The sequence below is a fragment of the Colossoma macropomum genome, unplaced genomic scaffold, assembly GCF_904425465.1.
Source record: "Colossoma macropomum unplaced genomic scaffold, Colossoma_macropomum, whole genome shotgun sequence".
In the NCBI taxonomy this organism is placed as follows: Eukaryota; Metazoa; Chordata; class Actinopteri; order Characiformes; family Serrasalmidae; genus Colossoma; species Colossoma macropomum.
Window position 1 is genome coordinate 32543 of NW_023495291.1, and position 71753 is coordinate 104295.

Here is a 71753-nt window from a genome sequence, read left to right on the forward strand (position 1 = left end):
TTTAAAGCCTTTAGCTGTGACTGGCCCTTTACCTTAACTATGTTTACTTTATTAAAGTAAATAATCCGATCATCACACTACCGAAATGTTAGCAAATGTTTCCCCATTGCAATTTTAGCTCATTTTGAGCAGAACTCAACGACACTAGGCAGTACATGACTAGCAAACACAGATTGAACAGCTGTACACACATAAGCATGGCTAAAACAAGGCTGTGCCTACAGACTAAGGCCCAATCCCATTTCTTCTTTTTACCCCTACCCCTTGTTTTTAGCGTCACCCTAACCCCTTGGAACTGAGTTACAAGTTGTAGTGGTTGAAATCGTCCCTATGAAATGGAAACCTGAAATAAAAAAGAATGTTACTTCATTAACAGCTACTAGCGCTGCTCTGTAGGCGACCCTGCCAGTCTGCAGTGACAGCAGAGGAGGGTAAAGTTCAGCTCCTCACTGCTGGGCTTTAGTTACAGTTATAAGACAAGTATTCATTATCGCCCACCACTAATTCTTTGGTGATTTGAAGCTAAAGTCAGATATTCACCAGATTCTTGTTTGAATTTTCCTGTTCCGCCTTAAATGGAGCAACAGTTACATTCTGACACTTCAGGCGTCAGAACTGCTGGACTATTTAAGGTGGAACAGGAAAATTAGCTAGCTAGCTACCAAGACATTAGCATGTCATTAGCGGTTTTGTTATGCTTGTTGTGAAGAAAACGACCATAATACATTGAAACAACATTAAACTAAGATAAAACAGTGGTTATTGTCATTTTTAACTGAGAGAATTCTCATATTTGTGGGTTTCTTTGGTCTCGTGTGCTTTTCTTTTTTCTCATAACTCTCTGTTTGGAGTGTCTCTGAAAAACCTCCATTTGCAGGACCATGTGGCCCTAACACTTCATCCTACCTCTCTATCTCAACAAAAATTGGGACACCCTACCCCTAGACGTGAACGTGCAAAACCGAGGGGTAGGGCTAAGTGGTAGGGGTGAAATGGGATTGGGCCTAAAACTGTGTTTCTGTAGTGACATGAAAATGTGGGGTAGTATTTTTTTTAATGAAAAATTAAACTCCTGATGAATCTAAATCTTTCACCTTCACTTTAACCCAGTAAACGGCCAGAGCCCAAAGTTTTACACACTTCTATAACCTGAGAATAGCTCAACCAGTTTGCAGTAAAGTCCCTGTAGTTAAGTCGGAACCGCAGTATAAAAAGTAATGTAGCTCTCCAGGACCAGGGTTTGGAACCACTGATAGAATAATAATAGAGATGAATTTTGTTTAATTGTATAAAATGTATCATGTGTCTGTGTGATGTGTTACGACTGGTTAAATGGTTTTTCTTACTTTAACCATAGAGAAAAATATCATGTCATGTGTTTGTATTAAGATCAGTAAAAGTGGGTTACATCCTTCAGCTTACATGCATTACTGAATGATGTATTATTTACTTTAAAGTACTTTTAGTACACTAGTTACAGTACTGAAGTAACATCTGACTGCATTGTAAAAATGAAATACATTTATAGTGATTGTAATGATCAAGGTAAGGTAGCTCCAGTGTTTAAAAGATAAATATTTCATTTTTGTGCATTTGATCAGGATGTAATGCCATCCGTTCCTGTGATCTGTCTGCAACCTCATTTCCAAAAAAGTTGGGCTGTTGTGCAAAATGTAAATGAAAACAAAATGCAATTCATATATTTAATTGAAAATAGTACAAAGACAACATATCAAATGTTGAAACTGAGAAATGTTATTGTTTTTTTGAAAAATATTTGCCCATTTTGAATTTCATGCCAACATATTCCAAAAAGTTGGGACCTGGGCAACAAAAGGCTGATAAAGTTGTGTAATGCTAAAAAGAACACCTGGTGGTTGATTGGCAACAGGTCAGTAACATGATTGGGTAAAAAGCATCTCAGAGAGGCGGAGTCTTTCAGAAGTAAAGATGAGGAGGGGTTCACCACTTTGTGAAAGACTGCATGATCAAATAGTGCAACAATTCAAGAATAACGTTTCTCAACATAAAATAGCAAAGAACCTTTGCTTTTCATCATCTACAGTACATAATATCATTAAAGGATTCAGAGAATCTGGAGAAATCTCTGTATGTAAGGGATTCTGTAGTGGAAATCACTGCATGGGCTCAGAAACACATCTGAAAACACTATCTGTAAAAACTATTCGTCACTGCGCCCAGAAATGCAAGTTAAAACTCTAAAACGCAAAGAAGAAATCATATATAAACAGGATCCAGAAATGCTGCCACCTTCTCTGGGCCCAAGCTAATTTAAAATGGACTGAGGTGAAGTGGAAAAGTGTCCTGTGGTCCGACGAATCAAAATTTGAAATTGTTTTTGGAATCATGGACATTGCGTCTTCTGGGTTAAAGACTACTCAGCTTGTTATCAGTGCACAGTTCAAAAGCCAGTATTCATAATTGTATAGTGGTGCATTTGTGCACATAGCATGGGTGATGTGTGCATCTGTGAAGACACCATTAATGCTGAACGATATATACAACATATGCTGCCATCCAGATGACGTCTTTTTCAGCAAGACAATGTAAAATCACATTCTGCACATATTACAACAGCATTGCTCCATATTAAAAGAGCCAAAATGAGCTCTTCTATTGTTACAGGCTTGAAATCATAACAATAGAAGGACCCTTTTTGGTGCTATGTAGAGTCATTTTCAAAAAGGTTCTGTATAGAACCATCTACAGCACATTCTTCATCAATCTGAAGAACTCTTAAATGATGCAAAGGGTTCTTTGAGTGTTGATGGTTCTATATAGAATCATTTTCTTAATTAAAGAAAAAATATATATCGCTGCTGTCTGAAGAAACCTCATATCTCCATCTTTGTCATTTTTCAGTTTTTGACATAATTTGAAAATTGCTTTTGTCCTTTACATTGTGTGTAAATTTCATGACGAATGGACCAAGAGAAACTCCCCAAATAGACTTGGAAACAATTCTGGTTCCATTGACCTACATTTAAAGTAAAGTATGTTTTTTCCTTCTCCTGTAAACTAGTCATTTTGGAGATACGAGGTTTTGTTCCGACAACAGCAAAATATACATAGATATATATTTCAGTTAAGCACAGCAAGATTCCTTTACATCATCAAAACATAGTCATACAGTCAGTGTTTTTTCACAGGCTTTATATTTTTGAAAACATTGATTCCAAACAACATTAGTGTATTAAAATCATCTGTTATAATATGCTTCATATCCTATGATCCAGCAGTGATTACTCCGGTCTGCAACTAAATCAGTTTCATATTTAAACATTTCCAAATTTCTTTGGTTTCATATTCAGGTATGTTAAAGCAGCATCATTTAAAATTTTGTTAAAGCTGTAAAAAGCATCATTACAGAGTGAGGAGAATAAAAACAGGCTGAAATATGATGAGCGTGCGCTGCTGCGAGTCTCCCTGTAAAACCTGAAATAATCATTTAAAAGTCAGAGGCGTCGTTTTCTGATCCAGCTTCTTTTTCCCGAGGAGCTCAAGTAATTTCTGTTCTGAAAGTAAACCCCACCGCACGAAGTCAGGAGTCTGTTTCCCGCAGTTTCCTTTGCTGCTTCCTTTGTGGCCTCCTTTGATGAAGAAGAAGATTCCAACAGCGATTCCCAGCAGTTCTGCAGCCAGACCCGCTACACAGAACACAGTCGGACCCAGATTCGGGGGAGTGACCTGCACATCTGAACAACACAGAAAACACATAAACGATGCTCATACACAGATTGGAGTCCCAGTTTTCCACTACTTTTTAGCTTAATTCACAATATAGACTCAATAGAATTGTTTACTCTGTTATTATCAAAGGGTCCAGTTCTGTTCTTACTGACCGCCTGTCTTGCAAACCTTAAACTGTTCCCCACCACAACACACCTGATCCAGCTCATCAGGTAATTATCAAACCTCCATGGTTCTCATTCACTGTTACACTCAGAGATTCATTAATGAAGCCCATTAACAGAATCAGGTCTATAAGCAGGTATAAATCTCACCCCATGTTTTGGTCAGTGGTCTATCCAGGGCCGCGTGCTCCACAGTGCAGGCGTAGATATCATCCTTCTTTGGAATGAAGCTCAGACGGGAGAACACATTGAAGGTTCCATCATCAGTGACGTAATATCTGCTGAGAGAAGCTTCATCCGTCACATCTATATCATTCTTGGTCCATGAAACTTCAACGTGTGCAGGGTAGAATCCAGTGATGTAACAGATGAGGGTGTTATTAGAGCCCAGCTCCACTTCGTCATCTGAGTAGATGATGCTTTTGGGAGCATCTGTGGACAAAGAAAGAATTTCATCATTAATCATAAATACAATTTGTTCAAAACAAGCAACTTCAATTTGCTGAGTTATTTAGATGCTACAGATAAACTGATCAAACTAGATATTATTGTTTTTATTATTATTACTGAAACATTTGCATTTAAAATGGTTTATCTTCCATTAAACTCTCTGATACTGAAAACAGTTACCATACAGGTGGGGAACTTGAGGAAAGAACCCCCCCCCCACCCCCCAATGGCTGTACGTTAACCTAGTTATAATATGTTTACTAAGTTCAGTTGGACGCGTTACTAAATCAAACAGGTTTCACCACTGTAGGAAGTGTGTTTAGTGTTGTTACATGTCATTATATTCAGTATTGTGTTTCCTGTACTGTGACTGTATTTAGAACATTCTTCTGTCTATTCTTCTTTATCCCTACATGGTCATGTCTGTCACACCTGTCACTTCTTATGTATAGGCTGAGCCTAATCTTGGCATCAGTCCAGCTATAAAACTGCATCAGCCCAGTGTCTTATGGGCTGGCTAGGTGTCTGGTACCTGCACATGAACAAACTTCACTTCTCCAGACATCAGGCTGGTCCCCTGGTTAAGTTGGGTTTGGATTCTTCACCACACAAACTGGTTTATACACTGAGCTTAGTAGCTATTTGTACAATAATTCACGAAAGGGAGGGCTGTACAGTGAGGTCTTGGAACTCATGTGTTGCGGTTGTTGGCATGAAAAGACCTAATTAGACCGTACATGTCCAGTGTGGACATCCTGAAGGATTTGCATTACGATACTTTATTTAGTAGTGTTTATAAAAGCCACGCTTGATCAGACTTGATCGATTTTTCCCCATGAAGTGTAAATTAACTTTCCCTGGTTAATTAGTTATTTTGTGTTTTAAAATCGAATTATAAATATCTATAAATCAGAAAAGGTGTATTTCCTGAAGAAAATGCAGTGATTGCACAGCTGAAGCAGGGGTTGCTAAGGTGTTGCCAAGTAGTTACTATGGTATTCCAGGTGGTTGCTATGGCATTCTATGCAGTTGCTAAGTTGGTGCAAGGTGGTTGCTATAGTATCCTAGGTGGTAGCTAGGGTGTTGTTAGGTGGTGGCTATGGTGCTTTTATATAGTTGCTAAGGTGTTGCTAGGTGGTTGCAGTGGTATTCCATGTGGATACTAGGGTGATGCTGAATGATTACTATGGTATCCTAGGTGGTTTGTAGGGTGTTTCTAGGTGGTTGTCGAGGTGTTTTAAAGTGGTTCCTAGGTGGTTGCTATGGTAGCATATTGTAGTTGAAAATAAATAATGGATTTTTTAATAGGATTTTAAAGTGCAGACTTTCTGCCTTAATTTGAGAGTATTTACGTCCAAATCAGATGAACAGTGTAGGAATTACAACCATTTTCAGGCACACACCCCCCCCCACACACACACTCCCCCTTCATTTTTAGGAAGTAATCGGACAAACTAACTAGAATCCATAAACATCACGAGACGCTGAGTCTGTTCTCTGGTAATGATCTGTCAGACAGTTACTGCAGCTTGTTTCAGTTCCTGCTTGTTTTTGTGGCATTTTACTTTCAGTTTTGCCTTCAGTGAGTGAACCGCATGCTCAGTTGTTTTGAGGTCAGATTCCTGACTTCACAGTTTCAGAACACTCCTCTCTTTTATGCCTTACTAAAGTCTTGGGTTCCTTTATAATGTGCTTCTGGTTATGTTGTCTGCACTGTGAAGCTCAGTTGAAGCATTTGGTCGAGTCTAAGCAGATAATATAGCTGTTTACACTTCATAATTCATCCTGCTGCTTTTTTCAACCCAAAACCTAATCCTAACCCTCACCCTGGCCCTAGTCCTAACACTAAACTTAACCTCAACCCAAAACCCAATCCTAACCCTCACCCTGGCCCTAGTCCTAACACTAAACTTAACCTCAACCCAAAACCCAATCCTAACCCACATCCTGGCCCTAATCCTAACTTTAACCTTTCCCTCAACCCAAAACCTAATTGTAACTCTCACCCTGGCCCTAGTCTTAACCCTGGCCCGAGTCCTAACCCTAACCCTAAGGTGACATTGGCAAACCTTACTCAAGGTCATGCTACAAGTGGCCAAGCACATTACACTGATAAGTCCTAACCCTAAATTTAACCTCAACCCAAAACCTAATCCTAACCCTCACCCTGGCCCTAGTCCTAACCAGAACCTTAACTTCAACCCAAAACCTAATCCTAACCCTGGTCCTAATCCTATTTCTAACCTTAACCTCAACCCAAAACCTAATCCTAACCCTCACCCTGGCCCTAGTCCTAACCAGAACCTTAACTTCAACCCAAAACCTAATCCTAACCCTGGTCCTAATCCTATTTTTAACCTTAACCTCAACTCAAATCCTAACCCTAACCCTCACCCTGGCCCTAGTCCTAACCAGAACCTTAACTTCAACCCAAAACCTAATCCTAACCCTCACCCTGGCCCTAGTCCTAACCTTAACTTCAACCCAAAACCTAAACCTAACCCTCACCCTGTCCCTAATCCCAACCTCAACCTCAACCCTAAACCTAATCCAGTGAAGCTCCAGGTTCAGGATGGTGTCAGTGTGTCTGTATCAGCTTGTTGAGGATGTTGATGGTCTGTATTAAACCTGTTAATGTTCAGTTCCTCTCAGATTAAACATCTACAGATCTGAACTTGGACTCCAAATAAAGTGAAAAACTAATTAAAAGTCTCCTAAAAAGGACAACTCAGAATAAAGTGTCACCGTTAGATTTTGACTCATCTCTCCTTAAGTTGTTGTTCCAGACTATATCAGCTTTTTAAGATGTTTTTTGGCAAACTCTAAGGCTTTTCTTCACCTATGTCATCCACCACAGTCTGGGCCTTATTATAATATTAATTATTTGCTGACCAATGTATTGTTCCTTTCGAAGAATGTATCAGATACTTGGTTTGGCCACACCTAATGTTTTGCTCTCTCTCTCTCTGGTGGGTTCGTTTTGATATTTCAGTCTAATTATGGCTTGATTCACTGACAGTGAAGCTCAGACTAATGAAAGAATAACACATGGCCATGCAACAGTTAAGCAGCCCACTGTCCAATAATTTTTGAGACCCTAATAATGGGAAGTGATGTATGTAAATTATTGTAATTTCTACACTGTTCATCCAATTTGAATGTAAACACCCTCAAACTAAATCTGAAAGTCTACACTTTGAGATCATATTCATTATTTTATTTTGATTTGATCCAAATGTAACATTTCAGTTTCAATATGCTGGACAGCTATAATAATAGTAACTTTGTCAAAAGTTAAACCTGTTTAATGTTCAGTTCCTCTCAGATTAAACATCTACAGATCTGAACTTGGACTCCAAATAAAGTGAAAAACTAATTAAAAGTCTCTTAAAAAGGAGATGTCCAAATATTTATGTCAATGTCCAAATATTGATGGACCTAACTGTATATACAAAACAGATGAGTGTGTGGAGAACTATATAGAGAGAGATATTGTAGTGTTTTTAGATACTGAGATTGAAATGCTGCAGTTATTCGTTTTTTATACATACAGTTTACAGTGCAACACTAGTGTTTGCATTGCTGTGACAGTAAGTCTGAGATGCATGAGCTCACATGAACAGTTCATCTGGTCTTCCCTCCCTCTTCTATCCATTTTTGGAGGGGAAAAATTGAAAAAAATCACTAAATAAATGGTTAAACCTTTTTTAAATCCCCTTTTTTTGAACCGTGACATCAGTGTCAGCCCATTTTGGAGTATTTTGGACTTGAGGACAGTAGAGTTCACCCAACTCAAACTTCTTTGTTGAGTCAAAAGTTCTCCCAACTCCCTTTTCTAGTTCTGCATCTCAGTTACATAAACAAAATAGAATTTTACTGAATTTGCCCCCCAGAGCCGAGACTCTTTCAGTCACACCAGACATTTTCACCTGTAGTGCTTCCAGATGTGGATGGCTGTGGCTTTGCTGGGGTTTAAACTCACAACATGCTGATGCTGGGATTAATTATTGGACAGTTGCACTACATGCAACCAGGCTGCTTATTAAAGTTATAACAAGTATTTTCTACAGGATGTTAAACATTCAGAGTAACTTCAGGGGCTGCTGAGTGGTACAACAGGCATAGCCTTCACCCCAAAAGAAGACTGTGAGTTTGAACCCCAGTGATGCCACAGCCATCCATAAGTGAGTCCCCAAGAGGATATGATTGAACTGAATCATAGAAAAGAGTTCATGTTGCTGAGGAAATTGAGCAAAAAAAAAATTGAGTTAACTCAAGAAATGTTGTGCCATCAGCTGCTTTATACTTTTAAATTAAGCTAACTTCTCAATGTTACAGTGTACTTCCTTTTACAGTGTTCTCATTTTTTACAGTGTATTTCTGATTTTTACAGTGTTTTCATTTTTTAGTGTATTTCAGATTTTTACAGTGTTCTCATTGTTTACAGTATACTTCTCATTTTTACAGTGTTCTCATTTTTTACAGTGTACACCTCATTTTTACAGTGTTCTTCTCATTTTTACAGTATTCTACTATTTTTTACAGCATACTTCTCATTTTTACACTGTTCTCATTTTACAGCGTTCACATTTTTACAATGTTCTCATTTTTTACAGTGTACTTCTCATTTTTACAGTGTTCTCATTTTGTACAGTATATTTCTGATTTTTATAGAGTTCACATTTTTTACAGTGTTCTACTATTTTTTTCAGTACACTTCTCATTTTTACAGTTTTCTCATTTTTAGTGTTCTACTATTTTTTTACAGCATGCTTCTCATTTTTACAGTGTTCTCATTTTTATAGTTTTCTCATTTTTTACAGTGTACGCTTCTCATTTTTACAGTGTTCTTATCATTTTACAGTGTTCTGATTTTTACACTGTTCTTCTCATTTTTAGTGTTCTAATTTTTACAGTGTATTTAGCTGCTAAAGTGCTGCTAGTTTCACAGAGCTAATGTTAGCAAACCTCACTGAAGGTTAGTTAATGTGTTGTGCTACTAGTGGACTCATCACACTGCTATTTATCAGAATCAACGTTCACAAGGGTTTTCAATCACAGTGTGTCTACCTCTACCTCTAATCACATCAGCATGGCTCTGACTGACTGCAGAAGACATCAACATAGTGGTATTCTGTGGTGTTGTCTGTACAAATATAAGAGAGAATATGTAAAAGCGTATCTTTAGAGGTCAGTATAGGGAAACAGCCTAGTAAAATAAAGTCAGAATATGGCCTTTATGCATGTCCTCCTGACTACAGCACTGGAACAAACTGTCTACTAAATACTTCATACGAGTCTGAAACATTACATTATAAAAATACAAGCTTATTGATAGAGATTTTAAATGCTGGGTGAGTGTGGCAAAAACATTTTTATTGGTATAACAGTATTACTGTTTGTGTCTGAACAGTAAAAAGTACAGTGTAATATGCTGAGTTTAAATTAGAAACCAAATGGAACTAGATATAAATTAATATTATCAATTATTACTGTTTTATGAACAAAGCACTGCTTTTTCAGTGCTTGCTTTTAATCCTGCACCATCACTTCCATTGAGACGCAGCAGGAGAAACTCAATAATATGGCAATTATATGCAGTAATAACAATATGCAAGAATCACAAGGTGAACTTCTTACCCCCGGATGTCCCTTTCATAGATTTTCATTTTTTAGTCTATGTAAATAAAATGGTCTATTTCCATGAATTATGCATAGAGTGACCTCTATGCCTATACACACTAAACTCATACATGGACCTAATTTAGTGTCTTAAGGGGGGGGGCTTCTTTCTCTATTTCCCTCTATAGTTAACCTTGCAAAGTAACTTTGTCCCTACATTTTCATGATATGGTCATTACATCACTATTTACTATTTTTAGCAAATATTTTTCTTTGCATCATCTCTATTCTGTTTTAATAATTGTGTGTTGCAGTCTTACCTTTTGGTTCTGCAGGGTAGTTGTAAGCTTTTACACAAACAGCCAAGTTTTGTCTACAGATTTCCACATCAGCAACAGCCTCCTCATAGGTTCCTTCTGTGAAGGAGATAGGATCTGCAAACTCTGGCAGGGTCATCACTCCTTTCCCCTGACTGAAGTCAGCGTGCCACATTTCTTCTCCATCCAGTCCATACATCACCTCTTTCTCTGTATCAGAGCACAGGACTATGTTGGTGGACCTGTGCTGAGCTGATGGTAAAAGAAGGAGAAAAGAACATCAGTACAAATACTCACACACACTGGTTTAACCCTTTGTGAATGGACAATAAACTGCTATTTCTGCTCATAACTTCTCTTCTTCTTCATCATCCAACCGAAAGCTGTAAATATAGAACATTCTTCAATCTGCTAAGCTTTAACATCTTTAAATTAAGCACCCTCACTTGAGAAACATCGTCTATAATGCTGAAACTACTCATTCACTCTATTAACCTCGCAGTAAGAACTACACAGATCACAGCATCACACCACACAGTGTGAGTGATGCTGTTTCAGGACAGGTTTGTTTGAAAATAAAGTTCATTTCTACTGATTTCGAAACGGTTCTGAATGTAAGAGCACGAAGCTGAAGGCTGGAGACAGACACCGAGCACATGTGCTTGCTGTATATAGTTTCTAATAGAGCGAAATCACAGTGGAGGAAAGACTCAGCTGATCAAGTGAAGTCTGAAATGTGTGCATTGTTGGGAAACGTTTCTACTGCCTTCCCCCTGGCATACAGACCACCAGACCATTCACCTAGATAGGACAATAACCTCCATCAGGGTCCATCAGAGTCAGGACAGTAAACAGTAAACACCTAATGAGAGAAGGTTTAGGTTCTTTCACATGTGCCTTCTTCTGTGTTCCTCCCCTCTTTTCATATGTTGCCATGTTGTTATACTATCTGCATTGTCTTAAAGATGTAGGTCCTTTTGTTTTAGCTACATTGTCCTTCCTGAGGTGAGCACATTTGTGACCCTCTCCTGGTCCCAGCCCGACCCTTTAACTCCACAGGCAAGAGCCAAAATCTGAAGATCCAGTCTCCTGAATTTCCAACACTAACATCCAGCACTACAGTTCACTATTATGTACTAGAATATTCACTTTTACTCACTTTTAGCCTCTGTGGAAAGAAGAACTGACCAGACAAGAACCAAACACAGCTTCATCTTGACCAGCGTAGAGGAAACAAACTCACACACGAGTGGGAGCTGACTGACTACAGTCTCTCTGTGTGTCTCTCTCTCACTGACCCCTCTCAGTAAATCAGCCAATGGGATTATTACTTTCACTCTGACTCTGCAGTATCTGGGTGAGTTTCAGCCTCTCTGCTCCCTGAAAGGGGACGTATTATGAAAAACTCACTTTCAGTGTTTGTGCTCATATATTTGGGTATGTGGAGCGACTCCCAACCCAAATGACAGAACCCAGTCAGTTTTTTGTGAGCTGCCTAAGTCAGAAAACATGGGATGTAACAAGCCAATCAGATTTGACGCCAGCTGGGACTATAACACCTGTCTGAGAGTCTCCACCCACGGCTTCACAACTAATTTTCGCAAAGTGGGGCCAGTTTTTGCTTGCTGTGCGGCTAACAGTTAAGCTCAGGAACTGCTCTGTTGTTGGCTGCACGTGAGTGCCGGGAATTTCCCGTTCCACCTTAAATGGTTCAGCAGTACTTAAGCACCATAATGTAACTGCTGCACCATTTAAGGTGGAACAGAAAAATACGAATGAGAAGCTGGAGAATAGCTGACTTCAGCTTTATGTCACCAAAGAATTAGAGGTGGGCGATAATAAATAATTATTACTAATTATTAATGTGTAAAATAATTGCATCCCTCCTCTTTGAAGGCTTATGATGGCCTAAATGTAACTAAAGCCCAGCAGTGAGGAGCTGGACTTTACCCTCCTCTGCTGTCACTGCAGATGGGCCAGGTCACCTACAGAGCAGCGCTGGTAGCTGTTAATGAAGTGATGCTCTTTTTATTTGAGGGTCCCATTTCAGAGGGAAGATTTCAACCATTACCCTGTAAGTCAGTTGCAAGGTGACACTCAAAAACAAGGGGTAAGGGTACAAATAAGAAATGGGATTGAGCCTTAACCCTGGTACTCAAGATGCATTAAGTGACCGTAAAAAATAATTTAAAAAAAATTTAAAAAGATTAAAAACAATACGAGCTCCAAGCTCAACAGGGTTCTCAAGGAATGTTTGGACAGGAGGTGGACTTTATACATGCTCAGTGTGGTTAGCTTTAAATTAATCTGCCTCAAGCCACGTATTCAGCTAAAAAGATAGTCAGAACAACAGTATAACTCAAAGTTAGCTTGTAGGCCTCAGTTTGGGCAGCTCTGCTAAATTACAACAACAACAAAACAAAAAAAAAATGGTGGCTCATGTCCTTTTCATCAGGAATATCTGTTTTAATTAAAGCAATGAGGAACTTCTGAGCTGGAAAAATCTATTTCCAAAGAACTGGGTGGTAAAGTGGGAACAGTCAGGAAAAACTGGTTTGGAAAGTCCTGCGAGCTCCACAGTGATCACAGAGCCAAACCTGGCCGGCTTTTTAACGGCTATCCATTATCTGAACGCTGGAGAAATCAGGAAATAAGGGTATTTTTCACATGTGCTTTCAGTAAAGGAGTGTTTGTATAGAGCTTCCCTTAAATAGTGGCTCAGAACAGGACCTTGAAACTGAGCGGTTTCAACGTCCTAAATGGTTCATGACCAGCCAACTCTTAATTACAGTTAGGGGTGATTTGTGTGAAATGTGGAGGTCAGCAACACGTCTGAGAGGCCTGTGATGATCAGAGATCTGAATCCCCCAGACAGCAGCACTCATTTCAGTTCAGCTACCATAATCAGTGACCACATGAGCAGTTTTCTTTCTGCTTTCAGAGGTGAAACTAAACGTATTCCCATAAAGATACAGTCACACACTTCCTCTTTTCCTGATACACCGCAGATGTTTGTCTTAACTGACAATGTTTTTTTAGTCAGATGCTAAATTATGTTGTAAAAACACATGAACTGTTAGGGTTTCTGTCAGTCTAGTTACAGTCAATGTAAAAATTATCACATATTTAGTCTTTAAGAATCTGCAAACTGCTTTATTTAATTATAACAGTGCAGCTGTTATAGAAGCTGCTTATATGACACCCAGAATGGCAGAGTAAGAATTGTACACAGTCCTATTGTGTAATTCAGTTTGAAATGTATTAATCTGCAGCAGTGATATTACATCAGTGTCATAATCAGATCTGTATAAATTAGACGTCTGATTAGCCACACACATTAGTTTCAACATGGATTAATATGCTTCAGCATTTGGACTGTCTTTTTAGCATTTTTTTCTGTCATATGATTTTTCAAAATCTCACCACAATCGGGAGCTTCAAACTTACAGAACTGCTGAGTCTAAACCACTGACCAGTGAAACCACGCAACCAGTGAAAGAGCAGCAACAGAGCTGCATTGTCAGCCTCTGTTAAACTCAGATCAATACAGGCCTAAAGGAGTTCTCTAATACAGTTCTGTTCAATATGCGTAAAACTGAAGGATGTCAACAAAGCAGGATATGAAAAGAAACGTGAACACACTTAATCACACATTATCATTTTGACTGGTTGAAGCCATAAAAACAAATCAGTTTCATTGGTCAGTAAAAGATTAAACTGTAACTCTGCCACTACTTTTGAAACTCTTACAGAACAGATTACAGTTTGAAGTCATTCCTCTTTTATTACCTGTACTGCAGTGTTACTCTGAACACACTCAGGTAAAGCTCTGATCACACACTGCCTAAACTGAGCGGCTTTGTCTGTTTGCATATCTGCGCCTAAAACCCACAACAGTGAAGAAAACAGGAAGTGAAAGTAAATTTCTGACAGACTGATGTTTGTGCAGAGATTCATTAGAAGAAGTGACTGTTCTGACAATGTCTGTTTGTGACTCACTCACAAACAGAATAAGCTCAATAAAAAACAACAGATAGGCTTCAGGATCATAACATGGAAGAGCTTAGTGAGCGTATGTGTCAGTCTACACATTTGAATCAACTAAAGTCAGTGTACTTGTCGGTCAGGCCTTTGTTAATTAGTTTTCCTGTTAGATAGAAGATCTGGGGGTGTTTTCCATTTAACTGAATTGAAATGAGCAGTTTTACATGAATCAGCATAAGGATAATATATTTTGTGGCATCCTTTGTAGTTTGGTAGTTTTGAATACTGATTTTTTTTCATGCTCATTGAAGTTGCATTCAGTCGCCGTGTTCTTTATCGCTGCAACATTAGAGAGAATGTTAATTTCAAACACACTGTGAGGGGCTATTGTGGAAGCATCAAGGCATATTTTGAGCTCCACCTTCTTATATACATACATCTGAAGGCCATATCAGGCAATATCAACTGAGAGCTCATATCTGAGAGGCACTATATTCCTACTGAGGACTCACTGCTCACCCACACCCATGGTGGCAAGGCTGCTTTGTATAAGTAATTAATTTCAAATTAATTTTGCCCCAGATTCTTAAGAAAAATAATGCTTCTGCTTTTGTCTCCAGATAAACTGTTAAAGGACTTGTTTACAAATCACATGTGCTCATAGTTAATCTGTAATTATGACCCTATAATTCAATTTATAAAATGATTGCGTCTATCAACTCATATAATCAGTGTAATTGACTTTCACTGAGAGACTTAAACCAGTAAAATTGTTATAAAATATGTTTATTAATTGCAACAGAACACGTACAAAATCAATAGTCAATTTGCAGCCAATTCAATAATGTTATCCATACTGATCACAACATCTCTAAAAAGCAGACGGCTGTAATGATAATAAAGCTAAACCTGCTACTGAAATGACAGGGACTGCTAATACACTGGCTCTTAGCCTTATAAAGAGGTATCCTGGATGACCCACCCTGGACCTTTGTACCTGTACCTATGTTTCTCGGTTGGTGTAGTGATGTATGTGTGCTTGCATTTTCCTGTGATTTTTGTCTAAACCTGAATAAGAAATGTAATTTCCTAAATTATTGATACTATATTTCTTAAAAAAGACATTAACGATCTAACAGCTTTCATCTAAAACAATTAATGTACATAAACATTTAACCATCACAGTACAAGTTCAGAAATAAATCTATTGACCCAGATCTAACACATTTCTCTCATTATCAATCTAACTATAAAACTTCCACAAAGCAAAATATCAGCTCACGCTTAAGCAAACTTTGATGTTCAGTTTTGTAAAGGATTCTTAAAAATGAAACAGATATCTAACATGAATTCTGTAAACATAATGCAGGTGATTAAAGCTGATTAAAGACTTCAGTGCTTCACCACCTGACATTAAAGATGACTCCTCTATATCATCAGAAGAACCTGCAAGAATTCAGATAAATGTGTTAAAGGTTACAGAAAAACAGTTTTGTTTTGTTTTTTTGAATTACAAAAAAAAGAGTAAGACCAGTACAAAACATACCAGCAGTGAACTTCACACGAACTCTGTAAAACAAGAGAAGAAGTGTATTATAGACATTACAGTCATTCATCAATACTCCAGATGGATCAATGTCAGCTGAACTCTCTCGAATCTGACCTGGAGATTTCTTCTTGTAGTAGAGGAATCCAGCAGTGGACAGGATGATCCCCAACACAAACCCTGAAGCTCCGATAATAATCTTGTCCCTATCAGAATCAGTAAAAGAACCTCCTGCAGGACAAGAACACCATTTCATTAATGTGATAAACATACTGTTATGAATATAATGCCATTTTCACAGCTTTATAATAAACTCACTTTGAGTTCTGTTTATTCTTTATTGATATTTGCTGACAAGCACGGTCTGTACTGATGTGTGTTTATTCTCACCCCAGTTGTAGATGAGGGGCTCCTTGGAGCTGGCGTGCTCCACCACACAGGAGATCTTCTCTCCAGATGTGGGCGTGTACTCCAGATGGGAGTGGATCTGGTAGTACCAGTTTCCATTACGCATCTCCTCAGTGGACACCACATCACCGGTCACCATTTTACCGTCTTTCAGCCAGTACACATCGATGGCTGGGGGGTAGAAGCCATACGCGCTGCACATCAGCATGGCTGGGTGACCCTCACTGGCATGCTTTTCTGACCTGAGGCGGATTTTCGGTCTCACTGCAAATATCAGATATCAGAATTTTTTTAAATGACCAGTCATATTTTAGTCATTGATTTAATATGAATAGATTATTCTATGGTACTAGCTGATGAAGATTTACCCACTTAATCTCAGATCAATTTTAGGGTACAGTTAAATATACCAATAAACATGTAATAATAAATATAATCAGACAGAAGTGGCATAGCAACCGGCAGGAGTCTGGAGTGGAGCAGCGCTTCAAAGAACTTCAAGATGAATGGCAATAGAAGCAGAGCCTGGCAAAAGACTGTGACGGTGGAGACAGCACTTCCAGGCTCCACAGGGAGGCTTGACAGCAGAGCTCAATGACGGGACCACAGTAAGGTTCAATGACGGAGGCATGAGGCCGGTGCTGGCGAGAGGAAGGCCAGTGAAAGCAAAAGAGAAACCATCAAAGTCCTCAGTGTGGAAGGCGAGCAGCGGAGCGGGCGGTGAGTCGGCACTGCAAAGAGAGAGGCTGACTGGTAGGTTTAGCAGTGGCCGCAGACTGTTGGTCCAGTGCAGTGTAGACAGCAGATGGCTCTTTGTCCCTCCTGCGACCAGTCGTGCTCACAAATGGCTGGAAGGTGAACATTGTCCAGCTCAGGTCAGTCACCAGTGGCGGAACTGGGGCCCCAGAATGCCCAGCATCGATGGCGCAGTGGTCAGCAGAGAAAGACGGCAGCAGGTGGAGCACCAGCTGTGTGTGATTTGACACGGCACACTGTGAGGAGTTTTGCCACACACAGGAGGAGCTGCAGTGGCAAGGATGCGACCTCAGGAGAGGACTGGGGTGCTCACCACTGGCTGGGACTGCTTGCGTCCGGGGACTTGGCTCAACCTGGTCGGTTGCCAGGGCAGTCGACATTTGAAGGGGGGGTGCTATGTGGCATCCCCAAACTGGCCAGACTATGGACTATTAATAGCAGAAGAATGGGCTGGAGGTTAGGGAACCAGCCATGTGACTGGAAGGTCACAGGTTTGATCCCCTGAGCTGACAGTACGTGACTGAAGTGCTCTTGAGCAAGGCACCTAACCCCCAACTGCTCCCTGGGTGCTGTGACTAGCGCTGCCCACCGCTCCGGGCAAGTGTGCTCACTGCATCCTAGTGTGTGTGTTCACTAGTGTGTATGTGGTGTTTCACTGCACGGATGGGTTAAATGTGGAGGTGAAATTTCCCCATTGTGGGACTAATAAGTGTTAATCTTAATCACTTAATCTCAATCTTAAAACAGCTCTTATGAGTCATTAATATTGTTTTACTTAAATGATCCACACATGTTGTGAACTGTGTTACTGCTGACATCATTTGAACGTTATGCATTCATGCCAGGATTTGTTAAGAACATTACAGCATAATAGCATAAAAGTCCTTGTGTAAACAATGACTTAACGGTCCTTGAATTAACAATTCAGTTTGTATTTTACTGCATCTACTAAATTGCTCCTTTTGATATTGGATCATTTTATCTACAGAAAACTCATTGGAAGCAACATAAAACTTAGCACATGTGATATCAGCTGGCTAATATTCAACCATCTGTGCAGTCGTTATAAAAGAAACCAAACTCATTCATGTTAAAAGTAATCATCAGTATTTAATCTGCTTGTAATCAATCTGGGAATAAACAGTTTGAGGTCTGATTTAATCATTTAGGACCCCTCACCTCCATCTCTGAGCACAGCTTACTCCAAAATACAGGAATATTTATCCATGTTATTTTTACAATGTCTGTACAGATCAGCTCTGCCTCGTGTATCTTCTTTTTATCAGTGGAGGCTACATTTGTTTCTTACCTGTTTTCTCCAGAATGTTAGTGAAGTCTGTTGGTAGATTGTGTTTGCAGTATCTCTCCAGCTCGCCTCTCTCCTGCACTACTACAGGTCCCTTGTTAAAGCGCTCTGCATTCTTCACTCCGAGCTCAGTGAACCCTACAAACTTCCCCACAGTGCTGTTAAACCGTAAATATGGACTCTTATTAAAATAGTAGGTATCAATGTATTCCGCATCTGTCAGATCTGGTGAACTGGTGATACAGTCTACTACTCTGTAGTAATCATATCCATCTGGAAATAATATGAAGAAAGAAATAGATTAGTTACAAACACAGTAACGGGTCTAAAACCACTAAAAAAATATAAATGCTGTTAAACTCAACAACCATTTAAACCTTTAATATTTATGTAAAAATGTAACACAATGTTTCCTTCCTAACAGTCATTTCATAATAAAGAATTTAACAGAAAGTCTATTTATTTCCATAAAAAACCTATAAAATGATTGTAAACAGACCTGCTCTCAAACACAGACTCAGAGCGAACAGCAGCTGCAGAATCAGGATCATCTTGTCTCGACGTCCAACAACAACTGACAGAGTTTAAGAGAGTGACTTCCTGATTATACAGACTCACTGACCAATCAGGATCTCCTGACCTGCTGCATCACATGTTACTAAGGGGATATTAGTGCATTTTAAAGTAAATATATAAAAAGGGTTAAATTCTTAAATCAAAGTGTTTATTTGTAGACTATGTATACAAATCATTCAACCAAACTGGTTCAAAGTCAGAGTTCAAACACATTTCGGACTTTTAACTGACTTTAAAGTCCTTTAGCTTTGAGTGACCCTTCACCTTAATTATATTTACTTCATTAAAATAAATAATAACAAAATGGCCATAACATTATTGAGACTTTAACAAAAGTTCCACTACTGACTGTTAGAATTTTATCTCATTTTGAGCAGAACTCAAAAATGCTGGCCAGTACCAGTCCGCAGGGGAATTGAACCGTGGGTAATGGTGGGCCTGACTAACCAGGGCCCTGCCTGAATGGGAGACCCTCCAAAAGCCCTGCAAAATCAATAGATTTTGCTTTCTAAGTTTGCTAATTTTGATACTGTCTGTAATAGCGTGAATAAATAATAACTTCCATGATAAGTTCTGCTTATCTGCCTGATTCCTGACCCACACACTGTTAGTTCCAGGAGCAGCAGCAGATGGAGAGAGAGGGAAGCACCTCTTCCTAAAATGATGTAGCTGAAGACATGAGACCAGGAGGAGGTTGAAGTGGTGGTGGTGGGGATTTTTTTTTCTTAGAGAGCAAAAGCAAAAAGTCTCAAATCTGCTTTACTTTTCCAAATCTTTCCAAAGCAGTGCATCATACAGTCAACAGCAGTGATGGCTGGTCATAAAATTGTAACTCACACACTGTAGCCTCACATTTCAGAGCTGCTTCACTACAGCAGGGAATCAATGAAATGAGCAGATAGAAAAGTACAGGTTGTACTTGTTTTAATGTTGACGAGACAATTACAGTTATATCATGCACAACCACAGTGTAATTCACAGTATAGTCAGTCACAGTATGATTCACAGCAGCATTACACTTTTTATCAAATACAACATGAACAGAACAGGATTAGGTTTGAGGTTAAAACATTGCATTTGCATAGCAAATGACTCTTTAAGACAGCAATATACAAATTATAAATGTCTAAACAGTTTTTGACAGAGTTTGAAAATGCCATTTCAATGAGAATTGACCCAAAAGAAATGGATATATATATATTTGGATATATATATATATATATATATATATTATTGATATATATATATATATATATATATATATATATAATCACACATACATATTTTTTTTTGTATTCAGTTAAACATAGCAGCACCCCTCATCAAAACTCATTAAATTATTTCCTATGATCCAGCAGTGATTACTCTTGTCTGCATTCAAATCGGTTTTCTATTTAAACTTTTTCAAATTTAGTTAGTTTTATATTCAAATATGCTAAAGCAGCACTATGTACGATTTGTCTTAGCAGCATTACTGAGTCAAAAACAGGCTAAAATATGATGAGCGCGCACTGCTGTGAGTCGCTGTGTGCAACCTGAAATAATCATTTAAAAGTCAAAAAATTTTCAGACCTCGACAAACGTCTTCATGTATTAACGTCACACGCGCAGGCTGTAAAAGAAGGTCCAGCCTGATGTTTAGGTCTCAAAAGCTAAATCAACATTATACTGATGAAGATACGATGATGATGGTAGATAATTCACTCACAACCTCAGTAGAAACATCCCTCACCAAGCTTTGACTGAGCTCTCTTTGAGTTCTCCTTCCACACACTTACAATCATCAGACTCATGGGAAGACATAAAATGTTCCTCTGCACTTTGTGTGCAATTACACATTTCCACCATTAGAGGTCTCCAAATCCCCCAAACTTACATAGTGCTGCATTATCAGCTTCCAAGTTACAGCATGGAACTGACATAAGTGAAGTATCAGGTGCTCACCTGATATATTTATGGATAAATGACAAAACGGATGATGAGCTCAAACAGTTACTCTTCAAGTGAGCCACACGACACAAAGACAAGACTCTCAGTTGAAGTTTCCTTCACAGTTTCCTTTGCAGTTTGTTTTAATGAAGAAGAAAATTCCAACAACAGCTCCCAGCACTTCTGCAGCCAGACCCGCTACACAGAACATAGTCGGACCCTCACTGGGCAGAGTGAACTGCATATCTGTACAGCACAGAAAACAAACAAATACACAAATTTGAGTCCCACATTTTTACCACTTTTCAGCTTTATTCACAATATATACACAGTGGGATTGTTTACTCTATTCAGGTCTCTAAGCAGGTATAAATCTCACCCCATATTTTGATCAGAGGTCTTTTCAGAGCCACGTGCTCCACACTGCACACGTAGATGTCGCCCTCCTCTGGAATGAAGCTCAGGCGAGAGACCAGGTTGAAGGTTCCATCATCAGTAATGTAATATCTGCTGAGAGAAGCTTCACTCGTCACATCTATATCATTCTTGGACCATGAATCTCCAACATGTGGTGGGTAGAATCCAGTGATGTAACAGATGAGGGTGTTATTAGAGCCCAGCTCCACATCGTCCTCTGAGTAGAGTGAGCTTTGAGGAGCATCTGTGGATATAAAGACACAGTTTCAACATTAATCATCAAGAATATTTGTTCATAAGAAGCAACTTTTAATGTTTACATTATTTATGTTAATATTGTGATAGAGTGTCGCTCACAATTCAGTAAACCTAGAGTATCATTACAGACATACATAGTTGGTCTAAACAAATTTTGTTTTTTTTCTAAATATAGTTTTACATTTAATATTTTAATACAAGTAAAGCACTTCAATTAGCTGGGTTATTTATGTTTCTTACAGGTAAACTGATCAAACTAGATATTTAGAGCTTTAGAGCTGCTGTTAGACACTTTTCTGGTTTACTGTCTCTGATACTGTCTGCTATGGGCTGTTGTGTAACCTGAACATGCCTTTTATCATCTGCACATTGTGAAATTAAAGTAAATAAATGGGTAAAGAGCAGACTGGATGTTTGCTGGCCTGCTAGATAGTTGTGTACTACTTTGTCCCACTTCAGCTCATTTTTCCAGTGTAAAACAATGAAAACTGCTATCAGTAAAGCAGATTTGGCCCAGCAGGCCCACTTTGTGTAGCTGAGTTAAATGTTGGAGATTCATGAGTTCTTTAGATTGTCGTTGAAGCGTTTGTGATGGGCTGAAGTCTGAGCAACAACACACAGCAGACCGTTTTTCAGTTATTTTACTATTCATAAGAGGATTACACAGGTACGCACCAGTCGTTTGTCATGTTTGTCCACAGTATTCAATATTATGTCATACCATCTCTGTTTAGTGATGTAAGAAAACAAGTTTTCTGAGACGCTGGCGCTTTGCCGTGAATGAACCCCAACTGTCGCAACTATCTTGCCATTAATCGTCTCACAAAACCTTTGTTTTTTCACATTAGACACACATGGCTCATAAAAAAAGGGCTAAAGTTGAACAACAGGGAGGTCAATTTGTTATATTATGATCTACGTCTACAAAACAGCAGTTTCTTCAGGGTACTCAGGCCTTTCTTCTGTTTACTCTCATTCACTCACTCAGAGCCTCTGCTGTTTACACCCCATTTAGGCTTTTTACACCAAGGATCGCTGTCTCCCCCTGGAGGAGGGTCTCTAATAGTTTGAAACTAACTACTGTTAACTTTTAAGATTTTAATACAAACTGGTGCATCCTGCTTACCAGTTAGATGCTGAATATTACTGCTTTGTTTAAAATGTTATTGTTCTTTTTCTGACTACAATAATAAGTGTAATACTACTACTACTACCAATAATAATAATAATAATAATAATAATAATAATAATGATAATAATAATAATAATAATAATAATAATAATATAAATATAACATGTAGGATTCACCAGGGTCCCAATACTGGTACAAGATATCTCTTTTAAAGAGTTTTGTTTTTGTTCTATAAAAAACAAAACTGCCTGTTTTCCTGAATTATATGTAGGTTTGTGCTTTTTTACCCTATACAAACTAAACTCATGCACAGATCTGATTTAGCTTCTTAAGGGGGGCTTCTTCCCATTTCCCCCTATAGTTAACCTTGCAAAGTAACTTTTTTTCCATAAACTGTCATAATGCAGTCTTAACACATGCAGCTATTGATACATATGATTTATTATTGTAGGTAAATCATTTTCTCTGCACCATCTCTATTCTGTGTTTTATTTTCTTGTTATTCATTTTGTGCTGCAGTGATGATCGTGTCTCACCGTTTGGTTCTGCAGGTATTTGTAAGCTTTTACACAAACAGCCAAGTTTTGTTTACAGATTGTCACATTAGCCTCATAGGATCCTTCTTCACTGGTGAAAGGATCTGTGGCAGGGTCATCACTCCTTTCCCCTGACTGAAGTCAGCGTGCCACATTTCTTCTCCATCAAATCCATATATCTCCTCTTTCTCTGTATCAGAGCACAGGACTATGTTGGTGTCCTTGTGCTGAGCTGATGATAAAAGAAGGAGAAAAGAACATCAGTACACACATTCACACACACTGGTTTACTGGTTTAACCCTATGTGAACGGCAAAAATGGCTATTTCTGTTCATAACGTCTTCTTCTTCTTCTTCTTCTTCTTATTCTTCTTATTATTATTATTATTATTATATATCAGCCTTTTGTTGCTTAAATCATTTTCCTGTGCATCTTGTTCTCACTTTGGTCTAATTACTGTGATCAAGGGGGGGCAGTCATGGGCTGGAGGTTAGGGAACCAGCCTTGCGACCAGAAGGTCGCCAGTTCAATCCCCTGAGCCAACAATATGTGATCAAAGTGCCCTTAGGCAAGGCACCTAACCCCCAACTGCTCCCCGGGCACTGTGGATAGGGTTGTCCACCACTCCTGACAAGTGTGCTCACTGCCTCCTAGTGTGTGTGTTCACTAGTGTGTATGTGGTGTTTCACTGCACAGATGGGTCAAATGCAAAGGTGAAATTTCCCCATTGTGGGACTAATAAGGGTCCCTTAATCAAGGGGGAGATAAAACTGCTAACTTCTTATTTCAGATTTATATAATCACTGTTGTTGGAAGAAAACCTTGTATCTCCAAAATGGCAACTTTACAAGAGAAGGAAACTTTTAATGTCAATGGACCAGACTGTTTTCCAAGTCATTTTGGGCCGTTTCTTTTGGTCCATTCATCATGAAATTTGTATACATACACACACACAGACAGAGAAACTTCCAAACAAGAATTCGCAAAGAACATGAGAACACAGCAGCTATAAACAGGGAAATATTTCATAAAACAACATTCAGTGCAGTGAGCAGACTAGAACTGAGGTGAGAGCGACCTCTGCAGGTGGGGCGGTGGATCTGCGGGCAAGGACGTGATTTTATATATCGCTGTTGTCAGAACAAAACCTTGTATCTGCATTTTTTATTGTTTTTCAGTTTTTGACATAATTTGAAAAATTTTTGCCCTTTACATTGTACATAAATTTTATGATGAATGGACTAAAAGAAACGGCCCAAAATAACATGGAAAATTCTGGTTCCATTGACTTACATTAAAAATACAGTATGTTTTTTCCTTCTCCTGTAAAGTTACCATTTTGGAGATACAAGGTTTTGTTCCGACAACAGTGATATATACATATAGTTCTAATGGGGTGTGGAAAGAACAAACAAACAAACTCAAAAAGAGTTTTGCGTTTGCCATTTTTTGACAGAACAAGTCAGAAGTGCAGACTGAAAGCTGTCATATAGAATATTATATTCTTTAAACTGCTAATCTTTAACATTATTAAATGAAGCACCTCACTTGAGAGAATAAGATGATCTAATCATCGTCTATGATGCTGAAACTACTCATTCACTCTATTAACCTCACAGGAAGAACTACACAGATCACAGCATCACACCACACAGTTTCAGGTCAGGTTTCTTTGAAAGCAATAATTGATCCAGAAACTCTTCTGAATGTAAGTGTATAAAATAACCACAGAGCTGAAGGCTGGAAGCAGATACTGTGCACATGTGTTTGCTGTATATATTTTCCAGTAGAGCGAAATCACAGTGGAGAAAAGTTCAGGACTGAGCTGCACCAGTTTTGCGTAGGTTTATCCTTTTACTGAATTTGGTTCCACCACAAATCAGTAAGTCGTGTCGTCACTAGTAACTAATGCATTCATTGCTTTAACACGATGATGACATGTTCAGAACCAATCAGTAAACCCGCAGCCATGGAAACGCGATGACAGTTGGCTCTGACTTCTTTATGGAAAAATATCCAGCCTAGAAGAGAATGATGTGTCCAAATTAAACTGAATAAATCTATTTATCTATAACCATTGCTTCTCTATTCTTTAATATTTCCCTGAGGAAACCAAACATGCAGCTTTTCAAATAATGGTTTCTGGCTGACCAACACAACCGCACCCTCAGTTTAGACATGTGGGCAGCTGCTGAGTCTCACTGTCACGGTTTCCCCTTGTTCCTGTGTCTGTTTCTTGCTTTGTTTTGTAGCCATGTGCTTTCTGCCATGTGCTTGTGTTTTTGTTTTGGTTCTTGTTCTCCGCCCTTTCCCCGCCTTCCCCATTAGTATCTTCACCTGTCTGTAGTTTCTGTCTCCTCCCTCCCCCAGGTGTTCCCCATTTGTTGTAACCTTTATCTAGCCCTTTGTTTCAGTCAGTGTTTGTGTGGTCTACTTGCCACTTTGTCTGATGTAGTTGTTCTTTCCCTGCCTTGTGTTGTTTGCGCTTTGTTTCTTTAAGTCTTGTCGTTAGTTACTTTGTTAGCTTATCTTGGTAATTAAAGTCTGCTCGCACTTAAATCCAGCCTCCCTGCACTTCCCTTACTTGACACTCACTGAGCTGGAGCTGTGTGTGTTTAGCTTCATGCTCAGAGTTAAAACCAGGGCGATGATTAGAGCTGTAAGGAAAATCACAGCGTATAGGTTTTTAGCTAAGTTCATGATGCCTTTTTTGTGCTTTGAATGTGTTTCTGATGGCTTCCCCAAAAAGCACACCTGCTCAGGGGGTGTAAATATTTAATAACTACTAAGCTCAACTTTAAAACTAGCTTTTGTGGTGCGACTCATTTGGATTTAGTAATACATAAACCTGAACAGCTGGTGCAACCAGCCACAGGTGATACAAAGTGAAGTGCTAAATGTGTGCATCAGTGAGCCTCATCTGCTTTCACACACATATGAAATGGAGTGAGATCCCATTCTTAATCCATAGGGTTTAATATGATTTCGGTCCACCCTTTGCAGCTATAACAGCTTTAACTCTTATGGGAAGCCTTTCCACAAGGTTTAGGAGTGTGTTTGAGACTTATTGACCATTCTTCCAGAAGCACATTTGTGAGGTCAGACACTTATATTGGACGAGAAGGCCTGGCTCACAGTCTCCACTCTAATTCATCCCAAAGGTGTTCTGTTGGGTTGAGGTCAGGACTCTGTGCAGGCCAGTCAAGTTCTTCCACACCAAACTCGCTCATCCATGTCTTTATGGACCTTGCTATGTGCACTGGTGCGCAGTCATGTTGGAACAGGAAGGGGCCAAACTCCCCAAACTGTTCCCACAAAGTTGGGAGCATGAAATTGTCCAAAATCTCTTGGTGCTGAAGCATTAAGAGTTCCTTTCACTGGAACTAAGGGGCCGAGCCCAACTCCTGAAATACAACCCCACACCATCATCCCCCTACACCAAACTTTACACTTGGCACAATGCAGTCAGACAAGCACCGTTCTCCTGGCAACCGCCAAACCCAGACTCGTCCATCGGATTGCCAGATGGAGAAGTGTGATTGGTCACTCCAGAGAACACGTCTCCACTGCTCTAGAGTCCAGTGGCCGCGCTTTACACCACTGCATTCCACGCTTTGCATTGCGCTTGGTGATGTAAGGCTTGGATGCAGCTGCTCAGCCATGGAAACCCATTCCATGAAGCTCTCTACGCTGTTCTTGAGCTAATCTGAAGGCCACATGAAGTTTGGAGGTCTGTAGCGATTGACTCTGCAGAAAGTTGGCGACCTCTGCGCTCTATGCGCCTCAGCATCCGCTGACCCCGCTCTGTAATTTTATGTGGCCGACCACTTCGTGGCTGAGTTGCTGTCGTTCCCAATCGCTTCCACTTTGTTATAATCCCACTGACAGTTGACTGTGGAATATTTAGTAGTGGGAAATTTCATGACTGGAATTGTTGCACAGGTGGCATCCAATCACGGTACCATGCTGGAATTCACTGAGCTCCTGAGAGCGACCCATTCTTTCACTAATGTTTGTAGAAGCAGTCTGCAGGCCTAGGTGCCTGGTTTTATACACCTGTGGCCATGGAAGTGATTGGAACACCTGAATTACACCTTGGAAGAATTAAACATGCAAATTTATACTAAACCTATTCAAATAAAGGACAATACAGATACGGACACATAAATAACTCAGTAACAAAATTATTGAAAATGACAAATAAAGTTAAATTATTTTAGAAATAAAATATTAAAGTTGATAATAAATTTGATCGGTACATAAGTTACATTTGTATATGTGTTTTAATAACTTCATTGAACAGAAAAGTCAAAAGTGAGAAATCATAAAAAAGGCAGAATAGCCTTTAGATAGATAGATAGATAGATAGATAGTTTCATGACCTCATTTATTCTACCTGAATTAGTGCCATAGACCTCACCTCATTTATAGGAACAGATTTGTGTAGGGTCATGAATATGTGTAGGTTCTGTGCTGTTTGCTTTGAAATTTTTAGTCAAAAATGGCAGCAGCGCTACCGCAGCACCATCTAGCGGCGGTTGTCCAAATAACACCAGCATTTCTTTTCTTAGGCTTATATACCCTTTGGTTATATTTCTAATATAATGGGAGAAATAGGAAGCGGCCAGGTTCCCCCTAAACTGGTTCTGGTGTTACAGTAAAGATTATATATCATCTCTGGTCGTGTATAATAAACGGTGTTTGTTACTTCAATACATTGTATATAATGTTGTTTAGCAAGTCATAAACCTTATTCATATAGTATTTGGCCAGTAAACACTCTTTTTTTTTTTGCTACGCTGCTTGAAATGTTGTGATGGGGCATATAGCAGCACCTCAGTCCATAAAATCAGTGTTATTAGTCATGTTTCCAGTGATTTTCTGCTCACACTGCAAGCGATAACCTGAAGATGCAGCTTGTTTCCATCAAACTAAATTTTATTTACTTATTTTTTTGAAAAACATGTTTAACATCTTTCCATCACTAATTTCATCTATGTTGTAACTGGTGCACCTTGTGCTTCCACAACTTCCCAAACATGTACTGATAATGAAATCTAGTTTATTTGATTTAGTTTTATTCATCCATCAGAACCGTTGAAGATTTCTCTACCATATAGAGCCCTATGAGCATTTTCACTAGAGGAATCAGAGCTATCTATCTACATCAGGGACACCAGTGCTGCTTAATTCTGGTCCAGTAGATCTACCACCATGGAGGCTGCAGATCTAACACACCTGGCTCTCCTGGCTCTATTATTCCCTTCATTACCTGGATCAGGTGTATTAAATTTGGGTTGGAGCTAAACTCTGCAGGGTGGGAGATCTCCAGGACCAGGATTAAACAACCTGATCTCCTTCTGAAATGAAGGGCATCCAAGCACAATGCCAAGCGTTGGAAGGAGTGGTGTGAAGCACTGCCACTGATCAATGGAAATGCACTCTGTGGAGTGATGAATCAGCTTCTCTATCTGTCAGTCTGATGGATGAGTCTGGGTTTGGCGAATGCCAGGAGAACTTTACCTGCCTGACTGCACTGTGCCAACGTTAGTTCCAGTGAAGGGAAATCTTAATGCTTCAGCAAAGCTGTTTTGGACAGTTCTGTGCTTCCAACTTTGTGGGAACAGTTTGGGGAAGAACCTTTCCTGTTCCAGCATGACTGAGCCCCAATGCACAAAGCAAGGTCCATAAAGACATGGCTGGGTGAGTTTGATGTGGCCCTCACAGAGCCCTGACCTCAACCCTGGGGCTCATGATCTTTTCTGAGTGAAGTGGCACACATGAAAACAAAAAAGACACTGTTTACCTGTAAATGTAAAAAAGCTGGATGTTGCAGTGTGGGGAATTAAAAACAACCTTCAGATTCCCTCAGATTTCCTACCACATATTCTCTCCTAAGGAAGCCAGCTTCATTGAATGTAATCCAAAATACCCAAATAAGACATCATAACTCAATAAAGGCAGAGATTCAACTAGATATTGATATAAATGGATATTTTATGTACGATTCTCCCACTTATGTGCCACTTGCAACTACAAAATGTACCGTATCATGCAGTCGCTATAAAGTGTAAGATACTCTCAGCCACTACATGTCAGTCATTTTCTTTCTCCCACAGTTCAGGAGAGGCTGCAGAAAGAGATCTGTGTGTCTGTCTTATCCTCATCATGTCTAAACCTTATACATGGAGTAACAATTCCAAAACCTAGTTTATATGTTATTTATGTAAGGGCCAGGACTGGCGATTGACCCACGCAGGCCACCAGAGGGCAGTGCAGGGCTGCTCCTAATCAGGGGAGATCCAGTACACCTGTGGGACGGCCTGTTTAAGAGCGAGTCTCAGTTTCAGCCTCACTCAGTCTTTGTATGAAGTTCCTACAAACGGCTCGGCTGATACCGTCTCGAGTTGCTACTCCTTACTACTTAAACAAACAAACAAATGAACAAAAAAAGCCTGTATTAAAGGAAGTGTCTTTTGTTAAACGTGAGATCAAAGAAATCTTTTGGTTAAGGAGTCTTCAGTTGGCGTTTGTTTTTGTTTCATGCTGGCCTGCTTCCGTGGCAGTTCTTTGTTCTCCCCCCACGGTAGTGTTTAGGCAGGAATTCAACGTTTTCAGGCTCATTGTTTAACTATCCTTGTTAAATGTTCCTCTGTCTAATTAGCTCTGCATTAGGGTTCTCTTTGAGCTTGTGTTGGTGACGCACTCGGTTTGGATTTCCCTCTGAGTGGGTCACTCATTACAGTCTAGTTGAGATGGAGAGGGAATCCATATAGCAGCACTACACTGCATAATATCAGTGCTCATTAGTTATGTTTCCGGTGATTTTCTATGCAGTACTAAGCAATAAAGTGAACATGCAGCTTGTTTCTACCAAGCTAATATTAATGAACTAATTAATTTTTATTTATTTTATTCACCCCCCCCCCCTCCACACACACACCCAATTTATCCAACTGAATTTTGTCACTAAAATTGCTTTACATAATGACTTTTTCCAAAACTGTTGTCTCATAGGTTTATGGATACTGAAGACATTGAGAGTTTTTTGGTTACACTTTTTATTTTGATCCTCTTCTCCACTTTCTACACCTTTAGCTGGATATATTACAGTTAGGGCTATGATTAAGGTTAAGGTGAGGTTTAGGAGAAGGTATAGATATTTGCTTTTAAGTTAGAGATTAGGATTAGGTCTAGGATTAGGGTTAGATTTAAGAAAACCTTTCACAAAACTTCAAATTCAGTTGTATCTGACAGCTATCTAATTGAATGGTAGTTAAAGACAGACTGAGCATCTCCAGTGGACCATCCAAATAAAGTGTTACCGCATTTGACACTTGAGGAGATTCCCTAAAAGTTTGGCTCTGAAAAGAACCTCATGAAGAAATCGTGAACTGTATTGTATCATTTTTCATAAATGATGGAGGATGACCAGCTGCCTCTTAGTCAGACTTAACAGTGATTTCAGTAAAAAGGCAACATCAGGGAAGCGTCTGAGATGAGGAGGAGTTATAATCTCTCAGACAGAGGCGGCAGCATTTATTTATAATGTGCCATAATCAGTGACCGCTATGAAGGTCAGCTTTCTTATCACTCTCACAAGTGAAGTTTGCTTTGTTCTTAGACAGACTTAATAGCACATTTCCTTTTTACTTGTTCCTCTGTCGATGTCTTTCTAGATGTCTTTTTATTCAGATTCTTTCTGATGATTATGTAAGAACGTTTGAACAGGCAGCACTGCTTTACAGTTATAAGTCCAGTTATTAGCAACATGCACTTCTGTAGTCTTTATGAATCTGCAAGCTACTGTGTTTCATTTTATGGTCTTTGATAGAACATATGGCACCAGAATCACCCAGAAGGAACCATGTGCAACTCTGTGTGAATGTGTAGTGCTGGTATTGCCTTACATTAAAGACATAATGGTATCTTTCTACAAAAAAAGATTGATTTCAGCGTGGAATAATGTTTACTGATGTGGATTGCTTTCAGTTCTTATTATTCTTAATTTAGAAGCTTCCAACTTTCAGAACTGCTGTGATGGACAGCTGCATCTAACAAACAAAACATGACTCTGTTTTGGTTCTAGTTTTGGCGAGTTAGTTTGTGCCAAATGACACCACAACCACGAAATGATCAGAGCAGTGTGGAAAAGTCCCTGCTGAGTCAAAAACACTTTCGGCAAGTGAACCAATGAAAGAGCAGCAATACAGCTGCATTTTTAGTCTCTGGGGAGAGTTTATATGGAGAGTTCACCTGCAAATCAAACACTTTATAGGACCACCTTGACTGATTTTCCACTCAGCAGTTATAAATAGGCACAGTGGGCTGCGGTGTGGGTTTAGCAAGTGGCCCACATGCAGATTTGACTAGAATTTAATGCACAGAAATGACAGAATGGAATTGAAGGTCAAGCTTACAAAAGGCCTCATTATTTACCTGAAATTACCTTAAACATTACTTATAATTTTAGGGTGAATGGGTGAGACTGAACTGCTGTAAACTGAATAAACAGAGATATGTGTCTTGGTTTTCCTCACAAAACAGTTTAAATATTATTATATATATATATATATATTATCTATTATATTTTATATTAGTTCTATTTATTATTTTTTAGTTTTTTGAATTAGTTTTCAGATGTGTGCTGAAAAGTGAATGGTATGTTTTAACTTTAACAGCAGTGTTTATATAGTACAAACCCCATTTCCAAAAAAGTTGGATGTAAGAAAAACAACAATATTTGAGTTGCCCTTCTTCCATTTTTATGTCTGTTGAACCTTTTTTTAACAAAAGGTACAAAGAAATGACTTCTAATGTTTTGGCTGACCAACTTGATTGCATTTTGTAAATATAAATAAATTAATTTGTTTATATTTACAACACACTCAAAGTTGGGACACAGGCAATACAAGAGTGAAAAGCTAAGAGAATATTCAAGTTACACAATTCTGAAACAGGTGAATTGGTAACAGGTGAGGGTATTATGATTGCTTAAAAAAAGAGCATCCACCAAACGCTCAGTCTTTGCAAGCAAAGATGGATATTGGCTCACAAATTTTTGTCAACTTTGCCAGAGAATTGTCACAATTCAAAGATTTTCTTAAAGCAAGATTTCAAAGAATTTATTTCAGAGAATCCAGAGAAATCATGACAGAAACCAATGTTGAATGTGTGTAACATTCAAGCCCTCAGATGGGACTGCATGAGAAACCGTCATGCTACTGTGCTAAATATAACCACATGGACTCAGAACTTCAGAAAACCATTGTCACTTAACACAGTCCACCACTGCATCAAGAAATGCAACTTAAACCTCTATTACACAAGGAGAAAGCCATACCTTTATTTTCTACACAGAAACGCCGCCGAGTTCTCTGGGCCGAGCTCATCTCAGACAGTCCAAAAGACAGTGAAAATGTGTGCCTTCGTCAGATGAGTCTACGTTTCAGCTTGTTTTTGGAAAGAAATGGATGTTGAGTTCTCCATGCCGATAATGAAAGGAACCATGCAGACTTTTTTTTTTGTTGAGAAAAGTGCAAGAGTCAACATCTGTCATGGTATGGGGTGCTTCAGTGCCCACAGCATGGGTGACCTGCATAACTGTGAAAGTACCATTGACGCAGAGGTGTATATTCGAATTTTAGAGAGACACATGCTGCCATCAAGAAAATGTATTTTCCCAGGATGTTAATGATTATTTCAGCAATACATTGCTAGGCCTCATTCTGCACATGCTACCACACTGTGGCTTTGTAGACAAAGAGAGCATGTTCTGGACTTCCTGCAGTCCAGATCTGTCTTCTATTGAAAATGCATGGCACATCAAGAAGAGAAGAATCAGACAACAACAACTATGGACTGACAAAGGTGTTACGACTGACTGCAACATGTTAGCTTATATATATATATATATATATATATATATATAAATTGTCCCATACTTTGTATAAGTAAATACTTTTTTATCAAATACTAGTTCAGTGAGTCAAATCAAGTGTGTTGCTGGTTTGTTTCAGTGTTAGCACTGAGCAGTTTAGCGCCAGCCCTTTATGGAATGGAAATAAGTCTCAGACTCTTTTTGAAATTAATGATAATGTATCTGCTTTTGTTTCCAGATAAATGGATAAATGAGTTGTGCTCATACTTGATCTGTAATTATGACCCTACAATTAACATTAATAAAATAATTGCTTCTATCAACTCATATAATCTGTGTAAATGACTTTCACAGAGAGACTTAAAACACTGAGGCTTCACAAAGAAATTATTATGAAATGTGTTTATTAAAAGCAGTAAAATGCATACAAAATCTATAGCCTATAAAACATCCAATTCAACATTGTGACACACTGAGCTCCTGATCACAACAGTCACTTATGTATGGTAATCTGTTAAAATGCAACATCACTGAAAAGCAGACTGCTGAAATAATTATTAAAGCTAAACCCACTACTGAAATGGCAGGGACTGTTAATACTCTGGCTCTTAAGGACTTTATATTAGCCTTTGAAGAGGTATCCTGGATAACCCACCCTGGACCTTTGTACCTTTTGTGTTTCTCTATTGGTGTAGTGATGTATGTGCGCTTGCATTTTCCTGTGATCTTTGTCTAAACCTGAATGAGAAATGAAATCTCCTAAATTATTGATACTTACTAGATTATTGATATTTGTAAAAAAAACAAAAAAAAAAACAAAGTAAAAGATGGAACATTAAAATGAAACCTGTATCTGATAGTACATAGATCTAGTTTAAATAATTCTTCAGTTTTATCATATTTAGTCTAGTTTTGTTCAGTATACCAAAAGAATATTTAAAACTTGAGTCTGAGCTGTAAAAGGGCCTCTTTTTATAAAACCAGTAGAAGGCCGAAGCGTTTTCAATTAATGTATATAAATATTTAACTTGTATAATGGCAAGTCCAGAAATATGTCTATTGACCAAAATCAAACAAGTTCCTCTCACCTACTAACATAAAGACTCCTAAAAGAAAAGTATCAAGCTCATACTTCGGCAAACATTGATATTTTGTAAGGAAGTTGTGTAATAAACTTCACTGCTTCACCACCTGACATTAAAGATGACTCCTCTATATCATCAGAAGAACCTGCAAGAATTCAGACAAATTTTGACAGAATTAAGCCATCATTTGGTGGTACATGAAAACAGGGTTTTGAATTACAAACAAAAAAGGAGAAATACAGTAAAACCTTATCTTCACAAGACACCTACAAAAAGCAATGAATAATTGTATCATATAGACACACATTCATACATAAGTACTTCATAATAATCAATATAAATTGAACTCTCATGTCTCATTTCTCCACTGACCTGGAGATTTCTTCTTGTAGTAGATGAATCCAGCAGTGGACAGGATGATCCCCAACACGAACCCTGAAGCTCCGATAATAATCTTGTTCCTCTCAGATTCAGGAAAAGAACCCTCTGTGGGACATAAACACATTGTCATTTCTGGATCATCCAATGGTTTTATGGACGTGTGCCCAGGTGCCACTAGGGGGCCCCCGTGAGCAATTCTGAGAAAATCTAAACAGCTGTTTCGTCTCGTGGTGGGAACTTTCTTACTGCTGTGTCGGTAGTAGACACAAGCAAGCGACAAGAACAAAACCAAAACACTTCCAATACAGTCAATGAAGCTGTCTACATTAGCTGAGGGATGCGGTTTGGGGTGATGCAGCGTTTTTAACGGACACCGCGTTTCTGCTCTGCCATTCCTCCTTAAAATGGATGAGGAGAAAGTCTTCCATGAAATAGAGAGGAGAGGGATGTTTACGACCCTTCCAGTAAACGGTTTGGAGAGAAGCTGGCAGAGTCCTGGAAGTTAGAGGTGAATATAGTTTGTTTTGTGTTAGCTAGTTAGCTGGCTAAGTAGACCTAGCACATAAAAGTTAACCTCTTATTCTCCAGGGTATATATATATATATATATATATATATAATTATTATATATATATTATATATATTATTATCCATCTGAATATACGTGACCAAATCGTAAGGCAAATTATTCAGTAACTGCATGAAATAAATGTGAATTTTTATTTATTTATTTATTTTAATTTTTTTGTAAAAGTTTCCCTCAAATTAACAGTAAATGTGTTTTATGATCACACATATTGCTTTATGCTTACAATTTACTGCTGAAAGCCAAAAATCTTAGACGTTCTTTGTATTATTTTATAAAAATAATGTTTACAGAGCAGATCACTGAAGAGACGCCATCTGTTTATAGTTTATAGCCCAGATTTGTGGAAAAATGGGTCGACTTTCAGTAGAAAAGAGTTCAGCTTCTTTTATTATAAGGGTTTAAAATTACATCACCCATCTATTTGACTGGAAAGAAGACAGTTTCAGAGTTGAAACGGTTAACTAGCATAACTGAGCTGCCCACGTTTAGGCAGGTAAAATGCTATTTAAACCATGTGAGTACCAATGTTAAATGTGGGGTTGAAATATAACCCGTTAGATACTGTATTAAATACAGGCCCCAAACAGCTGCACAGCTCATCAGTAAAGCAGCTATGTTTTGATAGGTCTGTGTTTTGTTTACATTTTGACTTGATGTGCACTTGACATTTCCAGTGTAGACATCCTGAAGGCCATGCGATGCCATACTACATTTACAATATGCCTGCACACTTAAAAATGACGTTCTTCAAAGGTTCTTTAGTAAAGAAAATGGTCCTATATAGAACCATGAACGCTGAAAGAGCCCTTGCATACTCTTCAGATTGATGTAGAACGTGCTGGAGACGGTTCTATACAGAATCTTTTTGAAAACGGTTCTATATAGCACCCAAAAGGGTGCTCCTGTTGTTATGATGTCAAGATTGTAACAATAGAAGGACCCTTCTGGTGCTATATAGAACTCTTTTCAAAATGGTTCTATATAGAACCATCTACAGCACATTTATGCACATTTTCCATCAAACTGAAGAACGCTTTCATGATGTAAAGAACCCTTTAATCATGCAAAGGGTTCATTGAGTGTTCATGGTTTCATACAGGACCATTTTCTTTACTAAAGAACCCTTGAAGAACCCTCTTTTTTAAGAGTGTGCTGTTAGGACACAGTGTGATTTGTCATTGTGTTATGGCTCATCAAAATTCAGATGCTCTCCATGTCTTTCCAAAACGTCCACTTCACTGTCTCCTTCAACCACTGCTTAGCAACCATTACATTATCCACCATTACCTTGGTCAAGCCTTCAGTTGTTTAACAGAGGATATCAATTTCCAAAGCCATAAAATATCACTGTGTTAAAGAAAAAAGATGCATTCTCCATGTTGCTGTGATCTGTGAACTGTCATCAAAGGTAAGATATAAATAAAATAAAATGAAAAAAAACCCACTATGGCAGTATTTTATGTTTTGTTTTGGGTTTGCTGATGTTTTTTTTCCAGCTTTATATACATTTCAGCTATCCAATTTTAATTTGTCATCTTCATTGTTCAAAATGTTGCGCTTGTCAAGTACAGATGCATGCTTTATAGAGGAGTTTGTTGGGTTGATGTTAAGCAGCATTCTCATTAAGTGCAAGTAATCTTGCTGCTATTTTTGTCTAGACTGAAAAAAACATCACATTTATAGCAGTGATGTGCCCAACACCATGGTTAATATGCTGCCATCGTGGTGATGCATAGGGTTCATATAACCTGCTGTGATATCATTTAAAAAAAAAATCACCAACCACCCAGAAAAGGTAGTCAGGTAGGGGACCACTAAGTATTTGTGCCCAGGGGCCAATAACTTGATGATACAGACCTGTGCCTTGTGAAAGTGAGGAGGCTTGTGTGCATCAGAGAAGCAGGGGACTATAATGCCTGGAGTTCTAACTCCTTTTAGGGTCTCCCAGGGCAGAAAGGTCTTAACAGAGGTGCCAGACTAAACCTACACAATACAGGATGATGTCATCAGCGGACGATCACAGAGGTCACAACAGCAATGACACCAATTCAACTGAAAAGGCATGAAGGCAATGGTAAGCCGCTTCTGTACCAAACCAACCACATGGGTAGACAACAAGAGAATGATTGTGGAGATGAGTGCCAGAAGATGGGACCCTCAGGTTGGAAGGCACATAACTTGTTACCAGAGAGTCCGACTTGAGTCACGAATTTGATGACTTTAGACTTGACTCGAGAAAAGCGAGAAACACTTATTTTATTTCGGAAGATAAGCGAAGTGTTTAGAGTTCAAGTTCACCTCCTTACGCTGGAAACAAGCGAAGCATCAACAGCATTAATGTGCCCAACTCAGCACTTAAACTCCCGCAGTCTTACTGGAGAAACTCGAAGATTAGGACTACTGACTTGGGACTTGAGACTCGCTTGTACTGATTCTGGACTTGAATCGAGACTTGACTATCTTGACTCGGGACTTGACTTGGGTCTTGAGTGTGAAGACTTGAGCCTTACTTGTTACTAACTTAGTGACTTGTTCCTACCTCTGCTTGTTACTGAGAAAGAGCTGAGAACAATGATAAACCATCAGACTTCCAAAATATGACCTGGAGAAAATACCACTTGTCTTTAAAGAAAACATTGGGAATTTCAAATGCTGGACATCATTGACAGAGAACCAGAGGAGCTATGGATTGAACTCAAAGAGGTCATCAAAGAAGAATCAGAGAAAAACCTGGGAGGAATGAAAAGAAGAAAGAAAGAAGAAGACTAAGGTTATGACAACAAGAAAGACTGCTAGCTTTACCATTGATGGAGAAGATGTGAAAATGGTGGACAGCTTTTACTTACTCATATCTATTATTAACAACAGAGGGTCCAACAATATGACACAGATTGATGCTGGGCAGAACAAGAACGAAGGAGCTTGAAAAGATCTTCAATTGCAATGATTCGTCTCTACAAACAAAGATCGGCATTGTCCAGGCTGTGGTCTTCTCTGTGGTTCAAGCACACAAGTGAGCCAGAAGAGTATAGATGCTTTTTAACTTTGGTGTTGGCTGAAGACTTTTGAGAGAAACTTGGACGGCGAAGAAAACAAACAAATGGATCCTGGACTAAATCAAGCCTCATCTCTCATTTATAGCCCAGATAACCAAACTGAAGCACTTATTTTGGACATATTTTGAGAGGAATCAGTTCCTTGGAAAAGATCATTATGCTTGGAAGAGTTGAAGGTGAAACAATAAGAGGACGACCAGCAACAACATGGGTGGATACAATCAGAGGAATCATGGACCAGCCATTCAGAAGCCTGAAGACCCAAACAGAAGACAGAATATTCTGGAGGGACATTATCCACATGTGTGCCAGGAGTCGGAAACTTAATAATAATGCTAATATAAGTTCTGATGATTCTTTATTGACATTTGATGACAAGCATGGTCTGTTATAATGTGTGTTTATTCTCACCCCAGTCAATGATGATGGGCTCCTTGGAGCTGGTGTGTTCCACCACACAGGTGTGAGTGGACCTGGTAGTACCAGTCTCCATCAGCCATCTCCTCAGTGGAAATCACACCAGAGGTCACCTTTTTACCATCTCTCAGCCAGTACACATCGATGGCTGGGGGGTAGAAGTCGTATGCACTGCACATCAGCAAGGCTGGATGACCCTCACTGGCCAACTGTTCTGACCTTAGACGGACCTTTGGCTCCACTGCACACATCAGATATTATTAGTGCATTAACAAAATCATTTTTTAAACTCTGATTTAATATTAATAAAGTAAACTATGATACTGGCAGATGGAGATTTACCTAATTAACCTAAGGGCAAAATTAGCATATTGGTAAATATGCCAAAAACCAGGAATATAATTAGAAAGAATTTTTAAATAATCATATTTGTAATCATTTTTATTTTAATATATATTTTTCATATTTTGTTGTAAAAAAATAAGAATATAATAGCATATCCTTATCACAAGACACTCTTTATGCTGCATAAGATATAAATGTTTACACTGTAAAAAAATCCAACTCACTAAATGTTGGGCAACATTTTAAAAATACAGTTGGCCCAACTTTCTCATGTTGATTTAACTGACTGAACAACCTGTACTGAGTTTATGACTGACTCGTAACAGACACGCTGCATCTGCTGACAATTTCAAATTAATGTAACGTTTTTCATGGGTTCTAGGACCTGGGCAGTTCTGCTGTTGAGCAAACTGACCCAGTGGCATTCAACTGATTCCCTACACACATGGAGCTACATAACAGAGTCTATCAAACCCAGTGTACAAAACTACACATAGATTTTGCAAAAGTTAACACAAACAGCCGTTAGCAGACTCTGTTTGGTTTATATTGTACATGCTGGTTTGAGTAGATTTTCCTATAGTAGGCTGGCCATTAGCTAGCTAGATAACGCTAACTAACATGCCGATGGGCTACTAACCCAGCTAACATGAAGAGACGGTGCAAGCTCAGCTGTGAGTCTCTTCGTTTAAATTAGTGTTTGCTCTCACAAATAATAAGACAAAAGTTTGTTTTTTTTTTTTTTCCATTTTCAATAAACTGTTGTGTACACTTGTTAGAGTTGTTAGCTAACTAGCTAACCTGTTTGTGCAAGCTTAGCTAACGTTAGCAGGCTAAGTTAATAGCTCTGCTGGAAGACCGGCTCAGTTCTGGATAACTTGTGCTAACCTATGACAAACAAAGCCTCAAATCTGAGAATGAGATGTTGAGCAAGAATGTAATGGTTACATAAACTAAATTTTCTTTGTTAAACAAAGAAAGAAAAGTACAACTCAAAGACTAGTTGTACTTCTTAGTATGACAAATGTTCTAATGTTAGCTCAACGAAATATTTGTTTTAGCATTGACAAAAAAAAAAAAAATCAGTCAGTAGAACAAATAATTTACAAAAGTCAACCAATCAGGGAAATTCTGTACCAAGTTCTTCTTTTTGCACAAGCTACAATTTTTTGCAGTGTGTGTATATGTGTGTGTGTGTGTGTGTGTATGTATGTGTGTGTGTGTGTATATATATATATTATGGCAAGCCAAACAGGAAATATTTCATGAACTTTGATATATATTGAATGAACTGTGATATACAATGAACATTGATATATATGGATCGAACATTGAGATAAAAAAAAAAAATGAATACTATAATTTATAAAATGTTTTGTTCAGACAGAGAGGGACTTTTGGGGTTGTGTGTGTTGTAGCCTTGTCCCTCCCCCACCTGCTAAACAGACTGTTTACACTGTTATTTAATGTAGTTATGTTGTTGTTCGTCAGTTACAGTGTGTGTATGTGTTTACTGTGTTATTTTGTGTCCAGCTCAGAGTCAGTGGGAGTGCATTTGTGTTTGGTGACCATCAAAAGAAAGAGTAGGGCTAGGAGTGACCGACCTCAATTTTCAGTTGCTTTTCAAGTGGCATTGTTTTCCCTTGCGCTCAATAAAAGAGCATTTTTCAAACAGAAGTTAAGGCCTCATCTGACTCTTCTTCTGCACCATGTCAAATTGTGTATATATTGAAGCTCCACCCATTTGTGGCTTCACACCATATATCAGCCACTCTCAGGTCACTCTGTCCAAGGGATCACAGTGTATACGTACTGGTCACTTTATCAGAATTCCCTTCTTTTAATCTCCATCTGGAGTTGAATTGATGCACAGTTTTTGTTGGCCATCCTCAACCCTTCAACAGCGACTTTCATTCCACATATATATCACATATATATATATATATATATATATATATATATATATATATATATATATATATATATATATACATATATATATATATGTGTGTGTGTGTATAATATAATTATATAAGTCGTATTTGTCCGCTCTAAGTAAAGTGAAGCGTACTGTACTAAAGCCTCCTCCAGTGTTCAGAGTGAGGCTTCAAGTTGAAGTATTTACTGAAGGATTTACTGAAACACTAAAACATTCACAGTAAAGCACATTACAGGCTTCAAATGTCAGAGTTTAAACTAGTGCTGCCATCAGTGTTTTACCCATTGTGGGAAAGTCGGTGTACACCACCATTAGCTTGGCACTGACTTAACACTGCATATCCAATAGAGTGCTAGCAGAAATTAGCATTACTGTACTGTAGTGTAGTGATGTTACAGAGTGAAGGGTGATGTCAGAGGGGGTTCAGGGGAGGGGCTGATAGGTACTTGGTTTGCTGTGATGTAATGTAGTGTTTAAAGTGAGACGCTGGTTAAGAAAAGCACATTGTAGCAATAACTCTAGGCTGGACAGCCTGTTTGGAGCATCTGAATATTCAGGACTGAAGCCCTGAAGATGCAGCCCTAACAGCACCAGCGCTGAGAAATAAAATACTGGAAATCCCACAGCGGAAATAAACTTTGTACTTTACGCTCTCCAAGCTGGGACTGACTTCTTTGGCACTGACAGTAAAACATGTTATTAACACTAATTGTAATGCATTATATTAACAATTCATAATGTATAATAAACGTGGCTATGAAGTGTAAATCAGTGTAATTCATTTTTATAATTATTTACAACCATGTTTATAATGCCTTATGAATGCATTATAACATGTTATAAATGTGTTTATACATGCTTACAAATGTGACATGCATAGCAAGTGTTACCAAAGTGTCTAAATACATGTTTCAGTGCCTGAGTTGGGTGCCGAAAAAGAGAAGCTAAAAACTAAACTTCCCCAGATGCTGCAGTGTCAGACTGAAAGTAATAATCCTATTGGATGATTTACTGAGGGGTCTCAGTTAGAGAGAGAGGAACAGAGAGACTGTAGTCAGTCGGCTCTCACTCATGTTTGAGCTTGTTTCCTCTATGCTGATCAAGATGAAGCTGTGTTTGATTCTCGTCTGTGCAGCTCTTCTCTACACAGAGGCTAAATGTGAGTAAAAGTAAATATTTCAGTGTTCAGTAGTGAACTTTATACTGAAAAAGATGTTCAATGTACAGAAACAGTCTGATTTTGTCTGTCCACTAAGATAAATAATAGCCTGTGTGCACTGATGTGCTTTTCCCGTTCTCTGTTCTCCAGTTGTGCACAGAGACATCCACTTAAGCCTGTGCTCTGATACAGAGAAAGAGGAGATATATGGACTGGATGGAGAAGAAATCTGGCACGCTGACTTCAGTGAGGGGGCAGGGGTGCTGACCCTGCCGAGGTTTGCAGATCCTTTCACCTTTGAAGAAGGAGCCTATAAAACGGCTGTTGCTAATGCAGAAACGTGCAGAGAAAACTTGGATATTTGTGTGAAGGATTACAATAAACCTGCGAAACCGAAAGGTAAGACACGATCACCACTGCAGCACACGCTCATTCACTGTGTAGCTGCATTGTCTGTAAATGAAACAGAGGAAATTATTCATAAAACAATAAATCATATGTGTCAGTAGCTTAGCTGTGTGTGGCCTGAAGCATCAGGACAGTTCAACAGTTAAAAATGCTGAGTTCACTCGCAGGAAAACGTTTACAGTATCAAACAGTCAAACTGAAGACCAGTCATTTTTAATTAGCTGGCTTACAACTTAAAACGGTGTTCTGCTGGTGTTCTAAAGGTGTTCTGATGGTGTTCTAATGGAGTTCTAATGGTATTCTGATGGTTTTTTGTTTGTGTTCTAATGGAGTTCTCTTGCTGTTCTGGAGGTGATCTAATGGTATTCTGATTGTGTTCTGATGGTGTTCTAAAGATGTTCTGATGGTGTTCTGGTGGTGTTCTAATGGAGTTCTAATGGTTTTATGATGGTGTTCTGGAGGTGCTCTGATGGTGTTCTAATTGTGTTCTGATGGTGTTCTAAGGATGTTCTGACAGTATTCTGGAGGTGTTCTAATGGTATTCTAATTATTTTCTGATGGTGTTCTAAAGATATTCTGATGGTGTTCTAATGGAGTTCTAATGGTTTTCTGATGGTTTTTTGTTTGTGTTCTAATGGAGTTCTCTTGCTGTTCTGGAGGTGATCTAATGGTGTTCTGGTGGTGTTATAATGGTGCTCTGATGGTGTTATAATGGTGTTCTGTATTTTTTGGTGTTCTAATGGTTTTCTGATGGTGTTCTAAATGTGTTCTAAAGGTGCTCTGATGGTGTTCTAAAGGTGTTCTGGTGGTGTTTTGATGGTGTTCTAAAGGTGTTCTGGTGGTGTTCTAAAGATGTTCTGACAGTGCTCTGGAGGTGTTCTAATGGAGTTCTAATGGTTTTCTGATTTTTTTTTTGTGTTCTAATGGAGTTCTCTTGCTGTTCTGGAGGTGATCTAATGGTGTTCTGGTGGTGTTATAATGGTGCTCTGATGGTGTTATAATGGTGTTCTGGTGGTGTTCTAAAGCTGTTCTGGTGGTGTTCTAAAGCTGTTCTGGTGGTGTTCCAATGGTGTTCTGGTGGTGTTCTAATGGTGTTCTGGTGGTTTTCTGGTTCTCATTTAGTCACTTGCAAAAACCTTTTGAACTACCCTGCAAGTTTAACTGATGTTCACTTGTCGTAAGATAAAAATAAATAGAAAAAAGCACAAAATTCAGAAATCAATGTGATTACAGTGATGACAGAACAGAAGATAGTGCTGTAGCTTTACTGTACAGTATAGTAGTCTGTCACAATATAAAGAGAAAGTGTTGGGATGAAAAGTAGTGTGTGTTGGGGCTGATTTCATATTTTTATCAAAGGATGTGATGATTAACATTTTTGTGACCATTTATTATCACAGTGTGATTGTTTTCTATTCCATTTTGAAGTCTAAATATTTTGTGAGTAATAAAATGAGTAATGCTTTTATCCACAGATGCCCCTCAAAGCTCAATCTACACCAAGTACAGTGTGGAGCTGGGCTCTAAAAACACCCTCATCTGTTACATCACTGGATTCTACCCTCCTCATCTCGGAGTGCAGTGGACCAGGAACAATGTAAATGTGACAGGTGAAGCTTCTTTCAGCAGATTTTATCCAACCAGTGATGGAGCTTTCAAGCTGGTCTCTCATCTGAGCTTCACTCCAGAGGAGGGCGACATCTACACCTGCACTGTGGAGCACACGGCCCTGGAAAGACCACTGACCAAAACATGGGGTGAGATTGTTACCTGCTAATAGACCGGGGGGTAATTCCAGAAAGTGCAGTAACTCAAAAAGCCAGGTTTTTTCTTAATAAGCCCAGCTAACTTTCATCAATTTCAGATCCACAAAAAAGCAAATCTTAAGCCACAATCAGTTACCATGGCAACATATCGCTGCTGTCGGAAGAAAACCTTGTATCTCCAGTTTTGTCTTTTTTCAGTTTTTGACATAATTTGAAAATGCCTGTTTCCCTTTATATTACGTGTAAATTTCATGATGACTGGACCAACAGAAACTGCCCAAAATGACTTAGAAAGACGTCTGGTTCCACTGACTTACATTAAAAGTAAAGTAGGGTTTTTCCTTCTCCTGTAAAGTTGTCATTTTAGAGATTTTCCCCCCCCAAAAACAGCGATATGCTTTTGGACAAACATGCCAAGCTAAAGCTGTACTGTAGAACAGCATTCCACCTCAATGCTGTCCTGTATACTGCTGCATACAGGGTGTACTATGGTTAATATTTTATTATGAATGCAGCCTAACAGGATTTAACATTAAGAAAATATTTATTTTACAAAAATAGCATATGATTAAAAGGCCAAATATAAATGAATATGGGATTCATTTAGAATGAGTAGCTATATGTATAAGGTTCGGTTCAATTCTCAGTTTCAGATATGAAAAAGCAAACTAATATGGAGAAGATATCATAAGAGGTTTATGCAGGGAGACTATATTAAAGACCCTCAAAATATTACATGCTATTGCCTGTGTAAGAGCTTACTTTATGTGCGTATTTTCTGGCCTAGTGTGAGGAGTTAGCCGTGTTGTTCTGCATACAGCCTGTTCAGAATCTTCACGTAATCACTTAAAGTCCAAATTTAACTACCTGCAGCATCTCTTAACCACAAACAGCATGTGACATAACCTGTGCATATTTATTAGTGTGGATGATAATAGACTAAACAGAGGTAATATCTTTTTAAAAAGCAGTTAAAGATCATAAAGAGGAAAAGACTCGGACAGCACCTTTTAAAAGCACTCTACCCTCAATTACTCTTTCAAATGTCCAATCATTGAAAATTAAACTGGACTTACTACACACTAAATGTCCTATGGAGACATCATTTAGGGAGCTTTGTGTCTTAACTGAGACTTGGCTAGATGAGTTTGTTCCAGTGTGAAGCCCAATCTAACACCCCCCATCCTGATTTCACTTCCCAAGGACCCTTGGCCAGAGTTAGCAAGCTTTTGGAGTTTTTAAACACTGTGTCCACTCACTGTCCACTCTATTAGACACTTCTACTTTGTCAGTCCACCTTGTAGATGTAAAGTCAGAGACAATAGCTCATCTGCTGCTGCACAGTTTGTGTTGGTCATCCTCTAGTGGTCACAGAATGCTGCCCACAGGATGCTGTTGGCTGGATATTTTTGGTTGGTGGACTAATTCTCAGTCCAGCAGTGACACTGAGGTGTTTAAAAACTCCAGTGTCTGATCCACTCAGACCAGCGCAACACACACTAACACACCACCAGCACGTCAGTGTTACTGCAATGCTGAGAATGATCCACCACCCAAATAGTATCTGCTCTGTGAGGGTCCATGGGGGTCCTGACCACTGAAGAACAGGGTAAAAGGAGGCTAACAAAGTATCAGAGAAACAGATGGACTACAGTCTGTAACTGTAGAACTACAAAGTGCACCTATATAGTAAGTGGAGCTGATAAAATGGACAGTGAGCGTAGAAACAAGGAGGTGGTCATAATGTTATGCTTGATCAGTGTATAAGAGTTTACAAAAAGTCAGGCACATACATATCTACCCAGGGTCCTCCCAGAATTGTTGACTCACAGCTGTGATGTGTATGATTCATCAATAACACTGCGAATATTGTGACCAGAAACCAGGGGAGGTAAGATCAGGATTGGGATGTGAAATTGGGCACCACAAGCCTTGATGGCTTCAGGATCATAATTGCAGATAAAAGCAAAAACTCGGGGAAAGTGCAGGGTGGTGGAGTGTGTATGTGCCTCAACTCCCACTGGTGTACCAACATCAAGGTACACGGAAAGGTCTGTAATCAAGGCCTGGAGTTGCTCACCCTGTCTGCCTGAGCCTTTAACCTCCCAAGGGAGTTCTCAACAGCTGTGGTTAGCGGTGTATATATTGTACCAAGCACCAAAATCAAGGTGGCAGCTTAGCAAATAGCACATAACATTTGCTAGTAAAAGCTCAGTTAAAACGTGGAGGCCCTAATTTTAACAGCTGTTGGCTCTGCCAGCCTTCAATCAATATGTGGATGTACTGACAAGGCGTAATAAGAACATAGACTTATGCTACGGCGTTTTTTCTGGAGCCTACGCAACTAGAGCTCTTCCACTGCTAGAACTCGTGGACCACAACGTCATACACTGACTTTCTGTTTACAAGCAACAGCTGAAACAACACAGACTCATAACAAACAGCGCTATTACACCCATAACAAAGAGGAAGCTATTGCAAGGATAGATAGACGTGCAGATTTTTGTCATCACTGACTATATTAAATTCTCTATGGATTCTCTGATATCAGTACAGATTATCAGAACACATCCCAACTCAAAACACTGTATCTCAGCAAAAATCAAACATCTTTTCAACAGAAAAATGCTTTTATAGCACTTAAAGCTATCAAAAAAAAACTCCAAACAAGCCTTTCAGCTGCTCATACATAAAGCATCATGTTCGCACAGAAAGACTGTGAACTCTTTCTTTTTAAAATTTGGCTATGCTAATGACTGATTATATTGCATAGAATGCATTCCAGAATTATGAATATCTTAAACTGTAATCTGTGTGAATAAGTAGATTATAGGGGCTTTTGTATTGTGTTTTTTTGTACAGATGTGCAGGTGGTTCTGCCCAGTGTGGGTCCGACTGTGTTCTGTGGAGTGGGTCTGGCTACAGGACTGCTGGGAGTCGCTGCTGGAACTTTCTTCCTCGTCAAAGGAAACAACTGCAGCTGAGAGTCTGACTGTAAACATCACATCAGAATCAGTTTTTGTTTTTATTTTGTGTAGTTTATAGTTTACTTTCAGATTACGGACTGTTGAAGCCAAAGTGTGATGTTTTTTTAATCATCATTCTTTGTTATGACCTGAAAATGATTTACTTGACTAATAATGAGTAGTTCTAATGGATTGATTTTATATTCATTGTATATTAATTTGATTGTTGGTTACCAGCTATTTTTCTACGATGGCGTTTTAGGGCCACTGTTATTAAAAATAAAAAAAGTAGACTTTGAAAATAATGTTGTAATGTTTTGAGAAAAAAGTCATACGGTATGCTATTTCGAGAATAAAGTTCTACTGTTTCGAGAAAAAAAGTCGTAATATTTTGACGAAAAAGTAGAATTGTGACATTAAAGTGGCATTAATACCAGAAAAGGTCGCAGTATTGTGGCCAAAGGCTTTGCAGAGTGAAGCAGCCCCTCCTCGTGTTAAATGAGGGGCGTTTAGGAGTTGGTAGTTCTACTTTCATATCGATTCACCCATAAAGAAAGACTTAGTCTCCCTGTCTCTCCTGCACATCAGCACCAGCCTGTTATTAGTATAAGAACCGGCTAAAACGGCTGAGCAGGAAACCGTGTTTATCTAGAATAAAGAGCCAGACGGACTCGGAGGAAACTGTCTGTCTGTGTTGTTGAAGGAGAATCGCAGGCAGGGTCGTCTACACGGCTATCGGGGGCTACATCTCCCCCCATTCAAAGAGGGCATGAAGTTTCACAGACAGTGGGAATGATGATCAAAATGATCCACAGAGAGACAGGAGTGAGTGGAACTCCGGCGCCAGTACAGCAACCAAGACCCCAACGCGTTATGGCAGCCCCCCCACAGTTAGCCCCCCTACAGTTAGCCCACTTTATCCTCTAAATATTACGACTTTTTTTCTTGAAATAATATTATGACTGTTTTCTCAAAATATTACATTATTTTCTATGTCTACTATTTTTATTTTTATTAACAGTGGCCCTAAAATGCCATCATAATTTTTCAGCTAATAGCTAATTTAAATGTAAAACAACAAATTTTACTTCATACATGTTAAGGGGAAGATTTTTGTGCCATCATAAACCCTGTTTTGGTGTTGAAAATTGGCTGCCCTGGTTTACTAAAGAGAAGAAAGGCTCTTTTAGCATCTTTAATAGCATCTTCAACAAGATAAAAGGGGCGAAGCTGCTCTTTTGAGCTTTTGCATTTATTAGAATTTCCTTCTCAAAGTGCAGAATACTGGGAGATGATTATTATATGAAACACTCAATCAGATTTATTAAGACTGATAGTAAATATTTACTATTGAATGACATCACTAGTTTACAACTGAGAATTATTTTTGGCACTAACATTATTGCCATTATGGCTGAGAAAGAAAAGGAAGTTGATCACACACATTTATGTATTTTCAACTTGAACAACAACAACACCAACAACAAAAGTGAACCCCTACCATGTCGTTTCATTCTTAATTTGAAGAAGGAAATAAAATAATAATAATAAACCAATTGGTAGTGTTGGAGCCAAGACCACTAGAGGCAAGTCTGAGTGAAGACCAAGACTTTATGGTAATTGAGGCCGAGTCGAGACCGTGACAAGATGGTTAATTTATGGACTCGAGTACTATAACACTACCAGTTGGTTTTAGTAGATCTGACAGTTATTTCCCAAACTGCTGTAAATCTTTTTGGCTCTCAAATCAATGCAATACTGAAGTTACTTGTTTCCCGGAATCACCAAATTACGGACTAAAAAACATTTCGGCTGTGTTCCAAACCAAGAATTTATACTTTACATACTACAGCAATGAATGTGATTCTAATTGTAGTGTGCTATTTTTTACACACTGTTAAGTGCTGTTGTATTCAGTTTGGGACACAGCCTGTTTCTGCTGCCAGGCGGAAACAGGCTTTCATACAAAAAGCATGTGAGTCACACAACTTGATATATGGGTCATAGGTTAATATCAAAGTTGCTCCTGTGTTGTACGGTTTCTAAAATATAAAGTTCCATACATCCAAATTTGACTCTTCCAAATTCTTCTTTTGAAGTCTGAACTGCTTGAAGTAAACTAATGTGAAAATGCAGAAAATACAGATGAATGAATATTCTAGTAATTTACTTCAAAACATTTAAACAGACACAGTAGTGCCAAAGCTATTGGTACCCTTTGTATTTTAGATTCAAAGTTTATTGCCATTGTGTTTCATACAAAGAAATTCTGCTAGTGGCTTCCTAAGCTGACATCTAAGACACCTAAAAACAATTATTACAGTATAATAAATATTACAATACAACATATATTGCAATAAGGAATTAAAATAAATAGACAATAAATATAAATAAAACATTACCAAAGTACAAAACACAAATGCAAAGTACTGCACAAGAAAAATATTGCACCTGCACAGTTGCACCTGGCAAATATTGGACATTTAAATATTGAGTATTGCACAAGTGGATGGTTGTATGTTTGTGTGCTTGAATAAGTAGGCAAATATTACTCTTATGTCAAATATTGTACATGTGGCAGCATATTCTAATTTTTTTTCAAGTTCAAATGCAAATTTAAACATGCTAATTTAATGGTGTATTTACAATTGCATTTCTCATGTGAGTGTGTATTGTTTAACACATAATTCAAATGCAAATGCAAAACATGCATTTATGTATGCATCTCTGTGTAGAATGTCAGGAAAAAATAAATATGGAAAAGCAAAGTGCTTTTGACATTTATTTTACTGTCTGACTCTAATGGTCTGACTCTGAGGTGTTAAAAACGGAATAACATTCTGCCATTTGCAATTGCATTTCCTTATCATAACTTTTTCATCAGCTCTGCCAAAATGAAAATTGGTGACATTGTCCAGCTTCGAGCAGAGGCTCGCAGGACTGTCAGAGGACCTGAATGGCTAACGATGGATGTTCCTATTCAGGAGATCCTGAGTTAGCCCAATGTTTTCCAACCCAGGTCCTGGGGGAACACTGCCCTGCACAGTGTCCATGATTTCCAAAAAGTATTTCACGTTGATTCGTTGGACCACAGGACACTTCTCCACTTCCCCTCAGTCCATTTTAAATGAACTTGAGCCCAGAGAAGGTGGCAGTGTTTCTGGATCCTGTTTATATGTGGTTTCTTCTTTGCATTTTAGAATTTTAACTTGCATTTGTGGATGCAGTGATGAACTGTGTTCACAGACAGTGGTTTTCAGAGGTGTTTCTGAGCCCCTGCAGTGATTTCCACCACAGAATCATGTCTGTTTTTAATGCAGTGCTGCCTGAGGTCCCAAAGATCACAGCCAGTAAATACTGGTTTTTGGCTTTGTCCCTTACATACAGAGATTTCTCCAGATTCTCTGAATCTTTTAATGATATTATGTACCATAGATGATGAAAAGCAAAAGTTCTTTGCTGTTTTACATTTGATTTTTTAGTTCTACTTAATTTGTTCCTACACAATAAAGATATACCATTCTGTTTTGTAATGTTTTTCTGATGTAGTGAGGTTTTTGCATTCATTGTAAAAGCAAAACAACCTAAAAATATTTAACAGTTTGGTATCAAACATTTGAACGGCTTTTATTCAGCTCATAAATTACATTCAATAAAACAATGCACAGTAAAATTTTAGTATAGATGAACCAAATCAATATTTTACATCAGCTCAAACCTCAAAAACACTTCAAATCAACTTTGAAACTTTCTGTCTCACTTTTTTACAGTGTTGTTTACATGATCAGCCAAAGAATAATAAACTAGTAACAGTAAGAATTAAATCTACAGAGCAATAATTCTTTACAGCTTCATAGGTTTACAAACCACATTTCCAGAAAAGTTGGGGAATTTTGTGAAATGCAAATATAAAACAAACAAACAAAAAAAAAAACAATCTATGATTTATTAATTCTCTTGAAAGTTTTTTTCACTGACAAAATTACCAAGAAAAGATTTCTAATGTTTTCACTGACCAAATTGCATTTTATAAACATAAACCAATTTAGAATTTGATGCCAGGAACACACCCAGCGAAAACTGTGACAGAGGCATGTTTATCACTGTGTCACATCACCTTTTCTTTTAAGTACACTTTGTAATGGATTCAGAACTGATTGTTGCAGTTTTGCAAGTGAAATTTTTGCCTATTCTTGCTTGATACAAGACTTTAGCTGCTCAACAATCTGTGGTCACCGTTATTTGATTCTCCTTTTTGATTTGATTCTCCAGTGTCTTGTCATCTTGAGACTTATTGCATCTCTCTCCTTTCTGGTCTTCCTATTTGTGTAGTCAGGCCCTTACAATTGATCCAGATGTTTACTCACATCACCGCACTACTGCAGTCCTTTCACTGGTGTCTTTTATCTGTTCACATCAGATTTAAACTCTGATCTTTGCCTACAAAGGCAAAAGATGGACCAGCTCCTTCCACATGATGACCTAGAGCGATTTGAGCATCAAGTACAGCCCAGCTTGATCCACAACACGTGAAAGACAAGCATATGCTTAGAGACATTAATGATTGGTTGAGTGTTTTTTTATTAATTATTCTTTTGCAAAGAGCCAATTATTGGATCAATACATCAAGGAAACATAAAGGAGTAGATTAGAAGGCCTCTAGTAGGCACCTGAATGCTATATCCTAATCTCTCAGCAGCCCAGTAGTAGTAAAAGCATGAAGAGAGCTAAAATTGACCATAGCTTCAGGGTCTGGGTGCAGACTTGCACTCTCAGCCTGACATGCACCGCCAGCCTGTTGATGACGTCAGTGCCACTCTGCCATGACAGTGTTTTTGCTGGCCTTATGAGAAAAACAGCGAACCACGTAGTGCTGGGCAACAAGAGTCACATTGAATGTATATTAACGTTGCCAAACTAATAATAAGGTAATTAAATATGGAAACTTTCAAAATAAAACCTACCACGACGATAAGACACGAATGTCGGGTTTATTCGCAGAAAAAACTAAAAGGCTGCTGTAACTCATGAAAGCCAAGCTGAAGATGATTAGAACCGGTTATCAAAAACTGTAATATTGATTAAATAGAACTAAATTAAATTTTGCTGTCTCATCAATGTCGTCACGACTTCCTAGGAAGCTGTCAGACAGCATTGTCATAACTGCGACAATGTAGAAAAGCACCAAGAAGACGACGCTGTGGGCACCAAAACAGTGACAACGTCACAACGTAACTGTGTTTGCAAGGCTGTTAGGAATAAAACCTGATGGTTTTGCTTCATAACGGGAATTGGCTTGATGGTTGCCATTAGACGCCATTAGTAAACGATCAACTGTATCTGGAATCAGGCCCAGAAGACCTGATTAAATGATCAGAATCCTTTTCACTGTGATATCAACCCATCAGGAAAACACAGAATACCAGCGACTACTGAACACCACCAGGAACCTTTTAATGGGTTCTATGATTTTTTTTTTTCAACAGGGAGGTACATTAAATGTAACTCTCTGACAAAAAATGAATAAAGTGATGATGTCGCTAAGCAGCAGCAGCCGAAAGTTACCGTGTCGTTGGACGGCTTCTGCCACCGTGGCAGAGAGTGCATGTGCACGTGACGTCACTGGGGCTGAAAGTGCATCTGGCTGAGAGTGCAGGTCTGCAGCCAGACTCTATTGAACATAGCCTACTACTGCAAATATACTGTGAGTATTGATCATTTTGGCAATCAGATAAAAAGGAAACATGGTAATAATACAACTAAACTATCACCATGACACATTGGTATTCACAGTGCTCATTAATGCCATTTGGTATTAATAATGCAACACTGTTCATGCTTGTGGTGGCAAAGGAACACATACGAGACCATAAAACCTAACACTGAAGCACTGAAACAGGACTGTATGTCTGTACAAATGAACTATTTGGCCAAAGAACTACATTTTTAACGTAACAAATGGAGACCAAGATGCATTTATGCTGCTACTTAGTAACATGTGATGCAGTGGTGTAGCTGATTCTGATTGGTTACTGATCTGAAGAGTCTGGAAGTCACTCCTTGAAACTCTCTCAGTTGTTGTTGGATGTAGAGACACAATGTTGCTGATTCTGCAGCTGCTGCTCGCACTGACTCTGTCTATAAGAACAGGTATGTTTATAGTATAATTGATTTGATCAATATAGAAAAAAAAAGAATTATAAAGGTTGTTTAATATTGAGAAAAGGAGGTTTAAGTGATGCATATATAAATCCCTTTATGCTTGTAATCTATTTATAAAACCCTGACTTATCTACGGCTTGTTAAAAGTAATAATAAAATACAAAATATGACACAAAATCTGCTTAATCTTTACATTTGTCTGGGAATTCATCAACTGTTAACTGCTTATATATCTGATTGTCTTACATTACTGTAATTGCAACTAACTATTTGTCTTCCTTTTTCTGTATTTAATTTAATTTTCAGGTGGATATTATCATTATACCATAACAGAATGCATCAGCAGTTCAGCAGATCTTTCTGATTTGGAGCTCATAGACACATATTATTTTAATAAGATTCCAGACGTACAGTTTAACAGCACTGTGGGGAAGTATGTAGGATTCACCGAGGTTGGAGAGAAGCAGGCAGAGGTCTGGAACAGCGGACCTGAACTACAGCAGATGAAAGCTGCGCTGGAGAGATACTGCAAACCCAACCGGCAAATACACTCCTCTGCTATTCTGGAAAAAGCAGGTAGACTGCACATACAGTGAACGCAGATAAAAAGAAAACACAGACGTGCTTTAATGGTGGGAGAGAGCTGAGCTGGAGAGACACAACCTAAAAATGATTAAAGAAAGGGCAAGTAACTCTTACAACCCAAGGCCTGTTTGCATGACTGAATCTAACTGTCACAACTTCAGAATGGTTTAGGCTACAGACATCTTCAGCTGATTTCTTAATAATGTTAGCTACACGATGCTATACCATCAATATGCTGGTTAACAGTGAACTTTCTCATGCTGGTTGTAGTCTGTTATGTGTAGGTAACAAAATACAGCTTTAATTTCTCATCTAATCACCTAATATAGCCTACTGTGGGGCCTGCAGCCTAAACTGGGTAGCTACTGGAACTAGACTAAAGCTGGCTGATTTAGCCAGCAACATTACGAGCAGCCCAAACAAAAAATGAAACACAGAGTTTGCATTTTACAATCGTAATGTGTTAATTGCACCCATAAACTCTCAGCCAGCTACACTTTTACCATAGAGATGTTATACGTTAGCCTATAGCATGTGTGCTGCATACCTGAACATCTCAAGAACATCTAAGTCAACGTTAGTGTTACTCTGGTTCTCAGGGCAGCATAGCATCTTGTAGAGAGATGAACACAGTGAGCAGTCAAGTCTAGGGCCGAATTACAGCTGTTCTGAGGTCAGCTGAGAACCAGTCACTGCTCATTGGGTAGTTTCGTCGCTTTTTTCCACACTGAAAGTAATTGATTATAAGTCATTAGCTATATTTGAATTTTTGCATCTATAAGAAAGTGCAGAAACTCTTATACTGAATTTATTTGGTTACAGTTACTATGGCAACTCTATTGTCTACTCTAACTGTATTTTACCTGTGCTCTGTTCAGTTTATTTTAGTATCTACACTGATAAATGACCTTTAGCTGGTTCACATGGGTTTATTTGTAAGACTTGTGTAAGATGCCCGTGTCACATGTAGAGAAAAATATCTACTATCCATTCGCAAAATACAACCCCTGAGCCCATGCAGTGATTTCCACTACAGAATCATGTCTGTTTTTAATGCAGTGCTGCATGTGGGCTCAAAGATCATGGCCAGGTGTTTTTTTAGCATTACACAACTTTACCAGCCTTTTGTTGCCCCCACCCCAACTTTTTTGGAACAAGTTGTTGGCATCAAATTAAAAATGGGCAAATATTTTTCAAAAAAACAATAAAAACTCAGTTTCTGTTGTCTTTGGGCTAATTTCAATAAAATATAGAGTTCAAATGATTTGCACATCATTGCCTTTTGTTTTTATTTACATTTTGCACAGCGTCCCAACTTTTTTGGAAATGGGGTTGTAAGCAATTTCATGAGACGCAATGTAAACTGAATTTTAAGATTGCCACAGTAACATGTCCACATGGCACAAACACTTACAATAACACTTCTGTGCACAACAAGGCAGCATATGCATGCAAAGTGTTTATGCGGAAATGATCAAACCTTATTTTTGATATTGAAATTGGTTTACTGACAGTTTCTTGACAAAAGTACAATGTAAAATGTTGTCAGTTCTAAAGTATTAATATCAGTATCAATATTAATACTTTTATATTCATTATTGGTATTTTTATCAATAGGCTAATTTTGATCTTAGGTAAACCTTATCATCAACTTATCCAAGGACTATTGCTTACTTTCTCAACATTGAATCGGTTCAATTGCTTGTTTTTGAAATGATCTTATGCATTCATAATTTCTCTGTTGTTTGTAGTGAAGCCGGTGGTCCAACTCATGTTAGACAAGCATGCCAGTGGTGGTCATCCAGCCTTGCTGATGTGCAGCGCGTATGACTTCTACCCCCCAGCCATCGATGTGTACTGGCTGAGAGACGGCAAAAAAGTGACCACTGATATGATTTCCACTGCAGAGATGGCTGATGGAGACTGGTACTACCAGATCCACTCCCACCTGGAGTACACGCCCACATCTGGAGAGAAGATCTCCTGTGTGGTGGACCACGCCAGCTCTAAGGAACCCATCATCTATGAGTGGGGTGAGAATATAGAGTCATTACATTACAGACTATTACTGTCATTAAATATCAATGAAGAATCAGTGAACTCAAGGTCAGATGATCATAAAACTGAAATAGGTTTCTGATAAAGAGAGGAAAGAAGTTATTGATCCCCAACCTAAAATAAACCAATTCGCCTTCAGCTGCTGTAAGAACGACAGAAAACGAACTATTTGTCTCCTTTTTTTTTTATTTTTCAGTATCAAGCGCAGCTGTCCTTTACATTGTGAAAATTACATGATAAATGGACCAATAGAAATGCTCCAAAATAGCATGGAATGAAATCTCTCGACATTCACTTACATTAAGAGTAAAGAACATTTTTGCTGTGCTGTAAAGTTGTCGTTTTGGAGATACTTGTTTTTCTTTGGACAGCGACGATTTATATTTACAAACAAGTACCTGACATATGAAAGCTTTCCAGTCCCCTATGATGTAAACATGGGACCTGATCTGCCTTGATCCTTGACCTACTGTCCTCATTGTCCTCGCTGTGAACTCTGGTTGAACTTATGCTATACATTTCCACGTTTTCTATTGTTAACTGTGTGTGTGTGTGTGTGGAGGGGGGGGTAGATTGTGGGGGTTACGACATGTGTGTGCTTTTTCCACTCTTCAAGAAACAGATGTTCAGATAACCTGCAGCCCACTCAAACAGCGTTCTTCCAAATCAGTTACCTATCACATTTCCAACTGAACTCCTCCAGGTTACAATAACGTTCCATGATGATGATGCTTGGCATTAATGAAACTGTCCCACAGATCCGTCTCTTCCTGAGTCTGACAGGAACAAGATTGCCTTTGGAGCTTCAGGGCTGGTGTTGGGGATCATCCTGTCAGCTGCTGGATTCATGTACTACAAGAAGAAATCCTCAGGTCAGTGGAGATAAGACACAGTTTAAGTGACACTGGTCCATCTGTGGCATTATGAATATATTCATTTCATTTATTGTACAATTATGAATGTGTTTTTACAGGAATTCTGTAAAGTTGAGTCAAGGTAAGACCACTAGTAGCTTTAATCTTTTGTTTGCCATAAAATCTGCTTTTATTAAACACTAAATGAACCAATATTGCTGTTGAAAAACATTTTATGTATCTGAATTCTTGCAGGTTCCTGTGTTGATGTTGAGGACTCACCTTTACTCTTAAGTGATGAAGAGAAGCAGTGGAGTCTGGGATCAGCTTTACTTACCTGCACGAAGTTTATAGAATTAAATATAGATTTTTTGTATCAGCGTGAGCTTGATATTGTTTCGTTTAGAAGTATTTGTATAAGTTTGATAATAAGAGGAACATGATAGATGTGGGTCAAATTAAATCTTGGAGACTATAATGTGTGTAAGTTACTTGTTTTAAATGAAAACTGCCACTTTGACCATTTACAGTTCATACTCAAGTCTCAAAAACAAAACCAGGCAGAGTTTGACGGTGGATAAGATTTTAAATGAGACCAAAGCAACATTAGACATAGATTTAATTCCAGTGTTCTGACTTTTATTTAGTTTTTTGGAAACATCTATACCTTTTTTTTTTTTACTGTTGTTTCGTTTTAGAAGACAACAATCCAAAATTTCCTGTTATAGTCTATAGCTTTATGTACAGCTCTTGATTTGTTTTTTATGTATTCTGCTGAGCTAAATAAATATTTTCGAACTATTTCTTTGTTCAAAAAGCTATTTTAAGTCTCCGTGACAATCTTTTAATCTCATACTTCGAGTTGGTGTGCAATTTATGAAACTAAATTAAAACGTTTATGAAACTAAATTGACTAAGAATTGTTATTAAACTATGAACTTGTACATAATTTATGTATTCATCTGCAAATATGGTATTTTTTCAACTAAAATTATCTTAAACGTAGTCAATGAATCTAATATTTCTCCTGTTGTGAGCTTAATTTAAGATTATTTAATTTATTCCTAGACACTGCAGGCAAAATGGTAAGTCAGGTCTAGCCTACGGTTTAAGACACACAGTCCACATATCAGGACATTCAGCAGACCCACCACTAAATAGCAAATAATCAAGCTGTGACATCAGCATCAGTGAGTAATTCGGCTTGGAAAATCACCTAAAATCCTTATTGCTCTGCTTTTTTGGCCTTCATGCTCCAACAAAAAAGGTGATGAAAGGCGATAAACTGTGCAGTGTCCCATTCAACACAATGAGTGCACTTTCCCTCACACATTTAATAACAATAAATATGACAAATATTATAAAATTAATAATATCTAGTTCTGTCTTTCAGTTTATGGTGATTCTGAGTATTAAAAATATCTAATATTAAATATGCAACTCAATTTATAATTAAAAATAAAGCCTGTCTTGCTGTGTATCAGAGTTTTAGTACTCTGATACACAGTAAAGCTGAAACAAACCAGCAGCAGACCTGAGTTGAGGCAGTCATTGATCATTTGTACTTGCTGAATTGATTCAGCTCCACTTTCATAGATTGCTATAGTGAATAGATCACTATTCTTTACTGATGATATAAAGCAGGTCAGCTTGGGTTGTGGTGGGCAGTGGCTCCTCAGTGGAAACATTCTGCCCCCTCTCAGTTGACATTGCTTGATAAGCCTTTCAGATATACATTATATGGCCAAAAATATGTGGACACCTGACCATCACATCTGTATGAGCTTGCTGGACAACCCATTGCAAAACCATAGCACCCTTTTGGTGCTATATAGAACCCTTTTCATAAAGGTTCTACATAGAACCTTATACACCGCATTCTCCTTCAATCTGAAGAACTATTTCCCTGAAACTTTTGCTGCAGTAACAGCCTCTTCTTTTCTGGGAAGGCTGTACACTAGATGTGGGAACCCTCTACTGTGAGGATTTGATTGAGCATTAATGAGCTCAGGTACTGATGTTGGATGGTGAGTTTTCCAACTCTAACTCATCCCAAAGGTACTGGATGGAGCTCCATCACTCCAGAGAACACAGTTCCACTGCTCCACAGCCCAATGCTGGGGTGTTTTATACCCCTCTGGCCCAAGCTTGGCACTGGGCATGGTGACCTTCACCTACTCCAGAGCCTCATATTCTATTGGACAGAGCTTTTCTAAGGAGATTATACAAGCTGTGCCTGTGCAATTGAATGGGTGACCTTAAAATCAGAGGTCCAAATGTATGTATATGAGAAGACATAACACAAAACGTGCTTTGATGCAACAACAATGTGTGCTAACAATTACAGATTACAGAGGAGTAATTTAGAATTTGGTAAAAACTGACACATATGGCAGCTGCATCAGGCACATTTTGTGCTGTGCTACGTCTGATCCTGAGAGATGAAGCAGTGTTTTTCCGATGGTAAATGTCAGTAAATCAAGTGGAAAGTGCTAATAGCTCTGCTCATTGTCTCCATGACTGCACCCCTCCCCCCACAACAGACACACATTTTTTAAGATCCTCTTTCAAATACGTATGTGAGAGAGAAATGACAGTGATCAGAAGAACAAGAAGAAGAAATCTTGAAAGGAACCGAGACTCAAAAAGGGAATAGACTGAAGAACTGACTGTGGATATGCAATATTGAATATGTCATTATGAAAAGAAACAAGCCTGGCATCGGTATTTTCAAGTATTTTGATTTGATAACTGGCGACTACTGTTAGAGGCTTAAAAGGATAATATATGAGAAATAGATCTATAAAAATCAGCCGTATCTCAGTGAAAATGAGACTTAAATCTGTGAAAAACAATGGAGGCATCAGTATAAACAGGAGGGCCAGTGGGGCAGGTAGGCGAGGCTTCAAACTGGTCCGAAGGGTGGGTGAGCGGGGGCACCTGATCAAGGCAGACAGGATGGGCAGTTGTTCAACTCAGCAAGGAAACATGCAGACAGGTCGGTTTGACTGAGAACAATATACAATGCAGGGTTTCTCAACCTGTGGGCCGTGAAGCACACTCTAGTGGTTGGCGGGCGTGTACTCAGAGAGAGGCAGTAATTCAGGCTGGTAAAATCACTGTAAGTTGTAAAAACAAAAGTGGAAAAATGATTTGATTAATAATTAAAACTCTAAGAACTAATCATTTTCACAGTATGGCCAATATATCTTGTATGTCCATTTTTGACGTTTTTCTGTTTTTGACATAATTTGAAAGTACTTGTGGTCCTCTATATTGTGCGTAAATTTTATGACGGATGGACCAACAGAAATGACCCAAAAATACTTGGAAAGCAGTCTGGTTCCACTGACTTACATTAAAAGTAGAGTAAGTTTTTTCCTTTTCCTGTAAAGTTGATATGAATAGAGACCTACAAATAAAACCTTCGCAGTAGTGCGCTAATTAAACCTCATCAGTCTGAGACAGCGCAGCCAAGCTAAACAGTGTCAGCCTGGTTTTGAATGAAGCAGCCAATCAAAGCAGAGTTCATTGACATACATCAGTCTTGAATGCACAGTATCAGTGACTCTATTTGGTGCATAAAACACAGTGGAGCAGCTTTAATACCTGGTTGTGTTACTTCAGGTAAATAATGAGGCCTTTTGTTGGTTTGACGTTCAACTCCATTCTGTCATTTTTACTTATTAAATCCTTGTTGAACCTGTATGTAGCCCACCGTGTATGTTTATAAGTAGTGAGTGAAAAGTTAGTCAAGGTGGTCCGATTTGCAGTTGAACTCTCTGTTTAAACTCTCCTCAGAGACTGATAATGCAGCTCTATTGCTGCTCTGTCACTGGTCCAATTGGTGAAAGTGTTTTAGAATCAGTAGGGACTTTTCCACACTGATCTGGTTAGTTTTTGGTTGTGGGGGGTTATTACTTCACACTAACTCTCCAAAATTAGAACCACAACAGAATCGTGTTTTGCTTCTTAGCTGCAGCAGTTCTGAAAGTTTGAAGCTCCCAATTTTGATGACCGCAGAAATAAGTGAAATAAATCCACATCAACATTATTCATCACTCACAATAATCTTATTTTTGATTGTGGTTTGTAGAAAGATGTCATTATGTCATCAATAATAATAAGAGCACTATATTTTACATTAACATATGCATATATTGTTGCATACAGCTCCTACTGGGTGAAGCTGGTTTTATATAAACATATTCTATAAATGACTATAAAGCAAATAAAGTAGCTTGCAGATTCATAAAAACTACATAAGTGCTAATTGATAATAACTGGACTATAACTGGAGGGAAAGAAGCTCTAACTGTACAAATGTTCATATATAAACATCTTAGAATCTGAATAAAACGCAATTTGCCAGTAAAAACATCTGCAGAGGAACAAGAAAAGAGGAAATGTGTCATTAAATCTTTATGAGAAGCGAACTTCGCCTTTGAAAGCAGAAAGAAAACTGTTCATGCGAACTTCTTGGTAGTCACTGATTTTGGCATAATGTAAATAAGTGCTGCTCAGTCTGTCTGAGAGATTATAGCTTCTTAACACAGGCCTCTCTGATGTGTTCCTGATGTTCCCTTTTTACCGAAATCACTGTTAACTCTGATTAGGAGTCAGCTGGTCACCCAGATTTCTGAGAAATCATGCCACACTTTTAGGGAACTTCAGCATAAACATTGTTTTAATAACAGTAGATGAGAAAAGACTTTATTTCTGTCTTTATTTTCTGAAGTGCAAATTTTGCCTCCAGTGAAAAATGTGTAAATGGCTCTATATGGTAAGCTATATGGTCTGTATGGTGGAGAAATCTCTAACAGTACTGATGCAATAATACCACCCCATTTCCAAAAAAAGATGTGCAGAATCTAAATAATTCAATTGTATGCAAATCATTTAAACCCTATATTTAAATGAAAATACTACAAAGACAACATATCAAATGTTGAAACCAAGAAAGTTTATTGTTTATTGAAAGCTGTGTAATATGTCTCTGTACTGAGGTATGATGTCTTATTTGGTTATTTTTGACTGCAGCATTCAGTGATGCTGGCTGCTTTAGGAGAAGATGGCTTGATTTGCAGTCAATGGTCAGTATTCTGAGGGAATGGTACTTCTTACATGCCCACAGTGTAACATTCAACACTGTTTATTGTTGGTTTGACACTCAATGCCAGTCTGTCACTGTTTTTTCTTGAATTAAAACCTAGCTGGACCTGCATGTTGGCCACTTGTGAAAGTAGCCCGTGGTGTCTGTTCACAATAAGCGAGTGAAACTGGCTTATGTTATTCATAAACTTTGACCAGAGCGAGTTTTTCTATATTCCTAGAAAGTAAATATACAGCACTTTATCTTTTAGGCACCTAAGAAGATTATATTAAAAGACTAATATTGAAATAAATAGAAATAACAATAGTAATTATGTTTTTCGATATTTTATTGTGTGCTCTTCTCGTAGCAGCGCAGTATTGTTTGTAGTTTTGATCCAGTACCTGGTTTATCTAATCAGTACTTCATTATGTTGAATCAGGAGCTGTTGAACGACTTTAATAAACCCATACAGAAGCTGGAGGCGTCCATATATAATCATATAATGTTAATTTAAAAAAGAACAGCTCTACACTGTTAGAAATAAAGGTTCTGTGCAGGTACATTTCTCGTTCATCAAGGTACAAACACTGTAAATGTTCCCTCAAAGGTACAACAGTGGGTTTAAGGTCTGATTGTGAACCTTAAATAAGTTTTTCCAGGTGAAAAGTTCGTATTTGTACCTTTTCATAACCGAATGTTTTAAAACAGAACAGTAAAATAAAGTCCTGGAGGCGAGACGGGGTGTGTGGAGTCAGTACAGCTTAGAACATATCATTTCAGTGGATTATGGTTCAGTTATGTTCCCTGACTAAAGGAACTGAGATGTAAAAAAAACTCCAGCAGCTCTGCTGTGTCTGATCCACTCAGACCAGCTCTGTGAGGGTCCATGGGGGTCCTGACCCCTGAAGAACAGGGTAAAAGGGGGCTAACAAAGTATACAGAGAAACAGATGGACTACAGTCTGTAACTGTAGAACTACAAAGTGCACCTATATAATAAGTGGAGCCTGATTGGTGTATATGCCACATATAGTTCTTATATGAGCATCCTATAGCACAAACACCCTGGTGGTAAACATTAGTTGATAACTGCTTTAAACAGATTGCCGAATAGCCAAAATCCTGTATTCAAAATAAAATATCAAATTGACATTGATAATATTTCATTCATATATAAATTATATATTTGTATCATTTGTATATTTTACAAAAGGTAGCCTTGCGTTTGTTTTATTTACATACTGCCCTTCATAAACTTAATTAAAGTCAGAGTATCCAATAAAAAGATGACTAAATGTTCAGTTAGTACTACTGCACTTTGACCTGACTCACTCTGCAGGACACTGACCATCACCCCGTTCGCACGATGATGCCCAGTTCTGTCTGTCCTGCCCAGAGGAGAAAGTGTCTACTCAGCCGTACGAGCGGATACAGTGCTGCCCATGTTCACCGGTACTGAAAGTGCTGCCATAGCAACGAGTAACGGCTCAGTAGTTGCTGATGTTGTTGGAGTCAGTGGAGCAGGACGTTCATGTTAGCCAGAAACCACAGCATCCACAGAAGCGCACTTATGAAGAGGAAGTTGAGGCAGAAAATAGCTGTATGGTACAGCACTTTGCATGGTAAAGTGGTTGTTGAGCAGTGTGACAGACGGCACTTTGCTGAATATGTTTGTCTCCCTCTGTCTGTTTCTGGCAGACGTCTATTAACATTTTTAGTTGTTGTATTTATCTTCTTGAGGTTTTGAATGATTATGTTGAAATATTTAATGCTTTTCTTGATATATTGACTTTATATCTTGAAATACTGATGAATTTCTTTTTTCTAAAATATTGACTTAATATCTCAGGAAAATAAGTCAATATTAGGAGCCACCAAGTCACTACTTTAGTTTTACTGGTCACTGTTGGGGCTCCATAAACACACAAACAAACAAAATGATGCACATGCTGATTAAACACAATGGACTTTATTTTGGTCGTATTCATTTCTTTTTTGTTTATATATTTAACTGTGTTTATCATCTGGTTATTTTATGACTATGGATAATTTTGAATGGCAAAAGAAATATTCATTTTCTTGAAATATTGGCAATTTATTTGTTTAAATATTGACTTAATATCTATAAAAATAATGGCTCATTTTTTAAAATTGATTAAAAGTAAGTAAATATTTGGGGATAATAAGTCATTTCTGAGATACTAAGTCATTATTTTGACATAATAAATCAAAACTTTGATAACTGCTGCGAAGGAGAGAAGGAAAAATAATCTTACTGTTTTTTTCTCCTTCCCGGTGAGAATGGGCTTCCATGCAAAACAACAGTGAGAAGTGGTGGTCGCCAGATTTAATCGCTCTCCAAAAACTTCCGTCTCCTTCTAGTACTATTATTATTATTATCAATCATTTTGTTACATATATATGCACATATATAGGCACATTTCCACTGTAATTTCATTTACAGAAGTATATTGTGGTGTTCCGTCACTGGCTGTGCTCCCATTGAAACTTGCAAGCGTTCATGCAAAAGGTCCCAAAGCTGAGGCTCATGGGAGGGGGGTGCCCTCAGCAAACAGGGACAGCTGTTGTTGTTAATGTGGTTATTTGTTGGGTTTGAGATGTGTTAGTGTGTCTTATGTGCTTTATTGTGTGGGGTTTGGGTTTGGTTAGAGTGGGTTAGTGTTTACCGTAAAGGGGAAGTGTGGCCAGGAGTGACTTGCCTGCTGTTTCAGTGGCATTTTGAAGTGGCTTTTCTGTCATGTTCCAAATTAAAGGGTATGTTTCGAGCAAAAACGATGGCCTTTCCTGACTCTTCATCTGCACAGTGCTGCAATATTAATATGTAGGTGTAGGTATTGAAAAGGTTTCTGCAAGGCTTTTAACTGGCAGATATTACTGATTTATAGGATTATCTCACAGTGCATATGAAGAGTCTCTCATTTGATGGATATTTCTGGCAGATAAGAGCTGCTTCCAGTGAGGACACATCTTTCTTCTCAGGATCGTTCTTCTCTCTGACATAAGAGAGCAAATGAAATCTGAGAAACGATAGAAGCCTCTCGTTTTTTGTTGTTGTTGTTTTTTTTTCAGTGACCTGCCTTTTTGGTTCTGTCCTTGTGTGTGCACAGTAAAAAGTAGGAAGGTTCTAACAAACAAAGATCTTATAAACACTTACACAGTTTTTATTACATTGTACTGAGGCTGTGTCCAAATGTAATAAACACTTTGTATAAGACGCCGCCTGCTGAGGTTCCTCCATTTGTTTTTTGAAGGCAGCGTAGACGTATCTTTTGCTGCCTTACATATCCCACAATCCTCTGTGTCCACACCAATGTGGGTAGAAACAAATAGCAGTAAACACCAGCACCGACACAGTGGACACGCTGTCCTCTAAGGCACTGACTCATGAGGCAGCACAGGCAGTAAAGTATAGAGACAACTGCCTTCAGTTTCGGACACAACCTAAATCTCAAAAGACACAAAAAATTGACCCTTCTAGACTCCGCCTACAAATGCTTTTTTTCACAGCAACGGTTGCTACGTTGGTAAAATGTCCCATTTTAATTCTGCTCTAATGAGAAAATAGTGATCTTTGTTTAGTCACTGCATAATTCTGAGTTTACTCTGTTGCACTACTGACCAAACAAAGCTGGGCAGGTTGGAACCAAAACTGGATTAGCCACTATGCTAACATTATCACTGACTACACAACACAAAACCACCCCAATCTGGCCAAATTCATAGTGTTCTATTATGTCAGTAAGAAGACCAAGTCGCCATGTTGGTAGGTGAGCTGTAACTCACATAAATTTACATATATGAAGTCTATACGGTGCAACAAGAACATTAATAGTAATTGTGCTTTTCTACAACTATAGCAACATTTCTCTTCAACCAAGCAAGCAATTGCAATATATGACACAGTACACAAGAACAAGGACTAAATAGATGAGATATAAATGTTTGTTAGTAACTGGGAATTGTCAGGCAAGTTACTAATAAATTGATTTGACTTTCAATGTAAACTTTTTTTTTGGCACTGATGGCAATGCCATTCTTAGACTAGTTCTGTTTTGTAAAGATCAACAGATAATTGGTTTTACGCCCTGACAACAGGGCGTACTCTTCTTTAAAAACACTACAGTATCGAGTTATATAACCACCGTATTTTTTAATGTACCACACTAAATACATATGGTCAAAATAAATAATTAAAAAAAAAAATTCTATAAAATGTAATAATAATAACTAATTTCAACCAGTCAATTGAGAACAAACTGTTAAACACAAAAAGCTACTAGATGACAAAAGGGTACTTCACAGCAACAGCTTGAGTTTCCTCACTTACAAAAATCCACTAATCCTGGTGACTTCTGCCAATGGTGGCTCCTCCTTTAGGGAGAATGGCATCTCTGTCATTGCCAATTTGGGCCCAAATGTCTGCTATAGTGCTATGTAACTTTGGAGAAGCAGCCACGGTCCCTCTCAATACCTATGGGTCTTCAGCTATAAGAAGAAACTAGCTCAGTATTCCCAGCATGGACATCACAGTAGAGGCTGTGAAGAGACCGAAGAAGATGTTGTTGGAGGAAGTGAGAAAGAGAAAAAGAGAGAGTGACCAAGCAAGAGACTGGACAGGCTTTTACTAGTTGAGATAAAAGGATGCAAGACAATCTCACGGCTAACAGGAAAACAACTCAAATCCGACAGCAGAGTACATTCCTGCCAGTGTTCCAATAAAAGACTGCGCCGTAGGCTGTAACCTTATTTGTGTCATCCCTGTCTTAAGGAGATTTGTAGTTTTTCCAGATGCCAAAAGTCATCTAGCCTCAGTCTTTGTCAATCTCATGCCAAATAAGCCTTGAAAGTTTGCAGCCTCCTCTAATAAATCCTGTAACATGGTTCTTTCTCTTCTGACGTACTTTACTGGTGTTGTGCCGAATTTCAGCTCCCCAGCAGAATCCGACTCCACATGTGTCATGCAGGCAAATGGACGCTACAGACTACACTCTCAGTTTCTGTTGTTTCTATGTGTTATGTGTAACAAAGGCACATGTACAGCTGTTCATGAGGGGGGCTCACAGAATGATTTGTATTTATGACAGTGGTGTAAAAGTGAAATACACATCACAACTGTACTGGGACCCCAAGAAAAAACACCAATTCTCACAAAATGTTGCTTTAAATCTGTAGCAACCCTTTGTAGATGAGACTAAAGACATAGAATAAACGATATGAATGAATAAATGCTGCTTGCTTTTTGTGGATTATTAAAAAGCCAACCACTCCTGATCTAAGATGTACAAGCTTATAGTTTACTTGTTATCATGATGACCTATAATCTCATACAATGCATTTAGAGCACAGACCTGTATCACCTGAAACTTTTATTTTGTAAAATCATTAGGACTGATGTAGCTAAACTTCCTAGCCTGTATAACAAACCAGTTTATGCAGGTATTTTCACTTACATTTCAGAATCTAATGAAAAAGGACCAACAAAAAGAGCTCAGAGAGTCTGCAGTAAAGAATATTTTCTAATGAGCCACTTCTACCATATTCCTCTCATCATTAATCATTCATAAAAACGCATGAAAAGAAAACAATCAAGCTTGTGCTTGCATGTGCACAAATGGGCATTTGGTTCTAGTAAAGATTCTTAGAATTAAAGCTGTTTTAAATGTATTTTATGAATAGGATGTAGGTGATAAAATCTGTTTTCATAGACTCCACTTCTTCACCACCTGAGATTAGATGGATGGATGGATGGATGGATGGAAAGTAAGAAAGAAAGAAAGAAAGACCTTTATTGATCCCAGAGGGAAATTGCAGTGTTTCAGTAGCAGCACATATAATTGCACATAAACTTACATATACTATGCAGAAAAATAGAAATAAATCTAGACATAAGTTGAAATACAAGAGAAATAAATTAAAAGTAAAAGGATATCTATTTACATATGTGACAGATTTGTTGAATTTACAAGACAGCAGGCACTGAGTGGTATGAGGTAAACTAATTATAGACATAACTAACTCTGAGCTGCATCAATATTACAGTGTAAAGTAAAGTGCATAGTGAAAGTCATTACAGTAGCAGGTTATGATATATTGTGCAGTGTTTATTAACAGGAGAGGTGGTACAGTGATGTGGTTGAGCTCAGTTCAGACAGCAGGAGATCAGTACCGCCTCTGCAGTAAGGAGACTCGTTGTAGAGCCGTATATCAGTGGGTAAGAAAGATCTCACACGGCCTCTTTAACACAGCACAGCTGTAACAGTCTGCACTGAATGATCTTCTCTGTTTATCCAGTGTAACATGCAGGGGGTGTGAGGTGTTGTCCAAGATGGCTAATAGCTTGTTGAGTATCCTCTGTTCTGCCACAACCTCCAAAGAGTCCAGCTTGACTCCTACAACAGAGCCAGCCTTCCTAATAAGTTTATTTATTTTGTTCAGAGCACTTATTAAAGTGAGATTAAAGGTGAGTCTTCTACATCAACATGAGAACCTGAAAGAATTCGGATAAATGTGTAAGAGATGAGCACTTAACTTTTTTTTTAATCAGGATTGCTCTATTCTCCAGTATTGTATAAAAAAAACCAGTTCCTAAATTTCAAGGAAAGGATGAAAAATGTTCTAAAGCTTACCAGTGCTTAACTCGGCACCAGGATCCGCCCTGTAAAACACATTAATAAATGTTGTTATCATAAATCAAAGAAAGACGTTAAAACTTCAGATGGATCATTAGTCATTATCTCCACTGACCTGAGGATTTCTTCTTGTAGTAGATGAATCCAGCAACTGACAGAATGATCCCCAACACCAGCCCTGAAGTTCCTCTCAGACTCAGGAAGAGAGCCATCTGTGTGAACACAAATATTTAATATTACTTTTAATGTTAGTAGCTTAGAGGAAATTAAGACATTTTATTATTATCAGAATCATGTATTGTCAGGAACATAGGACCGGTTACATGGCTTAATGATAATTTTACTTCCAGTCTTGCTGACTCATCATATTTTGGAATCTTTTGAAATTGTTAAAAATTTGTTCTGTGTTATTAAGCATTTAATAAGTGCTAGAGATAATAGTGACCTCGTTAGAGATGTTAAGAGATTTTTGAGATGTATGGTAAGGTATGGTAAAATGAGCTTACATTTCCCATATATCATTAACCCCGTCCTGCAATTGCAACCAACATGCATTTGTGGTACATTACTGTCTGATTACCCATAAAGCAGCTCAGTGTAAAGACACTGCAAAGTCTTTAATAATGTGTGTTTATCCTCACTTCACTCATTGATGAGGGGCTCCTTGGAGCTGACGTGCTCCACCACACAGGAGATCTCTCTAGATATGGGTGTGTACTCCAGGTGGGAGTGGATCTGGAAGTACCAGTCTCCATCAGCCATCTCCTCAATGAAGGTCATATCACCATATCACCAACGGAGGTCACCTTTTTACCGTCTCTCAGCCAGTACACATCGATGGCTGGGGGGGTAAAAGTCGTATGCGCTGCACATCAGCATGGCTGGATGACCACCACTGGACTGGTGTTGTGACATGAGCTTGATTCTCGGCTTCACTTTAAATACCAGAAATATTATTAGTGCATTAATAAAACGGTCATATTCATGTTTACATGTTAGTGCATTCAAACAAAATGTGCTAAATAGATAGTATTCAATTGATGTCACAATTGTCACTGCTACCATGTTGTTGATATACCACTGGTCAACATAGTGATGACAGCAGCATCAGAGTAGGGGCCTACCCAAGCAAATGGGTTGACAGACAGCTCTGTCTATGAACAACTTCAAATCAAGTTGTTTCATTTAAAATAACACGCTGCATGCCCGAGTACTGAGCAAACATGCTGAGAAACAGAGCAGCTCAGCTAACCACACTGTGTACTGAGACATACACGGTAGGACAATATGGTCTCTCTATAGCCTATTTTACAAAGACAGCTTAAAAATGTCACTGTATTAACGTTATTACCTTGTTATTATATCCAGTCAAACAGAGTAAACTTGCATAGACAGACTTTGGTAGCAAATCTAGACATTTTCTTGCCTCCATTTTGCCTCTGTGTCTCTGTGTATCAGGGAAGTGGTTGTGATTATGTTTGCATGTGTTTAAAAATGGGGTAAAATCAAATCACGTATGTCTGGCAGGTATTTGCCAAGGCAGATTGTTAAAGTGACTGACAACCACTAAGAAACGGTGAGGAGACCCTCCTTCACTGTCAGCTTGAGTCGTTTGCTCATTAGCGCAGCAGTGTACACTTATGTCACATAGTATCAGTGGGTATGGTAATGTTGGTATCTGTGAATTATTATGCGTTTGAGTACAAGTATATAAGCATGGTATCCACCTGATAACCGATACCAGTATTGTTGGTATTGATGCATCCCTATAGCGGATGCATCAATACTAATTTGGGTGGTGGATCATTCTCAGCACTGCAGTAACACTGACGTGGTGGTGGTGTGTTAGTGTGTGTTACGCTGGTCTGAGTGGATCAAAAACAGCAGTGCTGCTGGAGTTTTTAAACACCTCAGTGTCACTGCTGGACTGAGAATAGTCCACCAACCAAAAACATCCAGCCAACAGCGTCCTGTGGGCAGCGCCCTGTGACCACTGATGAAGGACTAGAGGATGACCAACACAAACTGTGCAGCAGCAGATGAGCTATCGTCTCTGACTTTACATCTACAAGGTGGACTGACAAGGTAGGAGTGTCTAATAGAGTGGACAGTGAGTGGACACAGTGTTTAAAAACTCCAGCAGCACTGCTGTGTCTGATCCACTCAGACCAGCGCAACACTCACTAACACACCACCACCACGTCAGTGTTACTGCAGTGCTGAGAATGATCCACCACCCAAATAGTACCTGCTCTGTGAGGGTCCATGGTGGTCCTGACCACTGAAGAACAGAGTAAAAGGGGGCTAACAAAGTACGCAGAGAAACAGTTGGACTACAGTCTGTAACTGTAGAACTACAAAGTGCACCTATATAGTAAGTGGAGCTGATTAAATGGACAATGAGAGTAGAAACAAGGCATAATGTTATGCCTGATTGGTATATATATATATATATATATATATATATATATATATACACACACTACAGAGTTTCAAACTGACTCTGGAAGCAACACCAGCACAATAACTGTGTCAGGAGTCTCATGAAATGGGTTTTCATAGTTGAACAGCTGCACACAAGCCTGAGATCACTAAGCACAACTTCTAGCATTATACAGCTACGCTTTAAGACTACAACAAAAAGAACCATTTGCATAATGGAGCACTCTTGCATGAGATAAGCATTCAGTCACAGTGAAGTGAAATAACAGCTGCAGAAATTTGCAACACACACAGCATTACAACATCACATCACACACATTAGAAGCTATTAGTGATATCAACCCGGCCCTGAGGGCTGCCTAGACAGTCCACATTTCAGTTCCATCCTTATGCACTGTGAGTCTTGCTACCCAGTTTCCTCCACACTGTCCATATGACTGTACCATCGATCTTACAGAGGGGATTACTCTCCCTAAATCCAGTGTATACCCTCTGACATAAGAAGATGCTATGGAGGAGTATATTTAGGAGGCATCTGCTTCATTTGTCTTTCCACTTTCCCTGTGACATCAGGTTTTTATTTTGTGAAGGGAAAAGATGGAGGGCTTTGCCTATGCATAGATGTTAGGGGACTTAAGCAAATCACCTAAAAATATCCCTATTCCTTACCTCTCATGCCTGTGGCGTTAAAACAATTGAGGGGAGATTAGATTTGATAAGTGCTTAAAACTTGGTCTGTGTTAGAGACGGGGGTGAGTGGAAAACTGTGTTTGTCACCACTTGGGGGCACTATGGCTATGTTCAC

The 71753-nt window shown here is 38.5% G+C and overlaps 4 protein-coding genes and 2 pseudogenes across 6 annotated transcripts; 2 read left to right on the plus strand and 4 right to left on the minus strand.

The window, feature by feature from the left end:
• Positions 1-2888: 2888 nt before the first annotated feature.
• LOC118801630 (H-2 class II histocompatibility antigen, A-U alpha chain-like) lies at positions 2889-11526 on the minus strand. Its single transcript, XM_036561992.1, has 4 exons — positions 11424-11526; positions 10268-10516; positions 4026-4307; positions 2889-3716 (listed from the first exon to the last, which is right to left on the minus strand). The coding sequence occupies exons 1-4, from the start codon at positions 11476-11478 to the stop codon at positions 3466-3468; spliced, it is 837 nt and encodes a 278-aa protein (XP_036417885.1). The 5' UTR covers positions 11479-11526; the 3' UTR covers positions 2889-3465.
• A 3487-nt stretch (positions 11527-15013) lies between these two features.
• On the minus strand, positions 15014-18837 carry LOC118801636 (DLA class II histocompatibility antigen, DR-1 beta chain-like). The gene is made up of 6 exons (XM_036561999.1): positions 18764-18837; positions 18268-18537; positions 16185-16466; positions 15912-16025; positions 15795-15817; positions 15014-15694 (listed from the first exon to the last, which is right to left on the minus strand). The coding sequence occupies exons 1-5, from the start codon at positions 18813-18815 to the stop codon at positions 15807-15809; spliced, it is 729 nt and encodes a 242-aa protein (XP_036417892.1). The 5' UTR covers positions 18816-18837; the 3' UTR covers positions 15014-15694; positions 15795-15806.
• A 2035-nt stretch (positions 18838-20872) lies between these two features.
• LOC118801629 lies at positions 20873-38596 on the minus strand (annotated as a pseudogene).
• Positions 38597-41753: 3157 nt separating this feature from the next.
• LOC118801632 (H-2 class II histocompatibility antigen, A-U alpha chain-like) lies at positions 41754-47143 on the plus strand. Its single transcript, XM_036561994.1, has 4 exons — positions 41754-41963; positions 42114-42362; positions 43847-44128; positions 47000-47143. Exons 1-4 carry the CDS (start codon positions 41876-41878, stop codon positions 47119-47121), a joined length of 741 nt encoding a protein of 246 aa, XP_036417887.1. The 5' UTR covers positions 41754-41875; the 3' UTR covers positions 47122-47143.
• A 6036-nt stretch (positions 47144-53179) lies between these two features.
• LOC118801635 (H-2 class II histocompatibility antigen, E-S beta chain-like) lies at positions 53180-57638 on the plus strand. Of its 3 annotated transcripts, XM_036561998.1 has the most exons (6): positions 53180-53253; positions 53572-53841; positions 55602-55883; positions 56667-56780; positions 56882-56904; positions 57018-57638. In XM_036561998.1, exons 1-5 carry the CDS (start codon positions 53202-53204, stop codon positions 56890-56892), a joined length of 729 nt encoding a protein of 242 aa, XP_036417891.1. In that variant the 5' UTR covers positions 53180-53201; the 3' UTR covers positions 56893-56904; positions 57018-57638. The 3 variants fall into 3 exon arrangements, 2 of the variants coding, with proteins under 2 accessions (XP_036417891.1, XP_036417890.1); XR_005006555.1 differs by having other exon boundaries at positions 56667-56904; XM_036561997.1 differs by lacking the exon at positions 57018-57638 and having other exon boundaries at positions 56667-56984.
• A 10871-nt stretch (positions 57639-68509) lies between these two features.
• LOC118801639 lies at positions 68510-69385 on the minus strand (annotated as a pseudogene).
• Positions 69386-71753: the final 2368 nt, after the last annotated feature.

What these genes read in the sequence shown, in the direction of transcription:
- LOC118801630 (XM_036561992.1), bottom strand. Translation starts at nt 11,478, where the DNA reads ATGAAGCTGTGTTTGGTTCTTGTCTGGTCAGTTCTTCTTTCCACAGAG. An exon ending in TCTTTCCACAGAGGCTAAAA is followed by an intron (nt 10,517 to 11,423) that starts GTGAGTAAAAGT and finishes TTTTACCATCAG; the next exon opens with CTCAGCACAGGTCCACCAAC. An exon ending in CTACCCTGCAGAACCAAAAG is followed by an intron (nt 4,308 to 10,267) that starts GTAAGACTGCAA and finishes CTTTGTCCACAG; the next exon opens with ATGCTCCCAAAAGCATCATC.
- LOC118801636 (XM_036561999.1), bottom strand. Translation starts at nt 18,815, where the DNA reads ATGATCCTGATTCTGCAGCTGCTGTTCGCTCTGAGTCTGTGTTTGAGA. An exon ending in TAACATTCTGGAGAAAACAG is followed by an intron (nt 16,467 to 18,267) that starts GTAAGAAACAAA and finishes TGATATTTGCAG; the next exon opens with TGAGACCGAAAATCCGCCTC. An exon ending in GCCCCTCATCTACAACTGGG is followed by an intron (nt 16,026 to 16,184) that starts GTGAGAATAAAC and finishes CTTGTCCTGCAG; the next exon opens with GAGGTTCTTTTACTGATTCT.
- LOC118801632 (XM_036561994.1), top strand. Translation starts at nt 41,876, where the DNA reads ATGTTTGAGCTTGTTTCCTCTATGCTGATCAAGATGAAGCTGTGTTTG. An exon ending in TCTCTACACAGAGGCTAAAT is followed by an intron (nt 41,964 to 42,113) that starts GTGAGTAAAAGT and finishes TCTGTTCTCCAG; the next exon opens with TTGTGCACAGAGACATCCAC. An exon ending in ACCACTGACCAAAACATGGG is followed by an intron (nt 44,129 to 46,999) that starts GTGAGATTGTTA and finishes TTTTTTGTACAG; the next exon opens with ATGTGCAGGTGGTTCTGCCC.
- LOC118801635 (XM_036561997.1), top strand. Translation starts at nt 53,202, where the DNA reads ATGTTGCTGATTCTGCAGCTGCTGCTCGCACTGACTCTGTCTATAAGA. An exon ending in GACTCTGTCTATAAGAACAG is followed by an intron (nt 53,254 to 53,571) that starts GTATGTTTATAG and finishes TTTAATTTTCAG; the next exon opens with GTGGATATTATCATTATACC. An exon ending in ACCCATCATCTATGAGTGGG is followed by an intron (nt 55,884 to 56,666) that starts GTGAGAATATAG and finishes ACTGTCCCACAG; the next exon opens with ATCCGTCTCTTCCTGAGTCT.